Source organism: Arachis stenosperma, chromosome 5, assembly GCF_014773155.1.
Source record: "Arachis stenosperma cultivar V10309 chromosome 5, arast.V10309.gnm1.PFL2, whole genome shotgun sequence".
Classification (NCBI taxonomy): domain Eukaryota; kingdom Viridiplantae; phylum Streptophyta; class Magnoliopsida; order Fabales; family Fabaceae; genus Arachis; species Arachis stenosperma.
This window is the reverse complement of record NC_080381.1, coordinates 82,714,155-82,786,243: the sequence shown is the minus strand read 5'-3', so window position 1 is coordinate 82,786,243 and position 72,089 is coordinate 82,714,155. Positions and strand designations below refer to the sequence as shown.

The window sequence follows — 72,089 nt, the reverse complement described above, 5'->3', positions numbered from 1 at the left end:
CGCCAGAATTGGCTCAAAACGTGTTTTTGAATGCCATTTGGTGCAGGGATGACTTTTCCTTGACACCTAAGGATCTGTGGACCCCACAGGATCCCCACCAACCCCACCACCCTCTCTCCTCTTCACCCATTCACCAATCACCTCAACACCTCTCTCCCAAAAACCCCCGACCTATCAAATCCCACTATCATCTTCACTCCTTCATTTTCACACACCCTAAACACTACTTCTTCCCCTTTTGGCCGAACCACAAAGCCATCTCCCTCTCCTCCATTTCTTCTTCTTCTACTCTCTTCTTTCTTCTTTTGCTCGAGGACGAGCAAACCTTTTAAGTTTGGTGTGGTAAAAGCGTTGCTTTTTTGTTTTTCCATAACCATTTATGGCATCCAAGGCCGGAGAAACCTCTAGAAAGAGGAAAGGGAAGGCAAAAGCTTCCACCTCCGAGTCATGGGAGATGGAAAGATTCATCTCAAGGGTGCATCAAGACCACTTCTATGAAGTTGTGGCCTTGAAGAAGGTGATCCCCGAGGTCCCTTTTTCACTCAAAAAGAGTGAATATCCGGAGATCCGACATGAGATCCGAAGAAGAGGTTGGGAAATTCTTACCAACCCCATTCAACAAGTCAGAATCTTAATGGTTCAAGAGTTCTATGCCAATGCATGGATCACCAAGAACCATGATCAAAGTGTGAACCCGGATCCAAAGAATTATCTTACTATGGTTCGGGGGAAATACTTGGATTTTAGTCCGGAAAGTGTAAGGTTGGAATTCAATTTGCCCATGATGCAAGGAGATGAACATCCTTACACAAGAAGGGTCAACTTTGATCAAAGGTTGGACCAAGTCCTCACAGTCATATGTGAAGAGGGCGCTCAATGGAAGAGAAACTCAAGAGGGAAGCCGGTTCAATTGAGAAGGCATAACCTCAAACCCGTGGCTAGAAGATGGTTGGAGTTTATCCAACGCTCAATCATTCCCACTAGCAACCGGTCCGAAGTTACTCTAGACCGGGCCATCATGATTCATAGCATCATGATTGGAGAAGAAGTGGAAGTTCATGAGGTTATAGCCAAGAACTCTATAAGGTGGCGGACAAGTCCTCTACCTTAGCAAGGTTAGCCTTTCCTCATCTCATTTGTCACCTCTGTTATTCAGTTGGAGTTGACATAGAGGGAGACATCCCCATTGATGAGGATAAGCCCATCACTAAGAAAAGGATGGAGCAAACAAGAGACCCCTCTCATCATGAGATCCCTGAGATGCCTCAAGGGATGCACTTTCCTCCACAAGACTATTGGGAGCAAATTAACACCTCCCTAGGAGAATTGAGTTCCAACATGGGACAACTAAGAGAGGAGCAACAAAGACAAGGAAGAGACATTGAGGAGCTCAAGCACTCCATAAGACCTTCAAGAGGAAGAACAAGCCGCCATCACTGAGGTGGACCCGTTCTTTAATCTCCTTGTTCTTTATTTCCTGTTTTTCAAAAATTAATGCTTATGTTTGTCCATGTTTGTGTCTTGTGATCATTAGTGTCTTAGTGTCTATGCCTTAAAGTTATGAATGTCCTATGAATCCATCACCTTTCTTAAATGAAAACTGTTTTTATCACAAAAGAACAAGAAGTACAGGATTTCGAATTCATCTTTAAAACTAGCTTAATTAGTTTGATGTGGTGGCAATACTTTTGTTTCTGAATGTATGCTTAAACAGTGCATATGTCTTTTGAATTTGTGGTTCATGAATGTTAAAATTGTTGGCTCTTGAAAGAATGATGAAAAAGGAGACATGTTACTGAGGATCTGAAAAATCATAAAAATGATTCTTGAAGCAAGAAAAAGCAGTGAATACAAAAAAAAAGAGAAAGAAAGAGAGAGACGAAAAAAAAGGGGAGAAAAAGAAAAAGAAAGAAATAAAGTTGTGATCCAAGGCAAAAAGAGTGTGCTTAAGAACCCTGGACACCTCTAAATTGGGGACTCTAGCAAAGCTGAGTCACAATCTGAAAAGGTTCACCCAATTATGTGTCTGTGGCATGTATGTATCCGGTGGTAATACTGGAAGACAGAGTGCTTTGGGCCACGGCCAAGACTCAATAAGTAGCTGTGTTCAAGAATCATCATACTTAACTAGGTGAATCAATAACACTATCTGGATTCTGAGTTCCTAAAGAAGCCAATCATTCTGAATTTCAAAGGATAAAGTGAGATGCCAAAACTGTTCGGAGGCAAAAAGCTACTAGTCCCGCTCATCTAATTTGGAGCTAAGTTTCATTGATAATTTGGAGTCTATTCTCTTCTTTTTATCTTATTTGATTTTCAGTTGCTTGAGGACAAGCAACAATTTAAGTTTGGTGTTGTGATGAGCGGATAATTTGTACGCTTTTTGGCATTGTTTTTAGTATGTTTTTAGTATATTTAGTTAGTTTTTAGTATATTTTTATTAGTTTTTAGTTAAAATTTACTTTTCTGGACTTTACTATGAGTTTGTGTGTTTTTCTGTGATTTCAGGTATTTTCTGACTGAAATTGAAGGTTCTGAGCAAAAATCTGATTCAGAGACTGAAAAGGACTGCAGATGCTGTTGGATTCTGACCTCCCTGCACTCGAAATGGATTTTCTGGAGCTACAGAAGCCCAATTGGCGCGCTCTCAACGGCGTTGGAAAGTAGACATCCTGGGCTTTCCAGCAATATATGATAGTCCATACTTTGCCCAAGATTTGATGGCCCAAATCGGCGTTCAAAGTCACCCTCAGAAATTCCAGCGTTAAACGCCGGAACTGGCACCTAAATGGGAGTTAAACGCCCAAACTGGCATAAAAGCTGGCGTTTAACTCCAAGGAGAGTCTCTACACAAAATTGCTTCATTGCTCAGCCCAAGCACACACCAAGTGGGCCCGGAAGTGGATTTTTATGTCATTTACTCATCTCTGTACACCCTAGGCTACTAGTTTTCTATAAGTAGGACCTTTTACTATTGTATTTGACATCTTTTGATCACTTTAGATCTTTTAATCATGCTTTGATGATTAAACCCTCTTTGGGGGAGGCTGGCCTCACGGCCATTCCTAGACCTTGTTCTTATGTATTTTCAACGGTGGAGTTTCTACACACCATAGATTAAGGTGTGGAGCTCTGCTGTATCTCGAGTATTAATGCAATTACTATTGTTCTTCTATTCAATTCCGCTTGTTCTTTGTCCAAGATATCACTTGTTCTTCAACTTGATGAATGTGATGATCCGTGACACTCATCATCATTCTCACCCATGAACAAGGTGACTGACAACCACTTTTGTTCTACAAGCAACCAAGGCTCTAGTGTTTATCTCTTGGATTCCTGATACACGATGCATGGTTGATCACCTGACAACCGAGTGCTCGCCTGACAAACGAGCCAGCCATTCCGTGAGATCAGAGTCTTCGTGGTATAGGCGAGAACTGATGGTGGCATTCAAGAGAATCCGGAAGGTCTAACCTTGTCTGTGGTATTCTGAGTAGGATTCAATGATTGAATGACTGTGATGTGCTTCAAACTCCTAGCAGGCGGGGCGTTAGTGACAGACGCAAAAGAATCACTGGATTCTATTCCGGCCTGACCGAGAACCGACAGCTGATTAGCCATATGCTGTGACAGAGCATAGGAACATTTTCACTGAGAGGATGGGAGGTAGTCACTGACAACAGTGAAACCCTTGCATAAGCTTGCCATGGAAAGGAGTAAGAAGGATTGGATGAAGACAGTACGAAAGCAGAGAGACGGAAGGGAAGGCATCTTCATACGCTTATCTGAAGTTCCTACCAATGAATTACATAAGTATCTCTATCTTTATCTTTATGCTTTATGCGTTTATCACCTATACCCATTTGAGTCTGCCTGACTAAGATTTACAAGGTGACCATAGCTTGCTTCATACCAACAATCTCCGTGGGATCGACCCTTACTCGCGTAAGGTTTATTACTTGGACGACCCAGTGCACTTGCTGGTTAGTTGTGCGAAGTTGTGTTTATGCCAAGGTATTGAGCACCAAGTTTTTGGGGTTCATTACCGGGGATTATGAGAGTTGTGAAAAGTATTGTTCACAATTTCGCGCACCAAGCATGCAGTTCTGATTCTGCTGTTCTTCCTTCAGTTGCTCCATAGTTTCTTGCAACTTGGTGATAGATGCTTCTAGGCTGGCCCAGTAGCCAATTTCAGGGAATTCAGGGAGGAACTTCTGCGCCCTCCTTTTGATAGAGTTATCTTGCATTTGTCCTTCCATTGACTTCTTGGTGATTGGATGTTCAATGGGTATGAATTCATCTACTCCCATCTTCACTCCAGCCTCTTTACAGAGCAAGGAGATCAAGCTTGGGTAAGCCAATTTGGCTTTAGTGGAATTCTTATTTGCAATTGTGTAGATCTCACAAGCAATCACATGATGAACCTCCACTTCTTTTCCAAGCATAATGCAATGAATCATCACTGCTCTCTTGATGGTGACCTCAGAACGGTTGCTAGTGGGCAGTATGGAACGCCCAATAAAGTCTAGCCAACCTCTTGCAATTGGTTTGAGGTCTCCCCTCTTGAGTTGGTTTGGGACACCCTTAGAATTGGTTATCCACTTAGTTCCAGGGAGGCATATGTCCTTTAGAACTTGATCCAACCCTTTATCTGCTCTCACCATCCTCCTATTAAAGGAGTCAGTATCATCTTGCAGTTGAGGTAATTTGAAGATTTCTCTTATTTTGTCCAGATGAAAGTACATAACTTTCCCTCTGACCATGGTTCTGTAGGTATGGTAAGCAGTTCCAGTCATTCTCTCCTTATCTGTTAGCCACAGATTTGAGTAGAATTCCTGAACCATGTTCCTTCCAACCTTTATCTCAGGGTTGGTTAGAACTTCCCATCCTCTGTTTCGAATTTGCTCTTGGATCCCCGGATATTCATCTTCTTTCAGATCAAATTTAACTTCCGGGATCACTGACCTCAGACCCATTATCTTGTGATAATGGTCTTCATGTTCTTTGGTTAAGAACTTCTCTTGATTCCAAAGATTCTTTGGATTATTCTCTTTCTTTCCTCTTAAATTGGTTTGTTTTCCCTTAGGAGCCATGATCTTGATGAATCTTGGCTTAGTGATCACGGAAAAGCACACCAAACTTAGAGGTTTGCTTGTCCTCAAGCAAAAGAAAGAAGAGAAGAGAGAGAGAGGAAGAGGAAATTCGAATGGTATGGTGGAATGAGGGGGGACAAACGTGTATTTATAAGGTGGGGAGGGGAGATTTCGAAAAGAAAAGAAAAAATTGAAAGGAGATTTGAGAAGATATGGAGAGAATTTGAGAGAAAGGTGAGTTTTTGAACAATATTTGGAATTGATTTGAAATAGATTTGAAGAATGGTTTTGATTTTTGAAGATTTGAAAGTGAATGATGAATGGTTGAAGTGTGATTTTGTAGAAAAGTATGGGTAAGAAAAGGAAAGTTTGAAAAAATTTGGTTTGAAAACAAATTGTGGTCCCCCACCTTTCTGGCGTTAAACGCCAGAATGGCACCCATTCTGGCGTTTAACGCCCATTTGATGCCCCTTTTGGGCGTTTAATGCCCAGCCAGGTGCCCTGGCTGGCGTTAAACGCCAGAATTCCTTTATCACTGGGCGTTTTTCCAAAACGCCCAGGATGCTGCACACCTGGCGTTAAACGCCCAGAATGGTGCCCATTCTGGCGTTTAACGCCCAAAATGGCACCATTCCTGGCGTTAAACGCCCAGAATGGTACCCATTCTGGCGTTTAACGCCCAAAATGCCCCTTACTGGCATTTTTTCGCCAGTAAGCTTATTTTCTCTGCTTTTTGAGCTGAATCCTTCTGTAACTCTGTGAATTCCTTCATTTTTGATACTCGCCTCTGTAAGAACAAATCATATAACCTCCTAATGACTGGGTTGCCTCCCAGCAAGCGCTTCTTTACTGTCTTTAGCTGGACCCTCACTGAGAATCACTCAAGTCTCAGTTTTGAGCATTCCTGTTCAAAATTGCCTTCAAGATAATGCTTGATTCTCTGTCCATTAACGATGAACTTTTTGTCAGAATCAATATCCTGAAGCTCAACATATCCATATGGTGAAACTCCTGTAATCACATACGGACCCCTCCACCGGGATTTGAGTTTTCCTGGAAACAATTTGAGCCTAGAATTGAAGAGCAGAACTTTTTGTCCTGGCTCAAAGACTCTGGTTGACAACTTCTTGTCATGCCATTTCTTTGCCTTTTCCTTATAAATTTTTGTATTTTCAAAGGCATTGAGTCTGAACTCCTCTAGCTCATTTAGCTGGAGTAATCTCTTTTCACCAGCTAACTGTGCATCCATGTTTAGGAACCTGGTTGCCCAATAGGCTTTATGTTCCAGTTCCACGGGCAGATGACAGGCCTTCCCATACACCAGTTGGTATGGAGAGGTTCCTATAGGAGTCTTGAATGCTGTTCTGTATGTCCACAGAGCATCATCCAAGCTCTTTGCCCAATCCTTTCTCCGGGCTATCACAGTCCGTTCTAGGATTCTTTTTAGCTCTCTGTTAGAGACTTCAGCTTGCCCATTTGTCTGTGGATGATACGGAGTTGCCACTTTATGGCTGATTCCATATCTAACCATAGCAGAGTATAGCTGTCTATTGCAGAAATGAGTGCCCCCATCACTGATTAGTACTCTGGGAACCCCAAACCTGCTGAAGATGTGTTTCTGGAGGAATTTTAGCACGGTCTTGGTATCATTAGTGGGTGTAGCAATTGCTTCTACCCACTTAGATACGTAGTCCACTGCCACCAGAATGTAAGTGTTTGAGTATGATGGTGGGAATGGACCCATGAAGTCAATTCCCCATACATCAAACAATTCTATCTCTAATATCCCTTGTTGAGGCATGGCATATCCGTGAGGCAGGTTACCAGCTCTTTGGCAACTGTCACAGTTACGCACAAACTCTCGGGAATCTTTATAGAGAGTAGGCCAGTAGAATCCACATTGGAGGACTTTAGCGGCTGTTCGCTCACTTCCAAAATGCCCTCCATACTGTGATCCATGGCAATGCCATAGGATCTTTTGTGCTTCTTCTCTGGGTACACATCTGCGGATTACTCCATCTGCACATCTCTTAAAGAGATATGGTTCATCCCAGAGGTAGTACTTGGCATCCGAAATTAATTTCTTTCTTTGCACTTTGCTGTACTCCTGGGGTATGAACCTCACAGCTTTATAATTTGTAATATCTGCAAACCAAGGGGCTTCCTGGATGGCAAAGAGTTGCTCATCTGGGAAAGTCTCAGAGATCTCAGTAGAAGGGAGGGACGCCCCAGCTACTGGTTCTATTCGGGACAGATGATCAGCTACTTGGTTCTCTGTCCCTTTTCTGTCTCTTATTTCTATATCAAACTCTTGCAGAAGCAACACCCATCTTATTAGCCTGGGTTTTGAATCCTGCTTTGTGAGTAAGTATTTAAGAGCAGCATGGTCAGTGTACACAATCACTTTGGATCCTACTAGATAAGATCTAAACTTGTCAATGGCATAGACCACTGTAAGTAATTCTTTTTCTGTGGTTGTGTAATTCTTCTGTGCATCATTTAGAACACGGCTAGCATAATAAATGACATGCAGAAGTTTGTTATGCCTCTGTCCCAACACTGCACCAATGGCATGATCACTGGCATCACACATTAATTCAAATGGCAATGTCCAATCTGGTGCAGAGATGACTGGTGCTGTGACCAGCTTAGCTTTCAGGGTCTCAAATGCCTGCAGACACTGTGTGTCAAACACAAATGGTGTGTCAGCAGCTAGCAGGTTACTTAAAGGTTTTGCAATTTTTGAAAAATCCTTTATAAACCTTCTGTAGAATCCTGCATGCCCCAGAAAGCTTCTGATTGCCTTAACATTGGCAGGTGGTGGTAATTTTTCAATTACCTCTACCTTTGCCTTATCCACCTCTATTCCCCTGCTTGAAATTTTATGCCCAAGGACAATTCCTTCAGTCACCATAAAGTGACATTTCTCCCAGTTTAAAACCAGGTTAGTCTCTTGGCACCTTTTCAGGACAAGTGCTAGGTGATTAAGACAGGAGCTGAATGAGTCTCCATATACTGAGAAGTCATCCATGAAGACTTCCAGGAATTTCTCCACCATATCAGAGAAGATGGAGAGCATGCACCTCTGAAAGGTTGCAGGTGCGTCGCACAGACCAAAAGGCATCCTTCTATAGGCAAACACGCCAGAAGGGCAAGTAAATGCTGTTTTCTCTTGGTCCTGAGGATCTACTGCAATTTGGTTGTAGCCTGAATAGCCATCCAAAAAGCAGTAATAGTCATGACCAGCTAGTCTTTCTAGCATTTGGTCTATGAATGGTAAAGGAAAATGATCCTTTCTGGTGGCTGTATTGAGCCTTCTGTAGTCAATACACATACGCCACCCTGTGACTGTTCTTGTAGGAACCAGTTCATTTTTTTCATGATGAACCACTGTCATGCCTCCCTTTTTGGGGACAACTTGGACAGGGCTCACCCAGGGGCTATCAGAAATAGGATAAATAATCCCAGCCTCTAGTAATTTAGTGACCTCTTTCTGCACCACCTCCTTCATGGCTGGATTTAGCCTCCTCTGTGGTTGGACCACTGGTTTGGCATTATCCTCCAACAGGATCTTGTGCATGCATCTAGCTGGGCTAATGCCCTTAAGATCACTTATGGACCACCCAAGGGCTGTCTTGTGTGTTCTTAGCACTTGAATCAGTGCTTCCTCTTCCTGTGGATTTAAAGCAGAGCTTATAATCACTGGAAAAGTTTCACCCCCTCCCAGAAATGCATATTTCAGGGAAGGTGGTAGTGGTTTGAGTTCAGGTTTGGGAGGTTTATCCTCCTCCTGAGGAATTTTCGAAATTTCCTCTGTTTCCTGTGGTTCTTCTTGATCAGGCTGAGCATCCTTGAAGATGTCTTCAAGCTCTGATTCTAGGCTTTCAGTCATATTGATTTCTTCCACCAAAGAGTCAATAATGTCTGCGCCCATACAGTCATGTGGTGTGTCTGGATGCTGCATAGCTTTTACAGCATTTAACTTGAACTCATCCTCATTGACTCTCAAGGTTACTTCCCCTTTTTGTACATCAATGAGAGTTCGTCCAGTTGCTAGGAAAGGTCTTCCTAGAATGAGAGTTGCACTCTTGTGCTCCTCCATTTCCAGCACCACAAAGTCAGTTGGAAAGGTGAATGGCCCAACCTTGACAATCATATCCTCTATTATGCCTGATGGATATTTAATGGAGCCATCAGCAAGTTGGAGGCATATCCTGGTTGGTTTGACTTCTCCAGTCAACCCAAGCTTTCTGATAGTGGATGCAGGTATTAGATTGATGCTTGCTCCAAGATCACATAGGGCTGTCTTGGTGCAAGCGCCTTCTAATGTGCATGGTATCAGAAAGCTTCCAGGATCTTGAAGCTTTTCTGGTAAGCTTTTCAGAATGACTGCACTGCATTCTTCAGTGAGAAACACTTTTCAGTTTCTCTCCAATCCTTCTTATGACTTAAGATTTCCTTCATGAACTTAGCATAAGAAGGTATTTGCTCAAGTGCCTCTGCAAACGGAATCTTTATTTCAAGAGTCCTTAGGTAGTCTGCAAAGCGGGCAAATTGCTTATCCTGTTCCGCTTTGCGGAGTTTCTGAGGATAAGGCATCTTGGCTTGATATTCTTCAACCTTAGATGCTGCAGGTTTATTCCTTACAGAAGTGGTTGAAGAAGCCTTTTTAGAGGGATTACTGTCAGCACTCTCAGGTGTCTGATCTTCCCTTGGCGTTTGAACGCCAGGAATGGGTGAAGATTGGGCGTTAAACGCCAACTTCTCTCCCTTTTCTGGCGTTTGAACGCCAGAACTGGGCAAGGAATGGGCGTTTAACGCCAACTTTCCTTCCCTTTCTGGCGTTTGAACGCCAATAACATTCCTCTCTGGGCTCTTACTATCCTCAGAGGGATTTTGAACAGTGGTTTGGTTATCCTCTGTCAATTGTTCCCTGTTTAGCTTTTTGCTCTTTTGAGCAGTGGTATCCAGTGTCTTCCCACTCCTCAGTAGAACTGCTTGACACTCCTCTGTTATCTGTTTAGATATTTACTGTTTTGCTTGATTCAATTGCAGTTCTATGTTCTTGTTAGCAACTTTAGTTTCATAGAGCATCTCTTTAAATTCTGCTAACTGTTCTGTCATCAGGAGCAATTGTTGATTGAGCTCAATTATCTGTTCTTGAGGATTAGGGTCAGTGACTACTGCCATGACTTCTTCTTTTGGAGAGAACTCATTGCTAGAGTACAAATATTGGTTTCTAGCAACAGTGTCTATAAGCTCTTGAGCTTTTTCAATTGTCTTCCTCATGTGTATAGATCCACCAGCTGAGTGGTCTAAAGACATCTGAGCTTTTTCTGTAAGCCCATAGTAGAAAATGTCTAACTGTACCCACTCTGAAAACATTTCAGAGGGACATTTCCTTAGCATACCTCTATACCTCTCCCAGGCATTGTAAAGGGATTCATTATCCTCTTGTTTAAAGCCTTGGATGTCCAGCCTTAGCTGTGTCATCCTCTTTGGAGGGTAAAAATGATTCAGGAATTTATCTGATAACTGTTTCCATGTCTTTATGCTTGCTGTAGGTTGGTTATTCAACCACCTTTTAGCTTGGTCTTTTACAGCAAATGGAAACAGTAATAGTCTGTAGACATCCTGATCCACCTCTTTATCATGTACTGTGTCAGCAATTTGTAAAAACTGTGCCAGAAACTCAGTAGGTTCTTCCTGTGGAAGACCGGAATACTGGCAATTTTGCTGCACTATGATAATGAGTTGAGGATTTAGCTCAAAGCTGCTTGCTTTGATGGGAGGTGTACAGATGCTACTCCCATATGCAGCTGTAATGGGGTTAGCATATGACCCCAGAGTCCTTTTGGACTGATCAATCCCACTTATGTCCATAATGGACAAAAGGGAAATGATAATGATTGCAAACAGATAAATTTTGTTTTTTTTTGAATTAACGAAAAAATAAAATAAAATAAAATAAAGTAAAAAAAATAAAAATTCGAAAATCAAAAAAGAAAATAGGATCAAAGCAAATTGAGAACTGAATCAATTAGTTAATTAAAAAGATTTTAAAAATAGCAATTAAGAAGATATGATTGAAAAATTTTTATGAAAAAGATTTGATTTTTGAAAAGAGGAAAGAGAAAAACACAAAAAGACACCAAACTTAAAATTTTTAGAAAATCAAACACCAATTTTTCGAAAATTTTTAAGGGAAAAACACAAAGAGGACACCAAATTTAGAATTTTTATGAATCAAAAAGGGACTAAGAACATGCAAAAATCTAAAATTAAAAGAAAAGCAAAAGCATGCAATTGACACCAAACTTAAAATATGAAACTAGACTCAACTAAAAGACTCTAAACCAACAAAAATAAAATAGTCCTAATCTAAGCAACAAGATAAGCCGTCAGTTGTCCAAACTCGAACAATCCCCGGCAACGGCGCCAAAAACTTGGTGCACGAAATTGCAATCACACTTTTGCAATCCCGCACAACTAACCAGCAAGTGCACTGGGTCGTCCAAGTAATACCTTGCGTGAGCAAGGGTCGATCCCACGGAGATTGTCGGCTTGAAGCAAGCTATGGTTATCTTGTAAATCTTAGTCAGGATATCAGAAATTATCAGGATTGATTGTGAAAAGCAAAAGAACATGAAATGGTTACTTGTATTGCAGTAATGGAGAATAGGTTGAGGTTTTGGAGATGCTCCATCTTCTGAATCTCTGCTTTCCTACTGTCTTCTTCATCAAACACGTGAAGCTCCTTCCATGGCAAGCTGTATGTAGGGTTTCACCGTTGTCAGTGGCTACCTCCCATCCTCTCAGTGAAAACGTTCCTATGCTCTGTCACAGCATAGGCTAATCAGCTGTCGGTTCTCGGTCAGGCCGGAATAGAATCCATCGATTCTTTTGCGTCTGTCACTAACGCCCCGCCTGCTAGGAGTTTGAAGCACGTCACAGTCATTCAATCATTGAATCCTACTCAGAATACCACAGACAAGGTTTAGACCTTCCGGATTCTCTTGAATGCCGCCATCAGTTCTAGCTTATACCACGAAGATTCTGGTTAAGGAATTCAAGAGATATCTACTCAATCTAAGGTAGAACGGAGGTGGTTGTCAGGCACACGTTCATAGTTGAGAATATGATGAGTGTCACGGATCATCACATTCATCCGGGTTAAGAACAAGTGATATCTTAGAATGGAAGCAAGCATGATTGAATAAGAAACAGTAGTAATTGCATTAATCCATCAAGACACAGCAGAGCTCCTCACCCCCAACCATGGGGTTTAGAGACTCATGCCGTGGAAAGTACACAAAGAAACGTGTAAAGTGTCATGAGGTACAGATACAATGTCAAAAGATCCTATTAATAGTAAACTAGTAACCTAAGGTTTACAGAAATGAGTAAATGACAGAAAAATCCACTTCCGGGCCCACTTGGTGTGTGCTTGGGCTGAGCATTGAAGCTTTCAAGTGTAGAGACCTTTTCTGGAGTTAAACGCCAGCTTTCATGCCAGTTTGGGCGTTTAACTCCAAGTTTTATGCCAGTTCCAGCGTTAAACGCTGGAATTTCTGAGGCTGATTTGCCACGCCGGTTTGGGCCATCAAATCTTGGGCAAAGTATGGACTATCATATATTGCTGGAAAGCCCAGGATGTCTACTTTCCAATGCCGTTGAGAGCGCGCCAATTGGGCTTCAGTAGCTCCAGAAAATCCACTTCGAGTGCAGGGAGGTCAGAATCCAACAGCATCTGCAGTCCTTTTCAGTCTCTGAATCAGATTTTTGCTCAGGACCCTCAATTTCAGCCAGAAAATACCTGAAATCACAGAAAAACACACAAACTCATAGTAAAGTCCAGAAAAGTGAATTTTAACTAAAAACTAATAAAAATATACTAAAAACTAACTAAAATATACTAAAAACATACTAAAAACAATGCCAAAAAGGGTACAAATTATCCGCTCATCAGCAAACAAGCGTTTGATAAGTTGAAGACTGCTCTGACTCAAGCTCCAATTATGAGAGGACCAGACTGGAGCCAGCCGTTTGAAATCATGTGCGATGCTTCCAACCATGCAGTAGAAGCAACGCTGGCTCAGCGTGAAGGTAAGGATCCTTTTGTTATTGCTTATGCATCTAAGACTTTAGACACTGCCCAGTCCAATTATACTACTACTGAGAAAGAGCTTCTTGCTATTATTTTTGCTCTGGATAAAGTCCGGGCTTATTTACTTGGTACTAGAGTAGTAGTGTATTCGGACCATGCAGCTTTAAAGTATCTATTAGCTAAAAAGGAGTCCAAACCAAGACTTATACGTTGGATACTGCTGTTACAAGAATTTGATTTAGAAATAAAGGATAGGAGTGGTAATCAGAATTTAGTAGCAGACCACCTGAGTCGCCTTGAGCATATTAAGGATGATTCTACTCCTATAGATGATAATTTTCCTTTTGATAACCTGCAAGCAGTATCTGAGGTAGTCCCTTGGTATGAACCTATTGCTAATTATTTAGTTAGCCGCACATTTCCTCCAAATTTTTCTAAGCATCAAAGAGACAAGCTGAAAAGCGAGTCTAAATATTATATATGGGATGACCCATATTTATGGAGATGTGGCACTGACCAAGTAATTAGACGTTGTGTGCCTGAATCAGAATTCCAGTCCATTTTAGAGGCCTGTCACTCATCCGAGAGTGGAGGACATTTTGGCCCTCAAAGAACAGCTAGAAAAATCTTAGACTGTGGATTCTGGTGGCCTACTCTTTTTAGAGACGCTGCTGAGTTTTGTAAATCCTGTCTCCCATGCCAAAAATTTGGTAATATATCCAGGAGGGATGAGATGCCTCAACAAATTATGCTTTTCTGTGAAATTTTTGATGTTTGGGGCATTGATTTTATGGGTCCATTTCCAAATTCTAATGGATATTTTTATATATTGTTAGCTGTGGATTATGTTTCCAAATGGGTGGAAGCAATTCCTACCCGTACTGATGATGTTAACACTATTGTTTCCTTTGTGAGAAACCATATTATATGTCGCTTTGGATCACCACGAGCAATCGTGAGCGATCAAGGCACCCATTTTTGTAACAGGAGACTAACAGGATTAATGAAGAAGCATGGGATAATTCATAAAGTTGCAACAGCTTACCATCCACAAACTAATGGACAACCCGAGGTGTCAAACAGAGAAATTAAGCGTATCTTGCAAAAGATAGTAAAGCCACATAGAAAACACTGGAGCACCAGGCTACAAGATGCACTTTGGGCATATAGAACAGCTTACAAGACACCCATTGGGATGAGTCCTTTCCGCTTGGTTTATGGAAAAGCTTGTCATCTCCCAGTTGAAGTAGAACACAGAGCCTTTTGGGCAGTTAAGGAGTGCAACATAGGAATTGAGAAAGCCGGAGCTGAAAGGAAGTTTCAACTGCAAGAACTGGAGAGCCTTCGCCTAGAAGCTTATGAGAACTCAAGAATATACAAGGAAAAGATGAAGGCTGTACATGATCAAAACATCAAGAAGAAAGAGTTCTAACCTGGGGATTTAGTCCTCCATTACAAATCTCGACTAAGGCTCATGCCAGGTAAGTTGAGATCAAGATGGGAAGGTCCATACAGAGTAGAAAAGGCCGAACCGTACGGAGTTTATCACCTAAGCCATCCTTCAAGCTCTGAACTTATTAAGGTTAATGGACAACGCCTGAAGCTATACCATGGCGAGAAGATGCAGAGAAACAAGGAGCTTGAGATCTTCCTCTTGGAAGATCCCCACATAGCAGAAGATTGAGCTAGTGGTGCGTCCAACTTACGGACGTTAAAGCAAAGTGCTAGGTGGGAGACAACCCACCATGGTATGATCGTTCTTTTCTTTATTTTTAGTTTTTCCTATTCAATAACTCTTCTCTTTATTAGTACTTTCGTGCATTTGCATTTACATGTTTTTATTTTTCATTTAAAAAAAAAAATTTTCGCTACGCGACGCGTCCACATCGCTTGGAGAGTAAAGAAAAATAAAAGTGAACAGAGAGTCACGCTAGAGCGTGGCTGGAGGCGTGCCACTGGCACAAATCGACCCACGCGACTGCGTCCCTGACGCGTTCGCATTGCATGGGAATCATGGCCTCCCACGCGACCGCGTGCCCCACGCGGCCGCGTGCCCTGAGTTTTCGACGTAAAAGGGTGCACAATGAAATATTGTGCGAGAGTGGTGCTGGATTGGTGCTGGAAGCACAATCCTTATCACGCGGCCGCGTCCTCCATTTTCTGAAGCACACTCACGCGATCGCGTGACCCACGCGATCGCGTTACCCTTTTTGGCAAATAAATTAATTTGAACAGAGAGTTGTGCTGGTGCGAGGCTGCACTCGCGCCAGAAGCATAACATGGGTCACGAGTCGCGTGACCATACTTAAAGCGCATCCACGCGAACGCGTGCCCCACGCGGCCGCGTCGCATGCGCCGCACAGCTCAACCTAAAATTGCCACATATCTTATCTTTCTCTCCTCTAAATCCTAATTTTTCTTTTCCCTCCTTATTTCTTCTTTCTCCCTTCTTCCTTCTATCTCACCTATCACTTTCTCTCTCCCACCTACATTACCAAGGTTCTATTTCTTCCTCCTTCTTTTCTTTTCTATCATTATTGTTATTTTATATGTTATTTTCTTTTTCTTTTCTTCTTCTTTTCATTATTCTTATTTTCTTTTTTTTTCTTCTTTTCCTTTTTACATGGTGTTAGAAATTTATTTGAGTCATTATTCCTCATTATATGCTTGTGGATTGTTACAAATTGTTTGACAATTATTATTATTATTTTTAAGGGATTGCTTGAATGTTCACCTTCATACTTTCTATATCTTTTTTACCATGCATGCCATGTGTTTGTGAAAAAGCCATATAGAATTATGCACTTTTCTACATTACTTTACTCTACCATTCAATGCTTGCTTTTTACAAATTCTCTTTACTATTGTTTTAATTGAATTTAATTGTCAATACAAACATTTTGGCTTGTTACAACTGATGCTTGGTCTATGCTACTCATGCCCTTTTCTGGCATGCTAATAAACACCTTGCATCCACTTATGTTTCGATACACTCACTATTTTTCATTGATGGCTTTTCATATGTACTCGAGAGCATGTGTTAATGTCAATTACATCTTAATGTGCATCCATCACCAATCTTCCGTTTTCTTCCTTGCTATATATCTATTTGAACTTAATTTACTTTCCCCTCCCTTTTTCAGGATGGCCACCAAGAAAGGAAAGGAGAAAGCAACTCCTAAACCCCCAGCAAGAAGAGGAACTAAAAGAGCATTAGTGGCAGAGCCCCCTTCAACCGCAGTCAAGCCCTCAACAAAGAGAGTTAAGAGGATAATAAAGGTTGATGAAAAGGAGAAAGCCTTTCCAGCAAAGGACACTGCGCGATTTCCCAATCGCTACTGTGAGCAGATGTTCCCTATCCTGGCAGAAAGGAACTATAACAATGAATACCTTCTTATCCTCCCGTCCAATATTGCTACCTTTGTTGAGCCGCAAATTGAACGAAGACAATGGGGTTTCCTATGGAGACAGCCGAGACAGGTCAATCTTTCTTGGGTAGTTGAGTTCTACTCTAACTTCTATATGCCAACCCTGCAGTCTGTTTATGTCCGGCAGAAGTAAGTCCCCATTACAGAAGAGGCCATTCAGCAAGCTCTGAGTCTTCCCCCTATTCCAGAAGGAATGGACGCCTTCCAAGAAACCGCACTTAAGCGTCAGAGGTACCAATTTGACTGGGACTCCGTTCTCAGAGTTATCGCATTACCTGGCAGCCGTTGGATCTACGGATACCACCGTACCCACCCTAAGGGAATCTTGGCTTCAGCACTTACTTTGGAAGCTCGCGTATGGGCACAGATCATGTCCCATTACGTCTTTCTGAGCACTCACGAGTCCTCCTTCACTACGGACATGGCCATTCTACTATGGTGCATCCTTACAGACCAACCTCTGAATCTCTCAAGCTATATCCGGAATGCTATGGGACACGTACAAATTGGGGGCAATTTACCTTTTCCCGCCTTGGTCTCAGATCTTGTCTCAGTAGCCGGAGTCTCCTACAGAGCTAGGGACACCAAAGCCGTGCTTCCCCTAACGGGAAATACCTCAGACTTCCAGCAGCCACTACAAGTCTTCTTATTGCTCCAGTTGAAGATAATCCTTCATCAACCCCACAAGCACCTACAACTGATGAATTGCTCCAGCAGATAATCAAAAGGTTGGATTGGCAAGAACACAAAGCTAAGTTGAGAGAGCGCCGCAACAACCGAAGATTCAAACACCTCAGGGAGCTACTTAGAGGAGATTGCAAAGACTCGGACACCCCGGAATCCACTTCTTTTACCAGCACAGGGAGTCATGACGGTCCCGATTGTGGAGATACTGCTTCCAGCGCACCCCTGTTCCTGACAGATGGCACCGAGGATGGTGCAAAGCCTTAAGTGTGGGGAGGTCGGTCAGTACCTGACTTCCGGAGGTAATTTCTCTTCTCTAGCACCAATAATTAGGATATTTTAGTTAGATTTTCTTTCTTTTATAGAATAGAATAATTTGCATAGGTTAGGATAGTTGCATGCATGTTCTACTTGATTGAAAAGACAATAAGTTTCTTCTAAGACTCTATCTTTGGAACAAAATTTCACTAATTTTTCAAAATTTTTATGATAAAATTGCTTGAGTTGTGTTTGGAACATGATGTTTGAGCTAAAGAACACGCAACCTGTGAAAGATTTGAGCCTTTATGTATGGTTACGTTATTTAACCATAATTATTTCATTCTTGTGTGTTTACTTCTCTATGATTGTAATCTATATTTTTTTTTATCTTATATGTCCAATATTTATTATATTTACATGCTTGCACATGATTGAGGCCATTATTTGTTTAAACTCACTTATCCAAATTAAGCCTACCCTTTTTAATTACCTTTGTTAACCACTTTGAGCCTTTAAATCCCATTTGTTCTATATTTTACCACATTACTAACCTTAAGCTGAAAAACAATTGTATATCCCAAATTGAATCTTTGGTTAGCTTAAGATAGAATTGTGTGTGCTAGTTAGGTATGGGAAATTGTGGGAACAAAAGTTGTTAAGGGAATGTGTCATGAAAATTTAATGGGAATTTTGATACCTACTCATGTGAAACTATAAGAATAAAAAAATCTATGTGCATTGATAAGCTATATTTATTTTAATGTGTAAAATAAATAAATAAATAAATAAATAAGGGGACAAAATTACCCCAATGTTGAATTCAGAATTCAAAGATCAATGCACGTATGATAGAATCAAAATACAAAGTGATACATGAGTATGGATTGAAAAAGGAAATTCTGGGTAGCTAGGTGATGAGCGGATAATTTGTATACTTTTTGGCATTGTTTTTAGTATGTTTTTGATATCTTTTAGTTAGATTTTAGTACATTTTTATTAGTTTTTATTTAAAATTCACTTTTCTGGACTTTACTATGAGTTTGTGTGTTTTTCTGTGATTTCAGGTATTTTCTGGCTGAAATTGAGGGACCTGAGCAAAAATCTGATTCAGAGACCAAAAAGGACTGCAGATGCTGTTGGATTCTGACCTCCCTGCACTCGAAGTGGATTTTCTGGAGTTACAGAAGCCCAATTGGCGCGCTCTCAACGGCGTTGGAAAGTAGACATCCAGGGCTTTCCAGCAATATATAATAGTCCATACTTTGTCCAAGATTTGATGGCCCAAACCCGCAAAGCAATCCGGCCTCAGGAATTCCAGCGTTAAACGCCGGAACAGGAATAAAAGTTGGAGTTAAACGCCCAAACTGGCATGGGAGCTGGCGTTTAACTCCAGAAAAGGTCTCTACACGAATTTCCTTGATTGCTCAGCCCAAGCACACACCAAGTGGGCCCGGAAGTGGATTTTTATGTCATTTACTCATCTTTGTACACCTAGGCTACTAGTTATCTATAAGTAGGACCTTTTACTATTGTATTAAGGAGCTTTTATCAAGACTTTGGTAGCTATCTTGACTTTTATGCTATCTTAGATCTTTGGGAGGCTGGCCATTCGGCCATGCCTAGACCCTGTTCTTATGTATTTTCAACGGTGGAGTTTCTACACACCATAGATTAAGGGTGTGGAGCTCTGCTGTACCTCGAGTATTAATGCAATTACTATTGTTCTTCCATTCAATTCCGCTTATTCTTTTACCAAGATATCACTTGTTCTTCACCTATGAACAAGGTGACTGACAACCATTCTTGTTCTACAAGCATCTGAGGCTTAGTGAATATCTCTTGGATTCTTTAACCGGAATCTTCGTGGTATAGGCAGGACCTGATGGCAGCATTCAAGAGAATCCGGAAGGTCTAACCTTGTCTGTGGTGTTCTGAGTAGGATTCAATGACTGAATGACTGTGACGTGCTTCAAACCCTGAGGGCGGGGGCGTTAGTGATAACGCAAAAGAATCACTGGATTCTATTCCGCGCCTGATTGAGAACCGACAGATGAATTCCGCTATGCCGTGACAGGACATATGCAATCGCTTTTACTGAGAGGATGGGAGGTAGCTGCTGACAACAGTGAGACCCTATACGAGCTTGCCATGGAAAGGAGTAAGAAGGATTGGATGAAGGCTGTAGGAAAGCAGAGAGACGGAAGGGAAGGCATCTTCATACACTTGTCTGAAGCTCATACACCAATGATATACATAAGTATCACTATCTTTATCTTCTATGTTATTTTCGTTCATCATCATCATATACATTTGAGTTTGCCTGACTAAGATTTACAAGATGACCATAGCTTGCTTCAATGCTAACAATCTCCGTGGGATCGACCCTTACTCACGTAAGGTATTACTTGGACGACCCAGTGCACTTGCTGGTTAGTTGTGCGAAGTTGTGTAATGCCATGGTATTGAGCGCACCAAGTTTTTGGAGCCATTACCAGGGATTATGAGAGTTGTGAAAAAGTATAGTTCACAATTTCGCCGACCAAGTTTTTGGCGCCGTTGCCGGGGATTGTTCATGTTTTGAGCAAGCTTTTGGTAACATCAGAGCCAAGATCCGGCAACAACATCAAATTTTTGGTGTTATTGCCCGGGATTGTTTAGGCTGGACAACTGACGGTTCATCTTGTTGCTTAGATTAGGTATTTTTTTTCGAAATTCTTGAAGGTGAATTCTAGAGTTTCATGATGATTTGTTGAAATCTGGCTGGCTGAGAAGCCATGTCTAATCTGATTGGACCGAGGTTTCAACTTATCACCACAAGAGCTTGTTGATTTCGTATCAATCTTGCTGTTGGAGCAGTGATTTGCTAAGGCTTGGCTGACCTTGGTCATGTCTAGTGTTTTGGACCGAAGCTTTCTTTGAAAGCTTGGCTGGCTGTGAAGCCATGTCTAATTCCTGGACCGGAGTCTTAGACTAGCATTGCACTGATTCCTGGAATTCTCATTAAGAATTTTGATACTTTCTTTTCACTTAATTTTCGAAAAATACAAAAAAAAAAAAAATTTGCAAAACCATAAAATCCCAAAAATATTTCTTGTTTAAGTCTAGAGTCTCATCTTAAGTTTAGTGTCAAATGCATGTTTTTGTTATATTTTTCGAATCCATGCATATATTTCTTTGTTTTGATCTTTGAATTCTATTGACTTGAAGTATTTTGTGTGTCTCATATGCACTTTCATGTTGTTAGTGTCAGTAGTACACAAACTGCTAAGTTTGGTGTCTTGCATGCATTGTTAATTGATTCCTTTTGCATTTTGATTATCAAAAATCCAAAAATATTTTTAATTTGTGTCCTTTCAAGTCAATGATACAAAGAATTGAAGATTCAAAACATGCTGCAGAGGAATTATACAGAAAAAGCTGAGCATTCAAAAATGCCCAGTGAAGAAGGCAGACTGGCGTTTAAACGCCAGCCAGGGTACCTGGTTGGGCGTTTAACGCCCAAAAAGGGTGCATTTTGGGCGTTAAACGCCAGAATGTATACCATTCTGGGCGTTTAACGCCAGGATGGTGCAGGGGGAAGATTTTGTTTTCAAAATCAAATTTTTTTTTAGTTTTTCAAAATCAAATCTTTTTCAAATCAAATCTTTTCAATCAAATGTTTTCAAAATCAATTTCTTTCCTTTTTAAAAGATACTTACTAACAATTAATGATTTGATTGAACATCACAAGATTGTTACCTTTTCTGTTGAGAAAGGTTTGAATGTTTCAAATCATATCTTTTCTTGTTAGGCAAGTCATTCATTTTTAAAATCATATCCTTTCAAATGGTTTTCAAATCATATCTTTTAAAAATGCTTTCAAATCATATCTTCTCAATCACATTTTTTTTTTAAACTCATAACTTTTCAATTAAATCTTTTTAACCACATCTTTTTCAAAACAGTTTTCAATCAAATCTTTTTAATTTCTAATTTCAAAATCTTTTTCAAAAATCACTTGGTTTCCTTTCCACTTTGATTTTCGAAAATCAATTGATATTTTTCAAAAATGTTTTCAAAGTATTTTAATTAATTTTCGAAAATCTTCTTCCCTCCTTCTCACATCCTTCTATTTATGGAGTGCCACTCCTTCTCAATGCACAATTCGAACCTTATCTAACTAAAGTTCGAATTTATCTTCTCCTTCTTCTTCTATTTCTCTTTTCCTCTGACACTTAAAGGAATCTCTATACTGTGACATAGAGGATTCCACATTTTCTTGTTCCCTTCTCTTTCATATGAGCAGGAGCAAGGACAAAGGCATTCTTGTTGAAGCTGATCCTGAACCCGAAAGGACTTTGAAGAGAAAGCTAAGAGAAGCCAAAGCACAACTCTCTTTAGAGGACCTGACCGAATTCTTCAAGGAAGAAAACATGGCAGCAGAAAACAACAACAATGCAAACAATGCAAGGAAGGTGCTGGGTGACTTTACTGCACCTACTCCTGATTTTTATGGGAGAAGCATCTCTATCCCTGCCATTGGAGCAAACAACTTTGAGCTTAAGCCTCAATTAGTTTCTCTAATGCAACAGAATTGCAAGTTCCATGGACTTCCAATGGAAGATCCTCATCAGTTTTTAGCTGAATTCTTGCAAATCTGTGACACAGTCAAGACTAATGGGGTTAACCCTGAGGTCTATAGACTGATGCTATTCCCTTTTGCTGTAAGAGACAGAGCTAGAATATGGTTAGACTCTCAACCTAAAGAAAGCCTGGACTCATGGGAAAAGCTAGTCAATGCCTTCTTGGCAAAATTCTTTCCACCACAAAGATGGAGTAAGCTTAGAGTGGAAGTCCAAACCTTTAGACAAAAGGATGGAGAATCCCTCTATGAAGCTTGGGAAAGATACAAACAATTAATCAGAAAATGTCCTTCTGACATGCTTTCTGAATGGAGCATCATAGGTATTTTCTATGATGGTCTCTCTGAACTATCTAAGATGTCCTTGGATAGCTCTGCAGGAGGATCTCTTCATCTGAAGAAGACGCCTGCAGAAGCTCAAGAGCTGATTGAAATGGTTGCAAATAACCAATTCATGTACACTTCTGAAAGGAATCCTGTGAACAATGGGACTAATCAGAAGAAAGGAGTTCTTGAGATTGATGCTCTGAATGCCATACTGGCTCAGAATAAGATATTGACTCAACAAGTCAATTTGATTTCTCAAAGTCTGTCTGGAATGCAAAATGCACCAAACAGTACTGAGGATGCTTCATCTAAGGAAGAAGCTTATGATCCTGAGAACCCTTCCATGGAAGAGGTGAATTACCTAGGAGAACCCTATGGAAACACCTATAATTCTTCATGGAGAAATCACCCAAATCTCTCATGGAAGAATCAAGAGAGACCTCAACAAGGTTTCAATAACAATAATGGTGGAAGAAACAGGTTTAGCAATGGCAAGCCTTTTCCATCATCTTCTCAGCAACAGACAGAGAGTTCTAAGCAGAATACTTCTGACTTAGCAACAATGGTCTCTGATCTAATAAAGACCACTCAAAGTTTCATGAATGAAACAAGGTCCTCCATCAGAAATTTGGAAGGACAAGTGGGTCAGCTGAGCAAGAAAGTTACTGAACTCCCTCCTAGCACTCTCCCAAGTAATACAGAAGAAAATCCAAAAGGAGAGTGCAAAGCCATAGACATGGCCGAATTCTGGGAGGAAGGAGAGGCAGTGAACGCCACTGAGGAAGACCTCAATGGGCGTGCACTGGCCTCCAGTGAGTTCCCCAATGAGGAACCATGGGAATCTGAGGCTCAAAATGAGACCATAGAGATTCCATTGGACTTACTTCTGCCATTCATGAGCTCTGATGAGTATTCTTCCTCTGAAGAGGATGAGTATGTCACTGAAGAGCAAGTTGCTAAATACCTTGGAGCAATCATGAAACTAAATGACAAGTTATTTGGAAATGAGACTTGGGAGGATGAACCTCCCTTGCTCACCAAAGAACTGGATGACTTGTCTAGGCAGAAACTGCCTCAAAAGAGGCAGGATCCTGGGAAGTTTTCTATACCTTGTACCATAGGCACCATGACCTTCAAGAAGGCCTTGTGTGACTTAGGGTCAAGTGTAAACCTCATGCCCCTCTCTGTAAAGGAGAAATAGGGATCCTTGAGGTGCAAGCTGCAAGAATCTCATTAGAGATGGCAGACAATTCAAGAAAACAAGCTCATGGACTTATAGAGAATGTTTTGGTGAAGATTGATGACCATTACATTCCTACTGATTTCATAGTCCTAGAGACTGGGAAGTGCATGGATGAATCCATCATCCTTGGCAGACCATTCCTAGCCACAGCAAAGGCTGTGATTGATGTTGATAGAGGAGAGTTGATCATTCAAGTGAATGAAGAATCCATGGTGTTTAAGGCCCAAGGATATCCCTCTATCATCATGGAGAAGAAGCATGAAGAGCTTCTCTCAAAACAGAGCCAAACAGAGCCCCCACAGTCAAACTCTAAGTTTGGTGTTGGGAGGCCACAACCAAACTCTAAGTTTGGTGTTGAAACCCCACATTCAAACTCTAAGTTTGGTGTTGGGAGGTTTCAACACGGTTCTGAGTGTTTCTGAGGCTCCATGGGAGTCCTCTGTCAAGCTAATGACACTAAAGAAGCGCTTGTTGGGAGGCAACCCAATGTTTTATAATTAATTATTTTCTTTTGTTATTTTATCTTTTTTGTAGGTTGATGATCATAAGAAGTCACAAAAACAATGAAAAAAGCAAAAACAAATGAAAAACAGGAAGAAAAACAGCACACCCTGGAGGAAGATGCTGCTGGCGTTCAAACGCCAGTCAGCCTAGCAGTTGGGCGTTTAACGCCCAGTCTGGCACCTTTCTGGGCGTTTAACGCCAGAAAGGGCACCAGACTGGCGTTAAACGCCAGTAAAGGGCAACAACCTGGCGTTAAACGCCAGGAATGGGCACCAGCCCGGCGTTTAACGCCAGAAATGGCTCAAAACGTGATTTTGAGCAACTTTTGGTGCAGGGATGACTTTTCCTTGACACTACAGGATCTGTGGACCCCACAGGACCCTACCATCACTCTCTCTTCTTCCCCCATTCACCAATCACCTCAACACCTTTTCCCCAAAAACCCCTCACCTATCAAATCCCATCTTTCTCTTCACCACTCACATCCATCCTTCATAAAACCCACCAACCTCACCCTTCAAATTCAAACCACTCTCCCTCCCAAACCCACCCTCAAATGGCCGAACCTTTTACCCCCCCTCTCTCCTATAAATACCCTTCTTCAACTCTTCATTTTCACACAACCTAAACACCCTTTCTTCTCCCTCTTTGGCCGTATACACCACCATCTCCCTCTCTTCATTTCTTCTTCTTCTACTCTCTTCTTTCTTCTTTTGCTCGAGGACGAGCAAATATTTTAAGTTTGGTGTGGTAAAAGCGTTGCTTTTTCATAACCATTATGGCACCAAAGGCCGGAGAAACCTCTAAAAAGAGGAAAGGGAAAGCAAAAGCTTCCACCTCCGAGTCATGGGAGATGGATAGATTCCTCTCAAAGGTGCATCAAGACCACTTCTATGAAGTTGTGGCCTTGAAGAAGGTGATCCCCGAGGTCCCCTTTTCACTCAAAAAGGGTGAATATCCGGAGATCCGCCATGAGATCCGAAGAAGAGGTTGGGAAGTACTTACCAACCCCATTCAACAAGTCGGAATCTTGATGGTTCAAGAGTTCTATGCCAATGCATGGATCACAAAGAACCATGACCAAAGTGTGAACCCGAATCCAAAGAATTATCTTACTATGGTTCGGGGGAAATACTTGGATTTTAGTCCGGAGAGTGTGAGGGTGGCGTTCAACTTGCCTATGATGCAAGGAGATGAGCATCCTTTCACTAGAAGGGTCAACTTTGATCAAAGGTTGGACCAAGTCCTCACAGTCATATGTGAAGAGGGCGCACAATGGAGGCAAGACTCAAGAGGAAAGCCGGTTCAATTGAGAAGGCATGACCTCAAACCCGTGGCTAGAGGATGGTTAGAGTTCATACAACACTCAATCATTCCCACTAGCAACCGGTCCGAAGTTACCATAGACCGGGCCATCATGATCCATAGCATCATGATTGGAGAAGAAATAGAAGTTCATGAGGTTATAGCCCAAGAACTCTATAAGGTGGCGGACAAGACCTCCACTTTGGCAAGATTAGCCTTTCCTCACCTCATTTGTCACCTCTGTTATTCAGTTGGAGTTGACATAGAAGGAGATATCCCCATTGATGAGGACAAGCCCATCACCAAGAAAAGGATGGAATACACAAGAGACCCCTCTCATCAAGAAATCCCTGAGATTCCTCAAGGGATGAACTTTCCTCCACAAAACTATTGGGAGCAACTAAACACCTCCCTAGGAGAATTAAGTTCCAACATGGGACAACTAAGGGTGGAGCATCAAGAACACTCCATTCTCCTCCATGAAATTAGAGAAGATCAAAGAATCATGAGGGAGGAGCAACAAAGACAAGGAAGAGACATTGAGGAGCTCAAGCACTCCATAGGACCTTCAAAAGCAAGGACGAGCCGCCATCACTAAGGTGGACCCATTCCTTGATTTCCTTGTTCTTTATTCCTTTGTTTTTCGAATTTTATGCTTTATGTTATCCATGTTTGTGTCTTATGATCATTAGTGTCTTAGTGTCTATGCCTTAAAGTTATGAATGTCCTATGAATCCATCACCTTTCTTGAATAAAATGTGCTTAATTGAAAAAGGAAGAATTGCATGAATTTTGAATTTTATAATAGTTTAATTATTTTGATGTGGTGGCAATATTTTTGTTCTCTGAATGTATGTGTAAACAGTGCATATGTATCTTGAATTTGTGGTTCATGAATGTTGGCTCTTGAAAGAATGATGAAAAAGGAGACATGTTACTGAGGATCTGAAAAATCAATAAAATGATTCTTGAAGCAAGAAAAGCTATTCAAAAAAAAAAAAAAAAAAAAAAATTCGAAAAAAAAAAAGAAAGAAAAGAAAGAAAAAGAAAAGAAATAAGTTGTGATCCAAGGCAAATAAGAGTGTGCTTAAGAACCCTGGACACCTCTAATTGGGGACTTTAGCAAAGCTGAGTCACAATCTGAAAAGGTTCACCCAATTATGTGTCTGTGGCATGTATGTATCCGGTGGTAATACTGGAAGACAGAGTGCTTTGGGCCACAGCCAAGACTCAATAAATAGCTATGTTCAAGAATCATCATACTTTACTAGGAGAATCATTAACACTATCTGGACTCTGAGTTCCTAAAGAAGCCAACCATTCTGAATTTCAAGGGATAGATTGAGATGCCAAAACTGTTCAGAGACAGAAGGTTAAAGCCCCGCTCATCTAGTTAATACTGATCTTCACAGATGTTTTTGGAATTCATTGCATATTCTCTTCTTTTGATCTTATTTGATTTTCAGTTGCTTGAGGACAAGCAACAATTTAAGTTTGGTGTTGTGATGAGCGGATAATTTGTATACTTTTTGGCATTGTTTTTAGTATGTTTTTGATATCTTTTAGTTAGATTTTAGTACATTTTTATTAGTTTTTATTTAAAATTCACTTTTCTGGACTTTACTATGAGTTTGTGTGTTTTTCTGTGATTTCAGGTATTTTCTGGCTGAAATTGAGGGACCTGAGCAAAATCTGATTCAGAGACCAAAAGGACTGCAGATGCTGTTGGATTCTGACCTCCCTGCACTCGAAGTGGATTTTCTGGAGTTACAGAAGCCCAATTGGCGCGCTCTCAACGGCGTTGGAAAGTAGACATCCAGGGCTTTCCAGCAATATATAATAGTCCATACTTTGTCCAAGATTTGATGGCCCAAACCCGCAAAGCAATCCGGCCTCAGGAATTCCAGCGTTAAACGCCGGAACAGGAATAAAAGTTGGAGTTAAACGCCCAAACTGGCATGGGAGCTGGCGTTTAACTCCAGAAAAGGTCTCTACACGAATTTCCTTGATTGCTCAGCCCAAGCACACACCAAGTGGGCCCGGAAGTGGATTTTTATGTCATTTACTCATCTTTGTACACCTAGGCTACTAGTTATCTATAAGTAGGACCTTTTACTATTGTATTAAGGAGCTTTTATCAAGACTTTGGTAGCTATCTTGACTTTTATGCTATCTTAGATCTTTGGGAGGCTGGCCATTCGGCCATGCCTAGACCCTGTTCTTATGTATTTTCAACGGTGGAGTTTCTACACACCATAGATTAAGGGTGTGGAGCTCTGCTGTACCTCGAGTATTAATGCAATTACTATTGTTCTTCCATTCAATTCCGCTTATTCTTTTACCAAGATATCACTTGTTCTTCACCTATGAACAAGGTGACTGACAACCATTCTTGTTCTACAAGCATCTGAGGCTTAGTGAATATCTCTTGGATTCTTTAACCGGAATCTTCGTGGTATAGGCAGGACCTGATGGCAGCATTCAAGAGAATCCGGAAGGTCTAACCTTGTCTGTGGTGTTCTGAGTAGGATTCAATGACTGAATGACTGTGACGTGCTTCAAACCCTGAGGGCGGGGCGTTAGTGATAACGCAAAAGAATCACTGGATTCTATTCCGCGCCTGATTGAGAACCGACAGATGAATTCCGCTATGCCGTGACAGGACATATGCAATCGCTTTCACTGAGAGGATGGGAGGTAGCTGCTGACAACAGTGAGACCCTATACGAGCTTGCCATGGAAAGGAGTAAGAAGGATTGGATGAAGGCTGTAGGAAAGCAGAGAGACGGAAGGGAAGGCATCTTCATACACTTGTCTGAAGCTCATACACCAATGATATACATAAGTATCACTATCTTTATCTTCTATGTTATTTTCGTTCATCATCATCATATACATTTGAGTTTGCCTGACTAAGATTTACAAGATGACCATAGCTTGCTTCAATGCTAACAATCTCCGTGGGATCGACCCTTACTCACGTAAGGTATTACTTGGACGACCCAGTGCACTTGCTGGTTAGTTGTGCGAAGTTGTGTAATGCCATGGTATTGAGCGCACCAAGTTTTTGGAGCCATTACCAGGGATTATGAGAGTTGTGAAAAAGTATAGTTCACAATTTCGCCGACCACTAGGTATGAACTTTAAGATTACATTAAAAATATATAGGTTGGGTTGAAGCTTGGGTTAATTAAAGATTCAATTTATCAGCTCACTTAACCATATATATACCCCTACCTATACCTTGGCCCCATTACAACCTTGAAAAGACCTCATGATGTTTGCATTGGTATATTAACTATTGTTGATTGGTTAGGAGAAAAACAAAAGTTAGAAAGCATGATTAGAGAAGGATAGAGTGATTACCTTATACACTAGATATTAGAGCGTACATACATTATCAGTGAGAGTTCAATGCTTGATTTTTCATGTTCCCTGCTTTCATAGGCTATCCTCTTGCATTTTTATCTGTTTTACTGTATAAGGGTAGAATTAGTGGAATTTGATTTGTAATTATTTCGAAGAGCTTATTTACTTTTGATCAAGTGGGCAAGAATCATATAGTTGCATTTATTTACATATATAGGATTGCATTGCATTTCATGAGTTTCTACATGTTCATACTTGTCTACTTTATCTCCTTCAATTAAGCATGAGGACATGCTAATGTTTAAGTGTAGGGAGGTTGATAAACCACTATTTTATGGTTTATATTGTGTTTAATTGTGTGGTTTTATCATGATCCTTACCCACTTATTCATTAAATTAGCATGCATTTAGATTTCCTTCCTAAATTTATTACATGGTTGAAAACTGCTTCTTAGAGACTTTAATTATGTATTTTTAATTCTCCTTTATTCCATTCGATGTCGTGATCTGTGTGTTGAGTGTTTCAGGCTTTACAAGGCATGAATGAATGGGAGATTGGAAAAGAAGCTGGCAAAAATGGAAGGAACACAATAATTTGAGGAGATAACCAGCGAGAAGTGACGCGGTCGCATGGCTCACGCGACCGCGTGAAAGAGAGCAAATCGCAGTGACGCAGCCGCATGGCTCACGCGGCCGCGCAGATTGGAAAAGCTCAAGCGACGCGATAGCGTGGACGACGCAGACGCGTGGCATGGAAAAGCGCGAGTGACGCGTCCGCATGGGTGACGCGATCGCATGACATGTGCGATCTGCATAATCTGCAGAATTCGCTGGGGGCAATTTTGGACCTGATTTTGACCCAGTTTTCGGCCCAGAACAGCAGACTAGAGCCAGAGAACATGCAGAAACAGAACACAACATTTATTCTACACAGTTTTCAGTTTTAGATCTAGTTTTCACTCCTCCTCTAGGTTTTTCTCTTTAGGTTTTAGAATTTAATTTTCAATTGGTCTTAGCATTGGAACATTGAGAAGAGTTATTTCCTCATCAAGACTTCGTCATTCTAGTTCGTTCTCTTAACTTGGTTTATTTCTTCCATGTTCTTGCTTTGTTCAATTTTGTCATTTGAATACTTTTATGATTATTTAATACAAGAATTATTTCTTTCATTTTAATCCATTTTACCTTCCAATAATCATGTCTTCTTTTAATTCCCTTTCATATGTTATGAATTTATTATTTACAATGAGCGAGTAGTTCCCCTCACTTGATGGGGAGTTGATTGAAAGGAACTCTTGGGTTGGAAGGATTGAAAGAGAATTTGTAATTGGGTTAACTGTTGGATTGCTATCTTGTCACTAACACCAATCCCTTTGAACTAAGTGGGTTGCAACTCGTGAACAGATCTATCATTCCAACTTGTTTGACTTTTCTTTACCTAGTAAAGGATAACTAAACAGAACAACCATTAATTATAAATTAATCTAAAATCACTCCATCAATAATAGAGATTCCAACTAATCAACTCCTAGTCAAGGCTTTTATTTATATTATTCAAATTTCCTCAATTTAATTTTCCATCTACTTAACTCAACTTTTTGGAAACATCTAATTAATAAAATAGCACACTTTCCTGCAACTCGTTGGGAGACGACCTGGGACTCAAACTCCCAGTAATTTTTAATTTAAATTCTCTGTGACATATTTCTAAATTGATAGGCAGATTTTCGGTGAGTTAAGAACTATACTGGCAACATAATTAATTTAATAATTTTTAATTCACCACTTTTTGTGCTCCATCACTTATACGTGAAATAGTTCCTTTAATCTCAGTGTCAAATGCTGGCAAGCTTGGATCAGAAAGTGAACGCGTCATTCAATGAAAGAGACGTGCAGCTCATAGTAACAAAATAAAAAAGAAAAATTGCATTTAAATAAATTCCAATCAATAAATTAGCACACTATTGCAACTCCCCGGCAACGGCGCCAAAAATTGATGTGAGCGGAAATTGGCAGATTAAGAATTAATTAGAAAAATGACATTGCGAGTACAGTTCTTAACCGGCAAAAATACACTTATCAATTTAGAAACAAGTTGTCACAAACTTTTTTTTTGAAATAAAATACTGGGAGTATGAGTCCCAGGTCGTCTCCCAACGAGTTGCAAGAAGATGTGCTATTTTATCAATCAGAGGTTTTTAAAATGGGTTTTGAGTTTGATGAACAGAAAATTAAATTAGAGAATTTATATGAATTAATTAAAATCTTGATCGGGAGAAGATTAATTGGAAGTTCTATACTTGTTGGAAATTTGTCAAGATTAATTAATAATTAGTCATTGTTTCTATTTAGTTAACCCTCAACGGATGAAGGAAAGTCAAATTAAAAGTCAACTCCTATTCACAAGTCCTAATCCTCTCCCTTGGGAAGTATTAGAGTTAGTGACTAACAAGCCAACCAACAATGAACCAATTACAATTGAGCTCTTGAGTATTCCAACTCAAGGTTTTCCTTTTAATCAACTCCCAATCAAGTTGGAGGACTACTCCATTATCATAAATATAGACTTCACAAAATCAATGGGGGAAATAAGAAGAGACATAATAAACAATAATGAAAGAGATTAATTAAAAGTAAAAATAGTTTTGTATTAATAAACTATGAAAATAATCCAATATCAAATCTGGGCAAATTAAGAATATGGAAGAGTAAATGAAAAGTAAATAACAAACTATAATAACGAGTTCCGGAGGTAGACTCTTCTCAAAAGCTAAACCCAAAAATCTTCAAATCCTAGTTTATGAATGTCAAAGAGAAAAACCTAGGGGAGGAGTAGTATCCGATCTAAAAACTTTAAATTGTGCGGAATGAATTGTTGCCTTTGACTTTGCATGTTCCCTGGCTCTAATCTATGTTTCTAGGCCGAAAATTGGGTTGAAATGTGGCCCAGAATATGTGCCAGTGACTTCTGTAATTCTGCAAATCGCGTACGTCACGCGACCGTGTTGTCCACGCGTTCGCGTCACTCAGCGTTTCTCGTACCACACGTGCGCGTCGTCCACGCATTCGCGTCATTCGTGCAGCTTCCAATCCGCACGGTCGCATGAGGCATGCGAATGCGCCACTGTGATTTCTTACATTTCGCGCGGTCGCGTGAGCCATGCGACCGCGTGACTTCTCACTGGTCATCTCTTCAATTCCTTGTGTTCCTTCCACTTTTGCACGCTTCCTCTTCATTCCTTACGCCATCCTTTCCCTATAAAGCCTGAAACACTTAACACACAAATCACGGCATCGAATGGTACGAAGGAAAATAAAAATATACAACTAAAAGGTATTTAGGAAGCAAGTTTTCAATCATAGAATATCTTTAGGAAGGAATTATAAATACATGCAAATCATATGAGTAAGCAGGTGAAGACTTGATAAAACCACACAATTAAACACAATATGAATCATAAAATAGTGGTTTATCAGGGGGATCTCAAAATTATCTCGCAAAAGGCACCTTAAAGAAGTATATCACGTTGGAGAAGGAGAAGAATCATCCGACCTCCCTACTATTACTTTTACCCAAGAAGACGCAGCAGGCATCATCCCGGGACATGACAATTCCATGGTCATTACTATCATATTGGCCAATGCTAATCTCCACTGCACATTAGTAGACCAAGGAAGCTCGGCAGATATCTTGTTTAAATCCGCCTTCGACAAACTCGGCTTACAAGAAAAAGAGCTTAGAGCATATCCGAACAGCTTTTTTGGACTAGGAGACACTCCAATCCAACCGCTTGGATATATCTCACTACACACAACCTTTGGAAAGGGAACCCGATCAAGGACACTGAACATAGACTACATCTTAGTCAACGTAAGCTCAGCCTACAACCGCCCTGATAGGTCAGACAATATTGAATCAACTCACCGTAGTAGTTTTGACTCCACATCTATGCATGAAGTTCCCAACTCCAGAGGCGATCGCTACGATAAAAGGAGACCAGAAAATAGCGCGACGCTGATACAACGAAAGTCTGAACTTCAGGGGTAAAAGAGAAGAAATCCACACCATCGAGCTCGGTGGAGTATGAGGTCGGGAAGAACTTCGTCCGCAACCTGAGGGCAAGATTGAAGAAGTTCAGATCGAAGACACCCTGGACAAAATAACAAAAATTGGGGCAACCTTAAATGGAGATGTAAAGGAGCCTCTGATTCAATTCTTAAGGAACAATGTCGACCTCTTTGCGTGGAAGGCTGCAGACATGCCGGGCATAGACTCCAAACTAATGTGCCACAAGCTGGCAGTATACCCAGGATCTCGGCCAGTACAACAGAAACGTAAAAAACTCGAACCCAAAGATCCCAAGCTATGGAAGAACAGGTACAAGCTCTACTGGAGGCAGGATTCATAAGAAAAGTCAAATACCCACTATGGCTAGCTAATGTCATCTTGGTGAAAAAATCAAATGGGAAGTGGCGGATGTGCACCGACTACACTGATCTCAACAAAGCTTGCCCAAAAGATCCCTATCCACTCCTAAATATCGACACTCTAGTAGATGTCCCCTCCGAATACAAGTACCTCTCGTTCATGGACGCTTATTCAGGATACAATCAAATCCCAATGTATCCACCTGATCAAGAAAAGACCTCATTCCTAACCCCAAAAGCAAATTACTGTTATATGGTCATGCCATTCGGACTCAAAAATGCAGGAGCTACCTGGTGCGCGAAATTGTGAACAATACTTTTCACAACTCTCATAATCCCTGGTCATGAACTCCAAAAACTTGGTGGTTCAATTCCATGGCATTACACAACTTTGAACAACTAACCAGCAAGTGCACTGGGTCGTCCAAGTAATACCTTACGTGAGTAAGGGTCGATCCCACGGAGATTGTTAGCATTGAAGCAAGCTATGGTCATCTTGTAAATCTTAGTCAGGCAAACTCAAATGTATATGATGATGAACGAAAATAACATAAAAGATAAAGATAGTGATACTTATGTATATCATTGGTGTAAGAGCTTCAGACAAGCGTATGAAGATGCCTTCCCTTCCGTCTCTCTGCTTTCCTACTGCCTTCATCCAATCCTTCTTACTCCTTTCCATGGCAAGCTCGTGTAGGGTTTCACTGTTGTCAGCAGCTACCTCCCATCCTCTCAGTGAAAGCGAGAGCATATGCTCTGTCACAGCATAGCGGAATTCAGCTGTCGGTTCTCGGTCAGGCCGGAATAATATCCATTGATACTTTTGCGTCTGTCACTAACGCCCTAGCCTGCTAGGAGTTTGAAGCACGTCACAGTCATTCAATCATTGAATCCTACTCAGAATACCACAGACAAGGTAAGACCTTCCGGATTCTCTTGAATGCTGCCATCAGGTCCTGCCTATACCACGAAGACTCTGATCTCACGGAATGGTTGGCTCGTTTGTCAGGCGAGCACTCGGTTGTCAGGCGATCAACCATGCATCGTGCAATCAGGAATCCAAGAGATATTCACTAAGCCTCAGATGCTTGTAGAACAAGAATGGTTGTCAGTCACCTTGTTCATGGGTGAGAATGGTGATGGGCGTCAATCATCACCTTCATCAAGTTGAAGAACAAGTGATATCTTGGACAAAGAACAAGCGGAATTGAATGGAAGAATAATAGTAATTGCATTAATACTCGAGGTACAGCAGAGCTCCACACCTTAATCTATGGTGTGTAGAAACTCCACCGTTGAAAATACATAAGCATAAGGTCTAGGCATGGCCGAATGGCCAGCCTCCCAATGATCTAAGATAGCATAAAACGAAGATAGCTACCAAAGTCTCTTAGATACAATAGTAAAAGGTCCTACTTATAGATAACTAGTAGCCTAAGGTGTACAAAGATGAGTAAATGACATAAAAATCCACTTCCGGGCCCACTTGGTGTGTGCTTGGGCTGAGCAATGAAGCATTTTCGTGTAGAGACTCTTCTTGGAGTTAAACGCCAGCTTTAGTGCCAGTTTGGGCGTTTAACTCCCAATTAGGTGCCAGTTCCGGCGTTTAACGCTGGAATTTCTTGAGGTGACTTTGAACGCCGGTTTGGGCCATCAAATCTTGAGCAAAGTATGGACTATTATATATTTCTGGAAAGCCCAGGATGTCTACTTTCCAAAGCCGTTGAGAGCGCGCCAATTGGGCTTCTGTAGCTCCAGAAAATCCACTTCGAGTGCAGGGAGGTCAGAATCCAACAGCATCTGCAGTCCTTTTGAGTCTCTGGATCAGATTTTTGCTCAGATCCCTCAATTTCAGCCAGAAAATACCTGAAATCACAGAAAAACACACAAACTCATAGTAAAGTCTAGAAAAGTGAATTTTAACTACAAACTAATAAAAATATACTAAAAACTCAACTAAAACTACCAAAAACATACTAAAAACAATACCAAAAAGTGTACAAATTATCCGCTCATCACAACACCAAACTTAAATTGTTGCTTGTCCCCAAGCAACTGAAGATCAAATAGGATAAAAAGAAGAGAATATGCAATGAACTCCAAAAACATCTATGAAGATCAGTATTAATTAGATGAGCGGGGCTTTTATCTTTTTGCCTCTGAATAGTTTTGGCATCTCACTTTATCCTTTGGAATTCAGAATGATTGGCTTCTTTAGGAACTCAGAGTCCAGATAGTGTTATTGATTCTCCTAGTTAAGTATGATGATTCTTGAACACAGCTACTTATTGAGTCTTGGCCGTGGCCCAAAGCACTCTGTCTTCCAGTATTACCACCGGATACATACATGCCACAGACACATAATTGGGTGAACCTTTTCAGATTGTGACTCAGCTTTGCTAAAGTCCCCAATTAGAGGTGTCCAGGGTTCTTAAGCACACTCTTATTGCCTTGGATCACAACTTTTTTTTTCTTTCTTTTTCTTTCTTCTTTTTTTTCGGTTTTTTTTTTCGTTTGCTTTTTCTCTTTTTTTTTTTTTTTTTTTCACTGCTTTTTCTTGCTTCAAGAATCATTTTTATGATTTTTCAGATCCTCAGTAACATGTCTCCTTTTTCATCATTCTTTCAAGAGCCAACATTCATGAACCACAAATTCAAAAGACATATGCACTGTTCAAGCATACATTCAGAGAACAAAAGTGTTGCCACCACATCAAATTAATTAAACTATTATAAAATTCAGAATTCATGCAATTCCTTCCTTTTCAATTAAGCACGTTTTTATTCAAGAAAGGTGATGGATTCATAGGACATTCATAACTTTAAGGCATAGACACTAAGACACTAATGATCACAAGACACAAACATGGATAAACATAAGCATAAAATTCGAAAAACAGAAGAATAAAGGACAAGGAAATCAAGGAACGGGTCCACCTTAGTGATGGCGGCTCTTCCTTCCTCTTGAAGGTCCTATGGAGTGCTTGAGCTCCTCAATGTCTCTTCCTTGTCTTTGTTGCTCCTCCCTCATGATTCTTTGGTCTTCTCTAATTTCATGAAGGATGATGGAGTGTTCTTGATGTTCCATCCTTAGTTGTCCCATGTTGGAACTCAACTCTCCTAGGGAGGTGTTTAGTTGCTCCCAATAGTTTTGTGGAGGAAAGTGCATCCCTTGAGGAATCTCAGGGATCTCATGATGAGTGGGATCTCTTGTGTACTCCATCCTTTTCTTGGTGATGGGCTTGTCCTCATCAATGGGGGTATCTCCCTCTATGTCAACTCCAACTGAATAACAGAGGTGACAGATGAGATGAGGAAAGGCTAACCTTGCCAAAGTGGAGGTCTTGTCCGCCACCTTGTAGAGTTCTTGGGCTATAACCTCATGAACCTCTATTTCTTCTCCAATCATGATGCTATGGATCATGATGGCCCGGTCTATGGTAACTTCGGACCGGTTGCTAGTGGGAATGATTGAGCGTTGTATGAACTCTAACCATCCTCTAGCCACGGGCTTGAGGTCATGCCTTCTCAATTGAACCGGCTTTCCTCTTGAATCTTGCTTCCATTGTGCGCCCTCTTCACATATGATTGTGAGGACTTGGTCCAACCTTTGATCAAAGTTGACCCTTCTTGTATAAGGATGCTCATCTCCTTGCATCATAGGCAAGTTGAACGCCACCCTCACACTTTCCGGACTAAAATCCAAGTATTTCCCCCGAACCATAGTGAGATAATTCTTTGGATTCGGGTTCACACTTTGGTCATGGTTCTTGGTGATCCATGCATTGGCATAGAACTCTTGAACCATCAAGATTCCGACTTGTTGAATGGGGTTGGTAAGTACTTCCCAACCTCTTCTTCGGATCTCATGGCGGATCTCCGGATATTCACCCTTTTTGAGTGAAAAGGGGACCTCGGGGATCACCTTCTTCAAGGCCACAACTTCATAGAAGTGGTCTTGATGCACCCTTGAGAGGAATCTATCCATCTCCCATGACTCGGAGGTGGAAGCTTTTGCCTTCCCTTTCCTCTTTCTAGAGGTTTCTCCGGCCTTGGATGCCATAAATGGTTATGGAAAACGAAAAAGCAATGCTTTTACCACACCAAACTTAAAATGTTTGCTCGTCCTCGAGCAAAGAAGAAAGAAGAGAGTAGAAGAAGAAATGAGGAAGAGGGAGAAGGTGGTGTGTTCGGTCAAGAAGGGAAAGAAGGGGTGTTTAGGTTGTGTGAAAATGAAGGGTTGAAGAAGGGTATATATAGGAGAGAGGGGAGTAATGGTTCGGCCATTATGGGTGGGTTTGGGAGGGAAAGTGGTTTGAATTTGAAGGGTGAGGTTGGTGGGGATTTATGAAGGATGGATGTGAGTGGTGAAGAGAAAGATGGGATTTGATATGTGAAGGGTTTTTGGGGAAGAGGTATTGAGGTGATTGGTGAATGGGGGAAGAAGAGAGAGAGTGGTGGTGGGGTCCTGTGGGGTCCACAGATCCTGTGGTGTCAAGGAAAAGTCATCCCTGCACCAAGTGGCATCAAAATTCACGTTTTGAGCCATTTCTGGCGTTAAACGCCGGGCTGGTGCCCATTCCTGGCGTTTAACGCCAGGTTGTTGCCCTTTTCTGGCGTTTAACGCCAGTCTGGTGCCCCTTTCTGGCGTTAAACGCCCAGAATGGTGCCAGACTGGGCGTTAAACGCCCAACAGCTAGCATTACTGGCGTTTGAACGCCAGCTTCTTCTCTTCCAGGGTGTGCTGTTTTTCTTCCTGTTTTTCTTTCTGTTTTTGCTTTTTTCATTGTTTTTGTGACTTCTTATGATCATCAACCTACAAAAAAGATAAAATAACAAAAGAAAATAGTTAACTATAAAACATTGGGTTGCCTCCCAACAAGCGCTTCTTTAATGTCATTAGCTTGACAGAGGACTCTCATGGAGCCTCAGAAATACTCAGAACCGTGTTGGAACCTCCCAACACCAAACTTAGAGTTTGAATGTGGGGGTTCAACACCAAACTTAGAGTTTGGTTGTGGCCTCCCAACACCAAACTTAGAGTTTGACTGTGGGGGCTCTGCTTGGCTCTGTTTTGAGAGAAGCTCTTCATGCTTCCTCTCCATGATGATAGAGGGATGTCCTTGGGCCTTAAACACCAAGGATTCTTCATTCACTTGAATGATCAACTCTCCTCTATCAACATCAATCACAGCCTTTGCTGTGGCTAGGAAGGGTCTGCCAAGGATGATGGATTCATCCATGCACTTCCCAGTCTCTAGGACTATGAAATCAGTAGGGATGTAATGGTCTTCAATCTTCACCAAAACATTCTCTACAAGTCCATGAGCTTGTTTTCTTGAGTTGTCTGCCATCTCTAATGAGATTCTTGCAGCTTGCACCTCAAAGATCCCTAATTTCTCCATTACAGAGAGTGGCATGAGGTTTACACTTGACCCTAAGTCACACAAGGCCTTCTTGAAGGTCATGGTGCCTATAGTACAAGGTATAGAAAACTTCCCAGGATCCTGCCTCTTTTGAGGCAGTTTCTGCCTAGACAAGTCATCCAGTTCTTTGGTGAGCAAAGGTGGTTCATCCTCCCAAGTCTCATTTCCAAATAACTTGTCATTTAGCTTCATGATTGCTTCAAGGTATTTAGCAACTTGCTCTTCAGTGACATACTCATCCTCTTCAGAGGAAGAATACTCATCAGAGCTCATGAATGGCAGAAGTAAGTCTAATGGAATCTCTATGGTCTCATTTTGAGCCTCAAATTCCCATTGTTCCTCATTGAGGAACTCAGAGGAGATTGGTACACGCCCACTGGGGTCTTCCTCAGTGGCGTCCTCCTCCTCTCTTTCCTCTCCATATTCGGCCATGTCTATGGCTTTGCACTCTCCTTTTGGATTTTCTTCTGTATTACTTGGGAGAGTGCTAGGAGGGAGTTCAGTAATTTTCTTGCTCAGCTGTCCCACTTGTCCTTCCAAATTCCTAATGGAGGACCTTGTTTCAGTCATGAAACCTTGAGTGGTCTTTATTAGATCAGAGACCATTGTTGCTAAGTCAGAAGTACTCTGCTTAGAACTCTCTGTCTGTTGCTGAGAAGATGATGGAAAAGGCTTGCCATTGCTAAACCTGTTTCTTCCACCATTATTGTTATTGAAACCTTGTTGAGGTCTCTCTTGATTCTTCCATGAGAAATTTGGGTGATTTCTCCATGAAGAATTATAGGTGTTTCCATAGGGTTCTCCTAGGTAATTCACCTCCTCCATTGAAGGGTTCTCAGGATCATAAGCTTCTTCCTCAGATGAAGCTTCCTTAGTACTGCCAGGTGCATTTTGCATTCCAGACAGACTTTGAGAAATCAAATTGACTTGTTGAGTCAATATCTTGTTCTGAGCCAGTATGGCATTCAGAGCATCAATCTCAAGAACTCCTTTCTTCTGATTAGTCCCATTGTTCACAGGATTCCTTTCAGAAGTGTACATGAATTGGTTATTTGCAACCATTTCAATTAGCTCTTGAGCCTCTGTAGGCGTCTTCTTCAGATGAAGAGATCCTCCAGCAGAGCTATCCAAGGACATCTTAGATAGTTCAGAGAGACCATCATAGAAAATACCTATGATGCTCCATTCAGAAAGCATGTCTGAGGGACATCTTCTGATTAATTGTTTGTATCTTTCCCAAGCTTCATAGAGGGATTCTCCATCCTTCTGTCTGAAGGTTTGGACTTCCACTCTAAGCTTACTCCATCTTTGAGGTGGAAAGAACTTTGCCAAGAAGGCATTGACTAGCTTTTCCCAAGAGTCCAGGCTTTCTTTAGGTTGAGAATCCAACCATATTCTAGCTCTGTCTCTTACAGCAAAAGGGAATAGCATCAGTCTATAGACCTCAGGGTCTACCCCATTAGTCTTGACTGTGTCACAGATTTGCAAGAACTCAACTAAAAACTGATGAGGATCTTCCATTGGAAGTCCATGGAACTTGCAATTCTGTTGCATTAGAGAAACTAATTGAGGCTTAAGCTCAAAGTTGTTTGCTCCAATGGCAGGGATAGAGATGCTTCTCCCATAGAAATCAGGAGTAGGTGCAGTGAAGTCACCCAGCACCTTCCTTGCATTGTTGGCATTGTTGTTGTTTTCGGCTGCCATGTCTTCTTTTTCTTTGAAGAATTCGGTCAGGTCCTCTAAAGAGAGTTGTGCTTTGGCTTCTCTTAGCTTTCTCTTCAAGGTCCTTTCGGGTTCAGGGTCAGCTTCAACAAGAATGCCCTTGTCTCTGCTCCTGCTCATATGAAAGAGAAGAGAAAAAGAAAATGTGGAATCCTCTATGTCACAGTATAGAGATTCCTTGAAGTGTTAGAGGAAAAGAGAAATAGAAAGAAGAAGGAGAAGAAGAATTCGAACTTTAATTAGATAAGGTTCGAATTGTGCATTAAGAAGGAGTGGTACTCCATAAATAGAAGGATGTGGGAAAGAGGGAAGAGAATTTTCGAAAATTCAATTAAAAAGATTTCAAAAACATTTTAAAAATTGATTGATAATTTTCGAAAATTGAGAGTGGGGAAGAATTAAAGTGATTTTTGAAAAAGATTTTGAAATTAGAAGTCAAAAAGATTTGATTGAAAACTATTTTGAAAAAGATGTAATTACAAAGATATGATTGGTTTTAAAAAAAATGTGATTGAGAAGATATGATTTGAAAACAATTTTAAAAGATATATTTTGAAAATAATTTGAAAAGATATGATTTTAAAAATTTATGACTTGCCTAACAAGAAAAGATATGATTCAAACATAAAACCTTCCTCAACAGAAAAGGCAAAAAATGTTCAATCAAATCATTAATTGTTAGTAAGTATCTTTGAAAAAGGAAAGAAATTGATTTTGAAAACATTTGATTGATAAGATTTGATTTGAAAAAGATTTGGTTTTGAAAAACTTTGAAAACTTGAAAAAAAATTGATTTGAAAACAAAATCTTCCCCCTAGCACCATCCTGGCGTTAAACGCCCAGAATGGACCATTCTGGGCGTTTAACGCCCAAAATGCTACCTCTTTGGGCGTTAAACGCCCAACCAGGTACCCTGGCTGGCGTTTAAACGCCAGTCTGCCTTCTTCACTGGGCTTTTTTGAATGCTCAGCTTTTTCTGTATAATTCCTCTGCAGTATGTTCTGAATCTTCAATTCTTTGTATCATTGACTTGAAAAGACACAAATTAAAAATATTTTTGGATTTTTTTTTTAATAATCAAAATGCAACAAGAATTAAATAACAATGCATGCAAGACACCAAACTTAGCAGTTTGTATACTACTGACACTATATGAGACACATAAACACTCAAGCCAAAAGAATTCAAAGATCAGAGTAAGAAATCATCAAGAATTACTTGAAGATCCTTAAGACACATGAATGAATGCATGCAATTGACACCAAATTTAAGATGAGACACTAGACTTAAGCAAGAAACATCAAATATTTTTGGTTTTTATGATTTTGTAAATTTTTTTGTGTTTTTCGAAAATTAAGTGGAAAAAGATATCAAAATTCTTAATGAGAATTCCAGGAATCAGTGCAATGCTAGTCTAAGACTCCGGTCCAGGAATTAGACATGGCTTCACAGCCAGCCAAGCCTTCAAAGAAAGCTTCGGTCCAAAACACTAGACATGACCAAAGGTCAGCCAAGCCTTAGCAGATCACTGCTCCAAAAGCAAAATTGATGAAAATCAACAAGCTCTTGTGGTGATAAGTTGAAACCTCGGTCCAATCAGATTAGACATGGCTTCTCAGCCAGCCAGATTTCAACAAATCATCATGAAACTCTAGAATTCATCTTCAAGAATTTCGAAAAAAATAAATACCTAATCTAAGCAACAAGATGAACCGTCAGTTGTCCAAACTAGAACAATCCCAGGCATTGTTACCAAAAGCTTGCTCAAAACTTGAACAATCCCCGGCAACGGCGCCAAAAACTTGGTGCGCGAAATTGTGAACAATACTTTTCACAACTCTCATAATCCCTGGTCATGAACTCCAAAAACTTGGTGGTTCAATTCCATGGCATTACACAACTTCGCACAACTAACCAGCAAGTGCACTGGGTCGTCCAAGTAATACCTTACGTGAGTAAGGGTCGATCCCACGGAGATTGTTAGCATTGAAGCAAGCTATGGTCATCTTGTAAATCTTAGTCAGGCAAACTCAAATGTATATGATGATGAACGAAAATAACATAAAAGATAAAGATAGTGATACTTATGTATATCATTGGTGTAAGAGCTTCAGACAAGCGTATGAAGATGCCTTCCCTTCCGTCTCTCTGCTTTCCTACTGCCTTCATCCAATCCTTCTTACTCCTTTCCATGGCAAGCTCGTGTAGGGTTTCACTGTTGTCAGCAGCTACCTCCCATCCTCTCAGTGAAAGCGAGAGCATATGCTCTGTCACAGCATAGCGGAATTCAGCTGTCGATTCTCGGTCAGGCCGGAATAATATCCATTGATACTTTTGCGTCTGTCACTAACGCCCTAGCCTGCTAGGAGTTTGAAGCACGTCACAGTCATTCAATCATTGAATCCTACTCAGAATACCACAGACAAGGTAAGACCTTCCGGATTCTCTTGAATGCTGCCATCAGGTCCTGCCTATACCACGAAGACTCTGATCTCACGGAATGGTTGGCTCATTTGTCAGGCGAGCACTCGGTTGTCAGGCGATCAACCATGCATCGTGCAATCAGGAATCCAAGAGATATTCACTAAGCCTCAGATGCTTGTAGAACAAGAATGGTTGTCAGTCACCTTGTTCATGGGTGAGAATGGTGATGGGCGTCAATCATCACCTTCATCAAGTTGAAGAACAAGTGATATCTTGGACAAAGAACAAGCGGAATTGAATGGAAGAATAATAGTAATTGCATTAATACTCGAGGTACAGCAGAGCTCCACACCTTAATCTATGGTGTGTAGAAACTCCACCGTTGAAAATACATAAGCATAAGGTCTAGGCATGGCCGAATGGCCAGCCTCCCAATGATCTAAGATAGCATAAAACGAAGATAGCTACCAAAGTCTCTTAGATACAATAGTAAAAGGTCCTACTTATAGATAACTAGTAGCCTAAGGTGTACAAAGATGAGTAAATGACATAAAAATCCACTTCCGGGCCCACTTGGTGTGTGCTTGGGCTGAGCAATGAAGCATTTTCGTGTAGAGACTCTTCTTGGAGTTAAACGCCAGCTTTAGTGCCAGTTTGGGCGTTTAACTCCCAATTAGGTGCCAGTTCCGGCGTTTAACGCTGGAATTTCTTGAGGTGACTTTGAACGCCGGTTTGGGCCATCAAATCTTGGGCAAAGTATGGACTATTATATATTGCTGGAACCAGGATGTCTACTTTCCAACGCCGTTGAGAGCGCGCCAATTGGGCTTCTGTAGCTCCAGAAAATCCACTTCGAGTGCAGGGAGGTCAGAATCCAACAGCATCTGCAGTCCTTTTGAGTCTCTGGATCAGATTTTTGCTCAGATCCCTCAATTTCAGCCAGAAAATACCTGAAATCACAGAAAAACACACAAACTCATAGTAAAGTCCAGAAAAGTGAATTTTAACTACAAACTAATAAAAATATACTAAAAACTCAACTAAAACTACCAAAAACATACTAAAAACAATACCAAAAAGTGTACAAATTATCCGCTCATCACAACACCAAACTTAAATTGTTGCTTGTCCCCAAGCAATTGAAGATCAAATAGGATAAAAAGAAGAGAATATGCAATGAACTCCAAAAACATCTATGAAGATCAGTATTAATTAGATGAGCGGGGCTTTTATCTTTTTGCCTCTGAATAGTTTTGGCATCTCACTTTATCCTTTGGAATTCAGAATGATTGGCTTCTTTAGGAACTCAGAGTCCAGATAGTGTTATTGATTCTCCTAGTTAAGTATGATGATTCTTGAACACAGCTACTTATTGAGTCTTGGCCGTGGCCCAAAGCACTCTGTCTTCCAGTATTACCACCGGATACATACATGCCACAGACACATAATTGGGTGAACCTTTTCAGATTGTGACTCAGCTTTGCTAAAGTCCCCAATTAGAGGTGTCCAGGGTTCTTAAGCACACTCTTATTGCCTTGGATCACAACTTTTTTTTTCTTTCTTTTTCTTTCTTCTTTTTTTTTCGGTTTTTTTTTCGTTTGCTTTTTCTCTTTTTTTTTCTTTTTTTTTCACTGCTTTTTCTTGCTTCAAGAATCATTTTTATGATTTTTCAGATCCTCAGTAACATGTCTCCTTTTTCATCATTCTTTCAAGAGCCAACATTCATGAACCACAAATTCAAAAGACATATGCACTGTTCAAGCATACATTCAGAGAACAAAAGTGTTGCCACCACATCAAATTAATTAAACTATTATAAAATTCAGAATTCATGCAATTCCTTCCTTTTCAATTAAGCACGTTTTTTATTCAAGAAAGGTGATGGATTCATAGGACATTCATAACTTTAAGGCATAGACACTAAGACACTAATGATCACAAGACACAAACATGGATAAACATAAGCATAAAATTCGAAAAACAGAAGAATAAAGGACAAGGAAATCAAGGAACGGGTCCACCTTAGTGATGGCGGCTCTTCCTTCCTCTTGAAGGTCCTATGGAGTGCTTGAGCTCCTCAATGTCTCTTCCTTGTCTTTGTTGCTCCTCCCTCATGATTCTTTGGTCTTCTCTAATTTCATGAAGGATGATGGAGTGTTCTTGATGTTCCATCCTTAGTTGTCCCATGTTGGAACTCAACTCTCCTAGGGAGGTGTTTAGTTGCTCCCAATAGTTTTGTGGAGGAAAGTGCATCCCTTGAGGAATCTCAGGGATCTCATGATGAGTGGGATCTCTTGTGTACTCCATCCTTTTCTTGGTGATGGGCTTGTCCTCATCAATGGGGGTATCTCCCTCTATGTCAACTCCAACTGAATAACAGAGGTGACAGATGAGATGAGGAAAGGCTAACCTTGCCAAAGTGGAGGTCTTGTCCGCCACCTTGTAGAGTTCTTGGGCTATAACCTCATGAACCTCTATTTCTTCTCCAATCATGATGCTATGGATCATGATGGCCCGGTCTATGGTAACTTCGGACCGGTTGCTAGTGGGAATGATTGAGCGTTGTATGAACTCTAACCATCCTCTAGCCACGGGCTTGAGGTCATGCCTTCTCAATTGAACCGGCTTTCCTCTTGAATCTTGCTTCCATTGTGCGCCCTCTTCACATATGATTGTGAGGACTTGGTCCAACCTTTGATCAAAGTTGACCCTTCTTGTATAAGGATGCTCATCTCCTTGCATCATAGGCAAGTTGAACGCCACCCTCACACTTTCCGGACTAAAATCCAAGTATTTCCCCCGAACCATAGTGAGATAATTCTTTGGATTCGGGTTCACACTTTGGTCATGGTTCTTGGTGATCCATGCATTGGCATAGAACTCTTGAACCATCAAGATTCTGACTTGTTGAATGGGGTTGGTAAGTACTTCCCAACCTCTTCTTCGGATCTCATGGCGGATCTCCGGATATTCACCCTTTTTGAGTGAAAAGGGGACCTCGGGGATCACCTTCTTCAAGGCCACAACTTCATAGAAGTGGTCTTGATGCACCCTTGAGAGGAATCTATCCATCTCCCATGACTCGGAGGTGGAAGCTTTTGCCTTCCCTTTCCTCTTTCTAGAGGTTTCTCCGGCCTTGGATGCCATAAATGGTTATGGAAAACGAAAAAGCAATGCTTTTACCACACCAAACTTAAAATGTTTGCTCGTCCTCGAGCAAAGAAGAAAGAAGAGAGTAGAAGAAGAAATGAGGAAGAGGGAGAAGGTGGTGTGTTCGGTCAAGAAGGGAAAGAAGGGGTGTTTAGGTTGTGTGAAAATGAAGGGTTGAAGAAGGGTATATATAGGAGAGAGGGGGAGTAATGGTTCGGCCATTATGGGTGGGTTTGGGAGGGAAAGTGGTTTGAATTTGAAGGGTGAGGTTGGTGGGGATTTATGAAGGATGGATGTGAGTGGTGAAGAGAAAGATGGGATTTGATATGTGAAGGGTTTTTGGGGAAGAGGTATTGAGGTGATTGGTGAATGGGGGAAGAAGAGAGAGAGTGGTGGTGGGGTCCTGTGGGGTCCACAGATCCTGTGGTGTCAAGGAAAAGTCATCCCTGCACCAAGTGGCATCAAAATTCACGTTTTGAGCCATTTCTGGCGTTAAACGCCGGGCTGGTGCCCATTCCTGGCGTTTAACGCCAGGTTGTTGCCCTTTTCTGGCGTTTAACGCCAGTCTGGTGCCCCTTTCTGGCGTTAAACGCCCAGAATGGTGCCAGACTGGGCGTTAAACGCCCAACAGCTAGCATTACTGGCGTTTGAACGCCAGCTTCTTCTCTTCCAGGGTGTGCTGTTTTTCTTCCTGTTTTTCTTTCTGTTTTTGCTTTTTCATTGTTTTTGTGACTTCTTATGATCATCAACCTACAAAAAAGATAAAATAACAAAAGAAAATAGTTAACTATAAACATTGGGTTGCCTCCCAACAAGCGCTTCTTTAATGTCATTAGCTTGACAGAGGACTCTCATGGAGCCTCAGAAATACTCAGAACCGTGTTGGAACCTCCCAACACCAAACTTAGAGTTTGAATGTGGGGGTTCAACACCAAACTTAGAGTTTGGTTGTGGCCTCCCAACACCAAACTTAGAGTTTGACTGTGGGGGCTCTGCTTGGCTCTGTTTTGAGAGAAGCTCTTCATGCTTCCTCTCCATGATGATAGAGGGATGTCCTTGGGCCTTAAACACCAAGGATTCTTCATTCACTTGAATGATCAACTCTCCTCTATCAACATCAATCACAGCCTTTGCTGTGGCTAGGAAGGGTCTGCCAAGGATGATGGATTCATCCATGCACTTCCCAGTCTCTAGGACTATGAAATCAGTAGGGATGTAATGGTCTTCAATCTTCACCAAAACATTCTCTACAAGTCCATGAGCTTGTTTTCTTGAGTTGTCTGCCATCTCTAATGAGATTCTTGCAGCTTGCACCTCAAAGATCCCTAATTTCTCCATTACAGAGAGTGGCATGAGGTTTACACTTGACCCTAAGTCACACAAGGCCTTCTTGAAGGTCATGGTGCCTATAGTACAAGGTATAGAAAACTTCCCAGGATCCTGCCTCTTTTGAGGCAGTTTCTGCCTAGACAAGTCATCCAGTTCTTTGGTGAGCAAAGGTGGTTCATCCTCCCAAGTCTCATTTCCAAATAACTTGTCATTTAGCTTCATGATTGCTTCAAGGTATTTAGCAACTTGCTCTTCAGTGACATACTCATCCTCTTCAGAGGAAGAATACTCATCAGAGCTCATGAATGGCAGAAGTAAGTCCAATGGAATCTCTATGGTCTCATTTTGAGCCTCAAATTCCCATTGTTCCTCATTGAGGAACTCAGAGGAGATTGGTACACGCCCACTGGGGTCTTCCTCAGTGGCGTCCTCCTCCTCTCTTTCCTCTCCATATTCGGCCATGTCTATGGCTTTGCACTCTCCTTTTGGATTTTCTTCTGTATTACTTGGGAGAGTGCTAGGAGGGAGTTCAGTAATTTTCTTGCTCAGCTGTCCCACTTGTCCTTCCAAATTCCTAATGGAGGACCTTGTTTCAGTCATGAAACCTTGAGTGGTCTTTATTAGATCAGAGACCATTGTTGCTAAGTCAGAAGTACTCTGCTTAGAACTCTCTGTCTGTTGCTGAGAAGATGATGGAAAAGGCTTGCCATTGCTAAACCTGTTTCTTCCACCATTATTGTTATTGAAACCTTGTTGAGGTCTCTCTTGATTCTTCCATGAGAAATTTGGGTGATTTCTCCATGAAGAATTATAGGTGTTTCCATAGGGTTCTCCTAGGTAATTCACCTCCTCCATTGAAGGGTTCTCAGGATCATAAGCTTCTTTCTCAGATGAAGCTTCCTTAGTACTGCCAGGTGCATTTTGCATTCCAGACAGACTTTGAGAAATCAAATTGACTTGTTGAGTCAATATCTTGTTCTGAGCCAGTATGGCATTCAGAGCATCAATCTCAAGAACTCCTTTCTTCTGATTAGTCCCATTGTTCACAGGATTCCTTTCAGAAGTGTACATGAATTGGTTATTTGCAACCATTTCAATTAGCTCTTGAGCCTCTGTAGGCGTCTTCTTCAGATGAAGAGATCCTCCAGCAGAGCTATCCAAGGACATCTTAGATAGTTCAGAGAGACCATCATAGAAAATACCTATGATGCTCCATTCAGAAAGCATGTCTGAGGGACATCTTCTGATTAATTGTTTGTATCTTTCCCAAGCTTCATAGAGGGATTCTCCATCCTTCTGTCTGAAGGTTTGGACTTCCACTCTAAGCTTACTCCATCTTTGAGGTGGAAAGAACTTTGCCAAGAAGGCATTGACTAGCTTTTCCCAAGAGTCCAGGCTTTCTTTAGGTTGAGAATCCAACCATATTCTAGCTCTGTCTCTTACAGCAAAAGGGAATAGCATCAGTCTATAGACCTCAGGGTCTACCCCATTAGTCTTGACTGTGTCACAGATTTGCAAGAACTCAGCTAAAAACTGATGAGGATCTTTCATTGGAAGTCCATGGAACTTGCAATTCTGTTGCATTAGAGAAACTAATTGAGGCTTAAGCTCAAAGTTGTTTGCTCCAATGGCAGGGATAGAGATGCTTCTCCCATAGAAATCAGGAGTAGGTGCAGTGAAGTCACCCAGCACCTTCCTTGCATTGTTGGCATTGTTGTTGTTTTCGGCTGCCATGTCTTCTTTTTCTTTGAAGAATTCGGTCAGGTCCTCTAAAGAGAGTTGTGCTTTGGCTTCTCTTAGCTTTCTCTTCAAGGTCCTTTCGGGTTCAGGGTCAGCTTCAACAAGAATGCCCTTGTCTCTGCTCCTGCTCATATGAAAGAGAAGAGAAAAAGAAAATGTGGAATCCTCTATGTCACAGTATAGAGATTCCTTGAAGTGTCAGAGAAAAAGAGAAATAGAAAGAAGAAGGAGAAGAAGAATTCGAACTTTAATTAGATAAGGTTCGAATTGTGCATTAAGAAGGAGTGGTACTCCATAAATAGAAGGATGTGGGAAAGAGGGAAGAGAATTTTCGAAAATTCAATTAAAAAGATTTCAAAAACATTTTAAAAATTGATTGATAATTTTCGAAAATTGAGAGTGGGGAAGAATTAAAGTGATTTTTGAAAAAGATTTTGAAATTAGAAGTCAAAAAGATTTGATTGAAAACTATTTTGAAAAAGATGTAATTACAAAGATATGATTGGTTTTAAAAAAAATGTGATTGAGAAGATATGATTTGAAAACAATTTTAAAAGATATATTTTGAAAATAATTTGAAAAGATATGATTTTAAAAATTTATGACTTGCCTAACAAGAAAAGATATGATTCAAACATAAAACCTTCCTCAACAGAAAAGGCAAAAAATGTTCAATCAAATCATTAATTGTTAGTAAGTATCTTTGAAAAAGGAAAGAAATTGATTTTGAAAACATTTGATTGATAAGATTTGATTTGAAAAAGATTTGGTTTTGAAAAACTTTGAAAACTTGAAAAAAAATTGATTTGAAAACAAAATCTTCCCCCTAGCACCATCCTGGCGTTAAACGCCCAGAATGGACCATTCTGGGCGTTTAACGCCCAAAATGCTACCTCTTTGGGCGTTAAACGCCCAACCAGGTACCCTGGCTGGCGTTTAAACGCCAGTCTGCCTTCTTCACTGGGCTTTTTTGAATGCTCAGCTTTTTCTGTATAATTCCTCTACAGTATGTTCTGAATCTTCAATTCTTTGTATCATTGACTTGAAAAGACACAAATTAAAAATATTTTTGGATTTTTTTTTAATAATCAAAATGCAACAAGAATTAAATAACAATGCATGCAAGACACCAAACTTAGCAGTTTGTATACTACTGACACTATATGAGACACATAAACACTCAAGCCAAAAGAATTCAAAGATCAGAGTAAGAAATCATCAAGAATTACTTGAAGATCCTTAAGACACATGAATGAATGCATGCAATTGACACCAAATTTAAGATGAGACACTAGACTTAAGCAAGAAACATCAAATATTTTTGGTTTTTATGATTTTGTAAATTTTTTTGTGTTTTTCGAAAATTAAGTGGAAAAAGATATCAAAATTCTTAATGAGAATTCCAGGAATCAGTGCAATGCTAGTCTAAGACTCCGGTCCAGGAATTAGACATGGCTTCACAGCCAGCCAAGCCTTCAAAGAAAGCTTCGGTCCAAAACACTAGACATGACCAAAGGTCAGCCAAGCCTTAGCAGATCACTGCTCCAAAAGCAAAATTGATGAAAATCAACAAGCTCTTGTGGTGATAAGTTGAAACCTCGGTCCAATCAGATTAGACATGGCTTCTCAGCCAGCCAGATTTCAACAAATCATCATGAAACTCTAGAATTCATCTTCAAGAATTTCGAAAAAAATAAATACCTAATCTAAGCAACAAGATGAACCGTCAGTTGTCCAAACTAGAACAATCCCAGGCATTGTTACCAAAAGCTTGCTCAAAACTTGAACAATCCCCGGCAACGGCGCCAAAAACTTGGTGCGCGAAATTGTGAACAATACTTTTCACAACTCTCATAATCCCTGGTCATGAACTCCAAAAACTTGGTGGTTCAATTCCATGGCATTACACAACTTCGCACAACTAACCAGCAAGTGCACTGGGTCGTCCAAGTAATACCTTACGTGAGTAAGGGTCGATCCCACGGAGATTGTTAGCATTGAAGCAAGCTATGGTCATCTTGTAAATCTTAGTCAGTCAAACTCAAATGTATATGATGATGAACGAAAATAACATAAAAGATAAAGATAGTGATACTTATGTATATCATTGGTGTAAGAGCTTCAGACAAGCGTATGAAGATGCCTTCCCTTCCGTCTCTCTGCTTTCCTACTGCCTTCATCCAATCCTTCTTACTCCTTTCCATGGCAAGCTCGTGTAGGGTTTCACTGTTGTCAGCAGCTACCTCCCATCCTCTCAGTGAAAGCGAGAGCATATGCTCTGTCACAGCATAGCGGAATTCAGCTGTCGGTTCTCGGTCAGGCCGGAATAATATCCATTGATACTTTTGCGTCTGTCACTAACGCCCTAGCCTGCTAGGAGTTTGAATCACGTCACAGTCATTCAATCATTGAATCCTACTCAGAATACCACAGACAAGGTAAGACCTTCCGGATTCTCTTGAATGCTGCCATCAGGTCCTGCCTATACCACGAAGACTCTGATCTCACGGAATGGTTGGCTCGTTTGTCAGGCGAGCACTCGGTTGTCAGGCGATCAACCATGCATCGTGCAATCAGGAATCCAAGAGATATTCACTAAGCCTCAGATGCTTGTAGAACAAGAATGGTTGTCAGTCACCTTGTTCATGGGTGAGAATGGTGATGGGCGTCAATCATCACCTTCATCAAGTTGAAGAACAAGTGATATCTTGGACAAAGAACAAGCGGAATTGAATGGAAGAATAATAGTAATTGCATTAATACTCGAGGTACAGCAGAGCTCCACACCTTAATCTATGGTGTGTAGAAACTCCACCGTTGAAAATACATAAGCATAAGGTCTAGGCATGGCCGAATGGCCAGCCTCCCAATGATCTAAGATAGCATAAAACGAAGATAGCTACCAAAGTCTCTTAGATACAATAGTAAAAGGTCCTACTTATAGATAACTAGTAGCCTAAGGTGTACAAAGATGAGTAAATGACATAAAAATCCACTTCCGGGCCCACTTGGTGTGTGCTTGGGCTGAGCAATGAAGCATTTTCGTGTAGAGACTCTTCTTGGAGTTAAACGCCAGCTTTAGTGCCAGTTTGGGCGTTTAACTCCCAATTAGGTGCCAGTTCCGGCGTTTAACGCTGGAATTTCTTGAGGTGACTTTGAACGCCGGTTTAGGCCATCAAATCTTGGGCAAAGTATGGACTATTATATATTTCTGGAAAGCCCAGGATGTCTACTTTCCAACGCCGTTGAGAGCGCGCCAATTGGGCTTCTGTAGCTCCAGAAAATCCACTTCGAGTGCAGGGAGGTCAGAATCCAACAGCATCTGCAGTCCTTTTGAGTCTCTGGATCAGATTTTTGCTCAGATCCCTCAATTTCAGCCAGAAAATACCTGAAATCACAGAAAAACACACAAACTCATAGTAAAGTCCAGAAAAGTGAATTTTAACTACAAACTAATAAAAATATACTAAAAACTCAACTAAAACTACCAAAAACATACTAAAAACAATACCAAAAAGTGTACAAATTATCCGCTCATCACTACCTACCAAAGATTAATGAACAAAGTCTTCACAGACCATATCGGGAAACTCATGGAGGTATATGTGGATGACATGTTGATAAAAACACAAAGTGAGGAGTCATTACTGGCCGACCTCGCCTAAGTGTTCGGTACCATAAGAAGGCATGGCATGCGACTTAACCCTGCAAGATGCACTTTCGCAGTAGAAGCTGGCAAATTCCTGGGTTTCATGTTAACAGAACGAGGAATCGAGGCGAACCCGGAAAAATGCCTGGCCATATTGGACACGAAGAGTCCGACCTGCGTTAAAGAGGTGCAACAACTCAATGGAAGGCTGGCAGTCTTGTCCAGATTTCTAGCCGGATCTGTCATAAGATCTCTCCCCTTCTACGCCACTTTAAAGAAGGGAAAGAGGATTGAATGGACACCAGAGTGCGAAGAAGCTTTCCAGGATTTCAAAAGGTTCCTAGGACAACCACCTATTCTAACTCGACCACAAGAAGGAGAACCACTTGTATTGTACCTCGCAGTAGGATAAAAGTGGACAACAACCCATCAACTTCATCAGCAAAGCCCTACAAGGGTCCGAACTGAACTACCAAAAAATAGAAAAGCGCCTATGCTCTCATACTAACCTCTCGATGACACCGCCCATATTTTCAAACTCATACCATCAAATTTCGGACCAACCAGCCCATAAAAGGCATTCTACAGAAGACAGATCTAGCTGGAAGAATTCTACAATGGGCAGTCGAGCTATCTGAGTTCGATCTTCAGTATGAAGCCCAGACCGCCATCAAGTCACAGTATTTGGCCGACTTCATTGCTGAGTACACTGACACCCCGGAAATTCCTACAAAGTGGAATCTTTATGTAGACGGCTCTTCAAACAAAACCGGGAGTGGTGCAGGTGTGATAATAGAAAGTGACCAGGGAACCCAAATCGAACTCTCCCTAAAATTTGAGTTCTCTGCGTAAAAAAACCAGGCCGAATACGAAGCATTGCTAGCTGGTTTGAGGCTGGCTAAGGAGGTTGGGGTTCAAAAGCCTACCATCTTCAGTGATTCATAAGTAGTTACCCCACAAATAGAAGAAAGCTATCAAGCTAAAGATCCCACCATGAAAAAGTACCTGGACAAAACCAGGGAACATCTCGAACAACTCGGGGAATACGAGGTCTGCCATATACCTCGAGAACAGAATGTTCGAGCTGATGCACTCTCAAAACTTGCCAGCACCAAACCAGGGGGCAATAATAGAAGCCTCATCCAAGAAATATTACAGAGTCCGTCAATTTCAGAGGAAGAAAAGGTCCTAGCCATATTAGGACAGGATCTTGGATGGATGACCCCTATAATCAACTACCTCAAATCGGAGACACTCCCTACAAAAAAGAAGGAGGCGAAGAGGCTAAGACGAGAAGCACAATACTACACTATCATAAACAACACTCTATACAAAAGAGGGATCTCGACACCCCTATTAAAATGTGTGCCGACCTCCAACACAAAAGAGGTCTTGGAAGAAATACACAGTGGCATATGTGGCAACCATCTCGGAGCATGAGCTCTCTCCAAAAAAGTACTCCGAGCCGGATTTTTTTGGCCGACTTTACAAAAGGAAGCAACAGAGTTTGTAAAGACATGTCCACCATGTCAGAAACATGCTAACTACCACATCACCCCACCAGAGGAGCTCATTAGCGTAACATCACCTTGGCCGTTCGCAAAGTGGGGACTCGACCTCCTGGGGCCTTTCCTGAAGGATCAGGACAAGTCAAAGTTCCTCATTGTAGTGGTCGATTACTTCACAAAATGGATTGAGGCAAAGCCCCTAGCTAATGCCACCGCTCAAGGAAGTCGGAAGTTCTTATACAGAAACATTATCACAAGGTTTGAGATTCTCTACTCCATCACCACAGATAATGGCACTCAGTTTACAGACGCAGGTTTCAGGAAGTTGGTAGATGACTTGAAAATAAAGCACTAATTCACATCTGAAGAACACCCCCAGGCTAATGGACAAGCAGAAGCTTCCAACAAAGTCATACTAGCCGGGTTAAAATAGAGACTACAGGATGCAAAAGGAGCTTGGGCTGAAGAACTCCCACAAGTCCTATGGGCATATCAGACAACTTCGCACTCTACGACAAGGGAATCATCCTTCTGACTAGCTTACGAAATGGAGGCAATGAGCCCAGTGGAAGTCGAAGAAGGGTCCCCCAGAATGATCTTCTATAGTGAAGAGGCCAACTCCCAACTTCAAAGGGAAGAGCTCAACCTACTTCCTGAAATCTGAGAGCTCAGATCAGGGAGGAAGCGTTAAAATGTCGAATGGCCACAAGATACAATCAGAAAGTAGTTCGGCAAAGTTTTACCAACAACGGTCTCATCCTAATCCGAAATAACATCGAAACAGGTCGACGAGGAGAAGGAAAGCTAGCAACTAACTGGAAAGGACCCTACCGAGTTACAGAGGTACTAGGAAAAGGCTGCTACAGGGTGTCCGAACTCGAGGGGCGAGAGCTACCAAGGTCATGACACGCCTGTAACCTAAGAAGGTATTATAGTTAAGAGGTAATAAAAGTTTTTAGGACAAGGTGCACTCTTTTTCCTGAAAAAGGTTTTTTAACGAGGCACCAAGCCAAGATCTGCAAAATTACCTAACTTAGAAGGATAAGCATCCACATGTATATATTCTTGCCTATATGTCTATTTTTCTATTTGAATAAAACTTTCCAGATTCTCTACAAAGCATCTCTACCAAGACGTATTAAATCTAAACGCAAAAATTCATCGCCCGATTGCGAAAGCTATAGGTCGGCAAGGTGAAAGCAAATTCACCGCCCGACCCCGATGAAAATCGGATTCATCATTCAAATTTCGACAAAAGTCGGCAAGGTGAAAACCAAATTCACCGCCTGACTTTGACAAGATCGGCCAAATGAGAACCAAACTCACCACCTAATTTCTACAAAATCGACAAGATGAAAAAAGCGATAAAATCAGATTAATGCAAGAAGTTATAAAAAGTGATCCATAGAAAGAGGCCTGACGAGGTTTGAGAAAAAATGGATTGCTAAAAATAACTTAGGATGGACCGACATGAAGAAGTCGGACCAATTGACCAAAGCGACAAAAAGTTATAAAAAGTGATCCATTGAAAGAGGCCTGACGAGGTCTGAGAAAAAATGGATTGCTAAAAATAACTTAGGATGGACCGACATGAAGAAGTCGGACCAGACTGATCAAAGCGACAAAAGTTATAAAAAAGTAATCCATAGAAAAGAGGCCTAGCCAGCCCTGATTAAAAATGGATTACTAGAAATAACTTAGAAGGGACCGACATGAAGAAGTCGGCCCAAGCCGATTAAAGCTACAAAGTTATAAAAAGTAATCCATAAAAAGAGACCCGGCGAGGTCCAACAAAAAATGGATTACTAGAAATAACTCGAGAAGGTTTGACAAGAGAAGTCAACCAGCAGAAGGCGTGCACTAGAAGGGACACAGCTCGACCCAAAAACCACGACCTCACCCAAATCGGTTTTACAAGTGTTCTGTGAGAATACTAAAAAGCATAGTCGAACAAAGCTAGCCTCAAAGGTCACTTCGACTAAAGCAGGAAATAAACAAACACAAAGGCAATCAAAAAAGAGGTTAAACAGCAAAAGCTCCATCACTCTTAAGATTCCTGGAAGTTCCAAAAGATTGCAAACAAACATACTAAGAGAAGCGAAGCTACTATAAAAACTCAGAAGGCCACCCAAAAAGTCGACCTCAAAGAGTTCGAAAGCATTTTGTTTTTCCTAAATAAAGTTTCTAAGAAAAGCAACTAAAAGTGTCCAAATCCACACCGGGCTCAATTACAAAAAACCAGAGTTCAAAGACCCACAAGTCGGGCCATTCAAACACAAAAACAAATCAGAAACTACAAAGGATTCAAAGACTCTTTAGTGGCGGCATCTCGAGGTGAAGGAGGATGAGTCGCGAGAAGGACAACATCAACAGTTCCATCCGGCCCGGTTTAGAATCTGAACATCAGGATCTGACTCGGGATGGCCGACCTCAGCTGTATGAGTTGGAGAAGTCGGGGCAACAGAAGCCCGAGTCTTCTCATTTTCCAAATCTTTCTCCAGATTTGCCACCTTTACATCAAGTTCCTCCTTCAAACTTTTGATCCTATCATACTCCGACTTGGCATCCTCCATAAAAGCCTTCATCGCATGAACTGGAACATCCTAAGCAGTCCGGAATAAGGCCGCTCCTATGTGTGCCATCTTAACACTACTTCGGGTAATAAAGTCCAGATGGTGGAGAATGGAAACATCATTCATAGGAAGTCGGCCAGAAGGAGCAATTTGATGATCGACAAACCCCACAGCATCAAAGTCGGGGGCATCCAAATCAAAGGGTTCAACAACTTTCTGCTTTTTGGTGGAGGGCCAACAGTGGGACAAGAGGTAGCACCAGAAGTTGATCGATGAGGATCAACCAAATAGACCTGAGGAGTAGGGATAACCTTCCTCGGCCCAGGACCGCCAGAGGTTGGTTTCTTAGAGGGAACCTGAGAAGAACCTTCCCCCGCATCCTGGGCCGAGATGTTCTGGGCCGCTGGTGCACGAAATTGTGATCACTACAACTTCGCACAACTAACCAGCAAGTGCACTGGGTCGTCCAAGTAATAAACCTTACGCGAGTAAGGGTCGATCCCACGGAGATTGTTGGTATGAAGCAAGCTATGGTCACCTTGTAAATCTTAGTCAGGCAGACTCAAATGGGTGTAGATGATGAATAAAACATAAAGATAAAGATAGAGATACTTATGTAATTCATTGGTAGGAATTTCAGATAAGCGTATGAAGATACTTGGTCCCTTCCGTCTCTCTGCTTTCCTACTGTCTTCATCCAATCCTTCTTACTCCTTTCCATGGCAAGCTTATGCAAGGGTTTCACCGTTGTCAGTGGCTACCTCACATCCTCTCAGTGGAAATGTTCAACGCACCCTGTCACGGCACGGCTATCCATCTGTCGGTTCTCGATCAGGCCGGAATAGAATCCAGTGATTCTTTTGCGTCTGTCACTAACGCTCCGCCCTCAGGAGTTTGAAGCACGTCACTGTCATTCAATCATTGAATCCTACTCAGAATACCACAGACAAGGTTAGACCTTCCGGATTCTCTTGAATGCCGCCATCAGTTCTTGCCTATACCATGAAGACTCTGATCTCACAGAATGGCTGGCTCGGTTGTCAGGCGAGCACTCGGTTGTCAGGCGATCAACCATGCATCGTGTATCAGGAATCCAAGAGATATTCACCCAATCTAAGGTAGAACAGAGGTGGTTGTCAGTCACACGTTCATAGGTGAGAATGATGATGAGTGTCACGGATCATCACATTCATCAAGTTGAAGAACAAGTGATATCTTGGAACAAGAACAAGCGGAATTGAATAGAAGAACAATAGTAATTGCATTAATACTCGAGGTACAGCAGAGCTCCACACCTTAATCTATGGTGTGTAGAAACTCCACCGTTGAAAATACATAAGAACAAGGTCTAGGCATGGCCGAATGGCCAGCCTCCCAAAGTGATCAAAAGATCTAAAGATCAAAAGATTCCAAAGATCAGAAGATGATAATACAATAGTAAAAGGTCCTACTTATAGAGAACTAGTGGCCTAGGGTGTACAAAGATGAGTAAATGACATAAAAATCCACTTCCGGGCCCACTTGGTGTGTGCTTGGGCTGAGCATTGAAGCATTTTCGTGTAGAGACTCTTCTTGGAGTTAAACGCCAGCTTTTGTGCCAGTTTGGGCGTTTAACTCCCATTTTGGTGCCAGTTCCGGCGTTTAACGCTGGGAATTCTGAGGGTGATTTTGAACGCCAGTTTGGGCCATCAAATCTTGGGCAAAGTATGGACTATCATATATTGCTGGAAAGCCCATGATGTCTAATTTCCAACGCCGTTGAGAGCGCGCCAATTGGGTTTCTGTAGCTCCAGAAAATCCAATTTGAGTGTAGGGAGGTCAGAATCCAACAGCATCTGCAGTCCTTTTCAGTCTCTGAATCAGATTTTTGCTCAGGTCACTCAATTTCAGCCAGAAAATACCTGAAATCACAAAAAAACACACAAACTCATAGTAAAGTCCAGAAAAGTGAATTTTAGCTAAAAACTAATAAAAATATACTAAAAACTAACTAGATCATACTAAAAACATACTAAAAACAATGCCAAAAAGCGTACAAATTATCCGCTCATCACAACACCAAACATAAATTGTTGCTTGTCCTCAAGCAACTGAAAATCAAATAAGATAAAAAGAGGAGAATATGCAATGAATTCCAAAAACATCTATGAAGATCAGTATTAATTTGATAAGCGGGGCTTTTAGCTTTTTGCCTCTGAATAGTTTTGGCATCTCACTCTATCCTTTGAAATTCAGAATGATTGGCTTCTTTAGGAACTCAGAATCCAGATAGTGTTATTGATTCTCCTAGCTAAGTATGATGATTCTTGAACACAGCTACTTATTGAGTCTTGGCTGTGGCCCAAAGCACTCTGTCTTCCAGTATTACCACCGGATACATACATGCCACAGACACATAATTGGGTGAACCTTTTCAGATTGTGACTCAGCTTTGCTAAAGTCCCCAATTAGAGGTTTCCAGGGTTCTTAAGCACACTCTTTTTGCCTTGGATCACAACTTTATTTCCTTTTTTTTCTTTCTTTTTCTCTTTCTTTTTTTTTCGTTTTTTTTGTATTCACTGCTTTTTCTTGCTTCAAGAATCATTTTTATGATTTTTCAGATCCTCAGTAACATGTCTCCTTTTCCATCATTCTTTCAAGAGCCAACATTCATGAACCACAAATTCAAAAGACATATACACTGTTCAAGCATGCATTCAGAAAACAAAAGTGTTGCCACCACATCAAAATAATTAAACTGTTATAAAATTCAAAATTCATGCAATTCTTATCTTTTTCAATTAAGAACATTTTTCATTTAAGAGAGGTGATGGATTCATAGGACATTCATAACTTTAAGGCATAGACACTAAGACACTAATGATCATAAGACACAAACATAGATAACATAAGCACTAAAATTCGAAAAACTGGAAAATAAAGAACAAGGAGATTAAAGAACGGGTCCACCTTAGTGATGGCGGCTTGTTCTTCCTCTTGAAGGTCTTATGGAGTGCTTGAGCTCCTCAATGTCTCTTCCTTGTCTTTGTTGCTCCTCTCTCATGATTTTTTGATCTTCTCTAATTTCATGGAGGAGGATGGAATGTTCTTGGTGCTCCACCCTTAGTTGTCCCATGTTGGAACTTAATTCTCCTAGGGAGGTGTTCAGTTGCTCCCAATAGTCTTGTGGAGGAAAGTGCATCCCTTGAGGTATCTCAGGGATTTCATGATGAGTGGGGTCTCTTGTTTGCTCCATCATTTTCTTAGTGATGAGCTTGAGGTCATGCCTTCTCAGTTGAACCGGCTTCCCTCTTGAGTTTCTCTTCCATTGAGCGCCCTCTTCACAATTGTTTATGAGGACTTGGTCCAACCTTTGATCAAAGTTGACCCTTCTAGTGTAAGGATGTTCATCTCCTTGCATCATGGGCAAGTTAAATGCCAACCTTACATTTTCCGGACTAAAATCCAAGTATTTCCCCCGATCCATAGTAAGCCAATTCTTTGGATCCGGGTTCACACTTTGATCATGGTTATTGGTGATCCATGCATTGGCATAGAACTCTTGAACCATTAAGATTCCGACTTGTTGAATGGGGTTGGTAAGAACTTCCCAACCTCTTCTTCGGATCTCATGTCAGATCTCCGGATATTCACTCTTTTTGAGTGAAAAAGGGACCTCGGGGATCACCTTCTTCAAGGCCACAACTTCATAGAAGTGGTCTTGATGCACCCTTGAGATGAATCTCTCCATCTCCCATGACTCGGAAGTGGAAACTTTTGCCTTCCCTTTCCTCTTTCTAGAGGTTTCTCCGGCCTTGGATGCCATAAATGGTTATGGAAAAACAAAACGCAATGCTTTTACCACACCAAACTTAAAAGGTTTGCTCGTCCTCGAGCAAAAGAAAAAAGAAAAGAGTAGAAGAAGAAGAAATGAGGAAGAAGGGAATGGCTTTTGTGTTCGGCCAAAGAGGGGGAGAAGTGGTGTTTAGGTTGTGTGAAAATGAAGGAGTGAAGAAGGGTTTATATAGGAGAGGGGGGCTCATGGTTCGGTCATGTAGGGGTGGGTTTGGGAGGGAAAGTGGTTTGAATTTGAAGGGTGAGGTAGATGGGGTTTTATGAAGGATGGATGTGAGTGGTGAAGAGAAAGATGGGATTTGATAGGTGAAGGGTTTTTGGGGAAGAGGTGTTGAGGTGATTAGTGAATGGGTGAAGAAGAGAGAGAGTGGTGGGGTTGGTGGGGATCCTGTGGGGTCCACAGATCCTGAGGTGTCAAGGAAAAGTCATCCCTGCACCAAAGGGCATGCAAAAACGCATTTTGAGCCAATTCTGGCGTTAAACGCCGGGCTGGTGCCCATTTCTGGCGTTTAACGCCAGGTTCTTGCCCTTTTCTGGCGTTTAACGCCAGTCTGGTGCCCCTTTCTGGCGTTAAACGCCTAGAATGGTGCCAGACTGGGCGTTAAACGCCCATCTGCTAGCCTTACTAGCGTTTAAACGCCAGTAGGTTCTTCCTCCAGGGTGTGCTATTTTTCTTCCTGTTTTTCATTCTGTTTTTGCTTTTTCAATTGATTTTGTGACTTCTCATGATCATCAACCTACAGAAAACATAAAATAACAAAGAAAAATAGATAAAATATAACATTGGGTTGTGGTGCACGAAATTGTGATCACTACAACTTCGCACAACTAACCAGCAAGTGCACTGGGTCGTCCAAGTAATAAACCTTACGCGAGTAAGGGTCGATCCCACGGAGATTGTTGGTATGAAGCAAGCTATGGTCACCTTGTAAATCTTAGTCAGGCAGACTCAAATGGGTATGGGTAATATATGAATAAAACATAAAGATAAAGATAGAGATACTTATGTAATTCATTGGTAGGAATTTCAGATAAGCGTATGAAGATGCTTGGTCCCTTCCGTCTCTCTGCTTTCCTACTGTCTTCATCCAATCCTTCTTACTCCTTTCCATGGCAAGCTTATGCAAGGGTTTCACCGTTGTCAGTGGCTACCTCCCATCCTCTCAGTGGAAATGTTCAACGCACCCTGTCACGGCACGGCTATCCATCTGTCGGTTCTCGATCAGGCCGGAATAGAATCCAGTGATTCTTTTGCGTCTGTCACTAACGCCCCGCCTTCAGGAGTTTGAAGTACGTCACAGTCATTCAATCATTAAATCCTACTCAGAATACCACAGACAAGGTTAGACCTTCCGGATTCTCTTGAATGCCGCCATCAGTTCTTGCCTATACCACGAAGACTCTGATCTCACGGAATGGCTGGCTCGTTTGTCAGGCGAGCACTCTGTTGTCAGGCGATCAACCATGCATCGTGTATCAGGAATCCAAGAGATATTCACCCAATCGAAGGTAGAACGGAGGTGGTTGTCAGTCATACGTTCATAGGTGAGAATGATGATGAGTGTCACGGATCATCACATTCATCAAGTTGAAGAACAAGTGATATCTTGGAACAAGAACAAGCGGAATTGAATAGAAGAACAATAGTAATTGCATTAATACTCGAGGTACAGCAGAGCTCCACACCTTAATCTATGGTGTGTAGAAACTCCACCGTTGAAAATACATAAGAATAAGGTCTAGGCATGGCCGAATGGCCAGCCTCCCAAAGAGGGTTCAATCATAAAAACATGATCAAAAGATCCTAAGATTGAAAGATGAAAATACAATAGTAAAAGGTCGTACTTATAGGGAACTAGTAGCCTAAGGATTACAAAGATGAGTAAATGTCATAAAAATCCACTTCCGGGCCCACTTGGTGTGTGCTTGGGCTGAGCAATGAAGCATTTTTCGTGTAGAGACTCTTCTTGGAGTTAAACGCCAGCTTTTATGCCAGTTTGGGCGTTTAACTCCCATTTTGGTGCCAGTTCCGGCGTTTAACGCTGGGAAATCTGAAGGTGACTTTGGACGCCGGTTTGGGCCATCAAATCTTAGGCAAAGTATGGACTATCATATATTGCTGGAAAGCCCAGGATGTCTACTTTCCAACGCCGTTGAGAGCGCACCAATTGGGCTTCTGTAGCTCCAGAAAATCCACTTCGAGTGCAGGGAGGTCAGAATCCAACAGCATCTGCAGTCCTTTTCAGTCTCTGAATCAGATTTTTGCTCAGGTCCCTCAATTTCAGCCAGAAAATACCTAAAATCACAGAAAAACACACAAACTCATAGTAAAGTCCAGAAAAGTGAATTTTAACTAAAAACTAATAAAAATATACTAAAAACTCAACCAAATATACTAAAAACATACTAAAAACAATGCCAAAAAGCGTACAAATTATCCGCTCATCACAACACCAAACTTAAATTGTTGCTTGTCCTCAAGCAACTGAAAATCAAATAAGATAAAAAGAAGAGAATATACTATAGACTCCAAAGTATCAATGAAACTTAGCTCCAAATTAGATGAGTGGGACTAGTAGCTTTTTGCCTCTGAACAGTTTTGGCATCTCACTTTATCCTTTGAAATTCAGAATGATTGGCTTCTTTAGGAACTCAGAATCCAGATAGTGTTGTTGATTCTCCTAGTTAAGTATGATGATTCTTGAACACAGCTACTTATTGAGTCTTGGCCGTGGCCCAAAGCACTCTGTCTTCCAGTATTACCACCGGATACATACATGCCACAGACACATAATTGGGTGAACCTTTTCAGATTGTGACTCAGCTTTGCTAGAGTCCCCAATTAGAGGTGTCCAGGGTTCTTAAGCACACTCTTTTTGCCTTGGATCACAACTTTATTTCTTTCTTTTTCTTTCTTTTTCTCTTTCTCTTTTTTTTTTCGTCTCTCTCTTTTTTTTTGTATTCACTGCTTTTTCTTGCTTCAAGAATCATTTTTATGATTTTTCAGATCCTCAGTAACATGTCTCCTTTTTCATCATTCTTTCAAGAGCCAACATTCATGAACCACAAATTCAAAAGACATATGCACTGTTCAAGCATACATTCAGAAAACAAAAAGTATTGCCACCACATCAAACTAATTAAGCTAGTTTTAAAGATGAATTCGAAATCCTGTACTTCTTGTTCTTTTGTGATTAAAAACAGTTTTCATTTAAGAAAGGTGATGGATTCATAGGACATTCATAACTTTAAGGCATAGACACTAAGACACTAATGATCATAAGACACAAACATGGACAAACATAAGCACTAAAATTCGAAAAACAGGAAAATAAAGAACAAGGAGATTAAAGAACGGGTCCACCTCAGTGATGGCGGCTTGTTCTTCTTCTTGAAGGTCTTATGGAGTGCTTGAGCTCCTCAATGTCTCTTCCTTGTCTTTGTTGCTCCTCTCTCATGATTCTTTGATCTTCTCTAATTTCATGGAGGAGAATGGAGTGTTCTTGGTGCTCCACCCTTAGTTGTCCCATGTTGGAACTCAATTCTCCTAGGGAGGTGTTCAGTTGCTCCCAATAGTCTTGTGGAGGAAAGTGCATCCCTTGAGGCATCTCAGGGATCTCATGATGAGGGGGGTCTCTTGTTTGCTCCATCCTTTTCTTAGTGATGGGCTTGAGGTCATGCCTTCTTAGTTGAACCGGCTTCCCTCTTGAGTTTCTCTTCCATTGAGCGCCCTCTTCACAAATGTTTATGAAGACTTGGTCCAACCTTTGATCAAAGTTGACCCTTTTTGAGTTTGAAAGGGATCTCGGGGATCACCTTCTTCAAGGCCACAACTTCATAGAAGTGGTCTTGATGCACCCTTGAGATGAATCTCTCCATCTCCAATGACTCGGAGGTGGAAGCTTTTGCCTTCCCTTTCCTCTTTCTAGAGGTTTCTCCGGCCTTGGATGCCATAAATGGTTATGGGAAAACGAAAAGCAACGCTTTTACCACACCAAACTTAAAAGGTTTGCTCGTCCTCGAGCAAAAGAAGAAAGAATAGAGGAGAAGAAGAAGAAATGAGGAAGAAGGGAATGGCTTTGTGTTCGGCCAAAGAGGGGGAGAAGTGGTGTTTAGGTTGTGTGAAAATGAAGGGGTGAAGAAGGGTTTATATAGGAGAGGGGGGCTCATGGTTCGGTCATGTATGGGTGGGTTTGGGAGGGAAAGTGGTTTGAATTTGAAGTGTGAGGTAGGTGGGGTTTTATGAAGGATGGATGTGAGTGGTGAAGAGAAAGATGGGATTTGATAGGTGAAGGGTTTTTGGGGAAGAGGTATTGAGGTGATTGGTGAATGGGTAAAGAAGAGAGAGGGTGGTGGGGTAGGTGGGGATCCTGTGGGGTCCACATATCCTGAGGTGTCAAGGAAAAGTCATCCCTGCACCAAATGGCATGCAAAAATGCGTTTTGAGCCAATTCTGGCGTTAAACGCCGGGCTGGTGCCCATTTCTGGCGTTTAACGCCATGTTCTTGCCCTTTTCTGGCGTTTAACGCCAGTCTGGTACCCCTTTCTGGCGTTAAACGCCCAGAATGGTGCCAGACTGGGCGTTAAAATCCCAACAGCTAGCCTTACTGGCGTTTAAACGCCAGCACGCTCTCCTCCAGGGTGTGCTGTTTTTCTTTCTGCTTTTCATTCTGTTTTTGCTTTTTCAATTGATTTTGTGACTTCTCATGATCATCAACCTACAGAAAACATAAAATAACAAAGAAAAATATATAAAATATAACATTGGGTTACCTCCCAACAAGCGCTTCTTTAATGTCAGTAGCTTGACAGATGGCTCTCATGGAGCCTCACATTTTCTCAGAGCAATGTTGGAACCTCCCAACACCAAACTTAGAGTTTGAATGTGGGGGTTCAACACCAAACTTAGAGTTTCGTTGTGGCCTCCCATCACCAAACTTAGAGTTTGACTGTGGGGGCTCTGTTTGACTCTGATTTGAGAGAAGCTCTTCATGCTTCCTCTCCATGGTGACAAAGGGATATCCTTGAGCCTTAAACACAAAAGATTCTTCATTCACTTGAATGATCAGTTCACCTCCATCAACATCAATCACAGCCTTTGCTGTGGCTAGGAAGGGTCTGCCAAGGATGATGGATTCATCCATGCACTTCCCAGTCTCTAGGACTATGAAATTAGCAGGGATGTAATGGTCTTCAATCTTCACCAAAACATCCTCTACAAGTCCATGAGATTGTTTTCTTGAGTTGTCTGCCATCTCTAGTGAGATTCTTGCAGCTTGCACCTCAAAGATTCCTAGCTTCTCCATTACAGAGAGAGGCATGAGGTTTACACTTGACCCTAAGTCACACAGAGCCTTCTTGAAGGTCATGGTGCCTATGGTACAAGGTATGGAGAACTTCCCAGGGTCCTGCCTCTTTTGAGGTAATTTCTGCCTAGACAAGTCATCCAATTCTTTGGTGAGCAAAGGGGGTTCATCCTCCCAAGTCTCATTTCCAAATAACTTGTCATTTAGCTTCATGATTGCTCCAAGGTATTTAGCAACTTGCTCTTCAGTGACATACTCATCCTCTTCAGAGGAAGAATACTCATCAGAGCTCATGAAAGGCAGAAGTAAGTCCAATGGAATCTCTATGGTCTCATTTTGAGCCTCAGATTCCCATGGTTCCTCATTGGGGAACTCAGTGGAGGCTAGTGCACGCCCATTGAGGTCTTCCTCAGTGGCGTTCACTTCCTCTCATTCCTCTCCAAATTTGGCCATGTTGATGGCCTTGCACTCTCCTTTTGGATTTTTTTCTGTATTGCTTGGAAGAGTACTAGGAGAGAGTTCAGTAACTTTTTTGCTCAGCTGTCCCACTTGTGCCTCCAAATTCCTAATGGAGGACCTTGTTTCAGTCATGAAACTTTGAGTGGTTTTGATTAGATCAGAGACCATAGTTGCTAAGTCAGAGGAGTTCTGCTTAGAATTCTCTGTCTGTTGCTGAGAAGATGATGGAAAAGGCTTGCCATTGCTAAACCTGTTTCTTCCACCATTATTGTTGTTGAAACCTTGTTGAGGTCTCTGTTGATCCTTCCATGAGAAATTTGGATGATTTCTCCATGAAGAATTATAGGTGTTTCCATAGGGTTCTCCTAGGTAATTCACCTCTTCCATTGAAGGGTTCTTAGGATCATAAGCTTCTTCTTCAGATGAAGCATCCTTAGTACTGCTTGGTGCATTTTGCATTCCAGACAGACTTTGAGAAATCAAATTGACTTGTTGAGTTAATATCTTATTCTGAGCCAGAATGGCATTCAGAGTATCAATCTCAAGAACTCCTTTCTTCTGATTAGTCCCATTGTTCACAGGATTCCTTTCAGAAGTGTACATGAATTGGTTATTTGCAACCATTTCAATTAGTTCTTGAGCTTCTGTAGGCGTCTTCTTCAGATGAAGAGATCCTCCAGCAGAGCTATCCAAAGACATCTTGGATAGTTCAGAGAGACCATCATAGAAAATACCTATGATGCTCCATTCAGAAAGCATGTCAGAAGGACATTTTCTGATCAATTGTTTGTATCTTTCCCAAGCTTCATAGAGGGATTCTCCATCCTTCTGTCTGAAGGTTTGGACTTCCACTCTAAGCTTACTCAATTTTTGAGGTGGAAAGAACTTTGCCAAGAAGGCATTGACTAGCTTTTCCCATAAGTCCAGGCTTTCTTTAGGTTGTGAGTCCAACCATGTCCTAGCTCTGTCTCTTACAGCAAAAGGGAATAGCATAAGTCTGTAGACCTCAGGGTCAACCCCATTAGTCTTGACAGTGTCATAGATTTGCAAGAACTCAGCTAAGAACTGATGAGGATCTTCCAATGGAAGTCCATGAAACTTGCAATTCTGTTGCATTAGAGAAACTAATTGAGGCTTAAGCTCAAAGTTGTTTGCTCCAATGGCAGGGATAGAGATGCTTCTCCCATAGAAGTCGGGAGTAGGTGCAGTAAAGTCACCCAGCACCTTCCTTACATTGTTGGCATTGTTGTTGTTTTCGGCTGCCATGGGGTCTTCTTCTTTGAAGATTTCTGTTAGGTCCTCTACAGAGAATTGTGTCTTAGCTTCTCTTAGCTTTCGCTTCAAGGTCCTTTCAGGTTCAGGGTCAGCCTCAACAAGAATGCTTTTGTCTTTGCTCCTGCTCATATGAAAGAGAAGAGAACAAGAAAATATGGAATCCTCTATGTCACAGTATAGAGATTCCTTGAGATGTCAGAGGAAAAGAAAAATAGAAGGCAGAAGTAGAAGAATTCGAACTTATCAAAGAAGATGGAGTTCGAATTGTTCATTGAGGAATAGTGTTAGTCCATAAATAGAAGGATATGAGAAGAGGGAAAGAGGTTTTCGAAAATTAAGTAAAAGATTTTAAAAACATTTTGAAAAATGGTCTTTAATTTTCGAAAACTAAGTAAGTAAAAAAAATGATTTTTGAAAAAGATTTTGAAGTTAGAAATCAAAAAAGATTTGATTGAAAACTATTTTGAAAAAGATGTGGTTAAGAAGATATGATTGGTTTTAAAAGGATGTGATTGAGAAGATATGATTTGAAAAGTATTTTTAAAAAGATTTGATTTTAAAAATTAATAACTTGGCTAACAAGAAAAGATATGATTCAAACATTAAACCTTTCTCAACAGAAAAGGCAACATACTTAAAATGTTCAATCAAATCATTAATTGTTATCAAGTATCTTTGAAAAAGAAAGAAATTGATTTTGAAAACATTTGATTGAAAAGATATGATTTGAAAAAGATTTGATTTTGAAAAACTTTGAAAACTTGAAAAAAATCTGAATTAAAAACAGAATCTTCCCTCTTGTGCCATCCTGGCGTTAAACGCCCAGAATGGTGCACATTCTGGCGTTTAACGCCCAAAGCACTACCCTTTTGGGCGTTAAACGCCCAGCCAGGCACTCTGGCTGGCGTTTAAACGCCAGTTTGCCTTCCTCACTGGGCGTTTTGAACGCCCAGCTTTTTCTGTATAATTCCTCTGCTGTATGTTCTGAATCTTCAATTCTCTGTATTATTGACTTGAAAAGACACAAATTAAAAATATTTTTGGGATTTTAATGATGAGGAATAATCAAAATGCAACTAAAATCTAATAACAATGCATGCAAGACACCAAACTTAGCAGTTTGTATACTACGGACACTAACAACATGAGAATGCACATGAGAAACAACAAAACACTCAAGTCAAGAGAATTCAAAGATCAGAGCAAGGAAGTCATCAAGAACATCTTGAAGATTAATGAAGATACATGCATGAATTCGAAAAATGCAAGAAGAACAGAAACATGCAATTGACACCAAACTTAAAATGAGACACTAGACTCAACAAGAAACATACAATATTTTCTTTGGTTTTTTATGATTTTGTAAATTTTTTTTTGGATTTTTCGAAAATTAAGTGGAAAAGAAAATAAAGGTATCAAAATTCTTAATGAGAATTCTAGGAATCATGCAATGTTAGTCTAAAGCTTTAGTCTAAAGGAATTAGACATGGCTAGCCAAGCTTCAGCAGGACATTGCATTCAAGAGCTAAATTGATAGAGATCAATCAGCTTTGGTGATGATAAGAACATCACCTTGAAACACTAGAATTCATTCTTAAGAACTCTGAAAAATACCTAATCTAAGCAACAAGATGAACCGTCAGTTGTCCATACACGAAACAATCACCGGCAACGGCGCCAAAAACTTGGTGCACGAAATTGTGATCACTACAACTTCGCACAACTAACCAGCAAGTGCACTGGATCGTCCAAGTAATAAACCTTACGCGAGTAAGGGTCGATCCCACGGAGATTGTTGGTATGAAGCAAGCTATGGTCACCTTGTAAATCTTAGTCAGGCAGACTCAAATGGGTATGGGTAATATATGAATAAAACATAAAGATAAAGATAGAGATACTTATGTAATTCATTGGTAGGAATTTCAGATAAGCGTATGAAGATGCTTGGTCCCTTCCGTCTCTCTGCTTTCCTATTGTCTTCATCCAATCCTTCTTACTCCTTTCCATGGCAAGCTTATGCAAGGGTTTCACCATTGTCAGTGGCTACCTCCCATCCTCTCAGTGGAAATGTTCAACGCACCCTGTCACGGCACGGCTATCCATCTGTCGGTTCTCGATCAGGCCGGAATAGAATCCAGTGATTCTTTTGCGTCTGTCACTAACGCCCCGCCTTCAGGAGTTTGAAGCACGTCACAGTCATTCAATCATTGAATCCTACTCAGAATACCACAGACAAGGTTAGACCTTCCGGATTCTCTTGAATGCCGCCATCAGTTCTTGCCTATACCACGAAGACTCTGATCTCACGGAATGGCTGGCTCGTTTGTCAGGCGAGCACTCGGTTGTCAGGCGATCAACCATGCATCGTGTATCAGGAATCCAAGAGATATTCACCCAATCGAAGGTAGAACGGAGGTGGTTGTCAGTCACACGTTCATAGGTGAGAATGATGATGAGTGTCACGGATCATCACATTCATCAAGTTGAAGAACAAGTGATATCTTGGAACAAGAACAAGTGGAATTGAATAGAAGAACAATAGTAATTGCATTAATACTCGAGGTACAGCAGAGCTCCACACCTTAATCTATGGTGTGTAGAAACTCCACCGTTGAAAATACATAAGAATAAGGTCTAGGCATGGCCGAATGGCCAGCCTCCCAAAGAGGGTTCAATCATAAAAACATGATCAAAAGATCCTAAGATTGAAAGATGAAAAGACAATATTAAAAGGTCCTACTTATAGGGAACTAGTAGCCTAAGGATTACAAAGATGAGTAAATGTCATAAAAATCCACTTCCGGGCCCACTTGGTGTGTGCTTGGGCTGAGCAATGAAGCATTTTTCGTGTAGAGACTCTTCTTGGAGTTAAACTCCAGCTTTTATGCCAGTTTGGGCGTTTAACTCCCATTTTGGTGCCAGTTCTGGCGTTTAACGCTGGGAAATCTGAAGGTGACTTTGGACGCCGGTTTGGGCCATCAAATCTTGGGCAAAGTATGAACTATCATATATTGCTGGAAAGCCCAGGATGCTGGAAAGCCCAGGATGTCTACTTTCCAACGCCGTTGAGAGCGTGCCAATTGGGCTTCTGTAGCTCTAGAAAATCCACTTCGAGTGCAGGGAGGTCAGAATCCAACAGCATCTGCAGTCCTTTTCAGTCTCTGAATCAGATTTTTGCTCAGGTCCCTCAATTTCAGCCAGAAAATACCTGAAATCACAGAAAAACACACAAACTCATAGTAAAGTCCAGAAAAGTGAATTTTAACTAAAAACTAATAAAAATATACTAAAAACTCAACCAAATATACTAAAAACATACTAAAAACAATGCCAAAAAGCGTACAAATTATCCGCTCATCAGGTTGCCTCCCAACAAGCGCTTCTTTAATGTCAGTAGCTTGACAGAGGGCTTTCATGGAGCCTCACATTTTCTCAGAGCAATGTTGGAACCTCCCAATACCAAACTTAGAGTTTGAATGTGGTGGTTCAACACCAAACTTAGAGTTTGGTTGTGGCCTCCCAACACCAAACTTAGAGTTTGACTGTGGGGGCTCTGTTTGACTCTGATTTGAGAGAAGCTCTTCATGCTTCCTCTCCATGGTGACAGAGGGATATCCTTGAGCCTTAAACACAAAGGATTCTTCATTCACTTGAATGATCAGTTCACCTCCATCAACATCAATCACAGCCTTTGCTGTGGCTAGGAAGGGTCTGCCAAGGATGATAGATTCATCCATGCACTTCCCAGTCTCTAGGACTATGAAATCAGCAGGGATGTAATGGTCTTCAATCTTTACCAGAACATCCTCTACAAGTCCATAGGCTTGTTTCTTTGAATTGTCTGCCATCTCTAGTGAGATTCTTGCAGCTTGCACCTCAAAGATCCCTAGCTTCTCCATTACAGAGAGAGGCATGAGGTTTACACTTGACCCTAAGTCACACAGAGCCTTCTTGAAGGTCATGGTGCCTATGGTACAGGGTATGGAGAACTTGCCAGGGTCCTGCCTCTTTTGAGGTAATTTCTGTCTAGACAAGTCATCCAGTTCTTTGGTGAGCAAAGGGGGTTCATCCTCCCAAGTCTCATTTCCAAATAACTTGTCATTTAGCTTCATGATTGCTCCAAGGTATTTAGCAACTTGCTGATCTTCAGTGACATATTCGTCCTCTTCAGAGGAGGAGTACTCATCAGAGCTCATGAAAGGCAGAAGCAAGTCCAATGGAATCTCTATGGTCTCATTTTGAGCCTCAGATTCCCATGGTTCCTCATTGGGGAACTCAGTGGAGGCCAGTGCACGCCCATTGAGGTCTTCCTTAGTGGCGTTCAC

The 72,089-nt window shown here is 41.2% G+C and overlaps 4 non-coding genes across 4 annotated transcripts; 3 read left to right on the top strand and 1 right to left on the bottom strand.

Moving 5' to 3' along the window:
* Positions 1-22,390: 22,390 nt before the first annotated feature.
* Positions 22,391-22,498, bottom strand: LOC130984719 (small nucleolar RNA R71). The gene has a single exon (XR_009088633.1). It is a non-coding gene; the product is annotated as a small nucleolar RNA R71 (small nucleolar RNA).
* Positions 22,499-39,986: 17,488 nt separating this feature from the next.
* LOC130984259 (small nucleolar RNA R71) lies at positions 39,987-40,094 on the top strand. The gene has a single exon (XR_009088204.1). It is a non-coding gene; the product is annotated as a small nucleolar RNA R71 (small nucleolar RNA).
* Positions 40,095-48,641: 8,547 nt separating this feature from the next.
* LOC130984258 (small nucleolar RNA R71) lies at positions 48,642-48,749 on the top strand. Its single transcript, XR_009088203.1, has one exon. It is a non-coding gene; the product is annotated as a small nucleolar RNA R71 (small nucleolar RNA).
* Positions 48,750-67,242: 18,493 nt separating this feature from the next.
* On the top strand, positions 67,243-67,350 carry LOC130984862 (small nucleolar RNA R71). Its single transcript, XR_009088768.1, has one exon. It is a non-coding gene; the product is annotated as a small nucleolar RNA R71 (small nucleolar RNA).
* Positions 67,351-72,089: the final 4,739 nt, after the last annotated feature.